This window comes from Hibiscus syriacus, unplaced genomic scaffold, assembly GCF_006381635.1.
Source record: "Hibiscus syriacus cultivar Baekdansim isolate YM2019G1 unplaced genomic scaffold, ASM638163v2 tig00111013_pilon, whole genome shotgun sequence".
Taxonomy (NCBI): Eukaryota; Viridiplantae; Streptophyta; class Magnoliopsida; order Malvales; family Malvaceae; genus Hibiscus; species Hibiscus syriacus.
Window position 1 is genome coordinate 2,149,319 of NW_024062953.1, and position 72,089 is coordinate 2,221,407.

Sequence of the window (72,089 nt, forward strand, 5' to 3'; positions counted from 1 at the left end):
AAAAACGATAAAACATTCAAACTTATTTTTATTAAAATACAATAATATACATATGTTAATACAAGTTTATCAAACTAATCAGAGCATACACCACTTGACACTTTGATTACATGCCAACATTCATTTACATAACAAAAGGACCTACTGCTCAAGTTGCCTCTGATCTGATAGTTGCAGGAGTAATGTTGTCCAGCTGATTAACCTGTCTCGTCTACTTTCTTAGATCCTATGTGTGAAACACTCACACGCTAAGTCATCAACTTAGTGAGGCAATATAATAATAATGATAACAAAGAAATGTAATGGAAATGCCATAATTAAATGGAATGAGACGAAATCAAATGTTTAACCATGCAGTTTATATTACCATGTTCTTTACCTGTAAGCATAATATATTAACATTCATGAATTCATATTATTAAGATTATTGGCCTATGATACCATACTGAGAACCTAAGGTATATGAGTACTGTGAGGTTATGCACTATGCTATCACCACAGCTCGTATAAATGCACCGAAGTGCCACGTAGAATTGCACCGAAGTACCGCGTAGAAAATTTCCTAAGGACCATATAAGATTGTCCCTAAGGACCCCATAGAAAATTTCCTTAAGAATCATATACATATGCCAAGGATAAAGTATGCGTCTTAAAAGACCTCACACATGTTCCAAAGAATACATATATGTCCTGAAGGACCGCGTAGACCCTATATTCTTGGCATGCCAACTATACCTATAATTCTCATCTACATAACATGGGCTTTCACCATTCCCAAAATTTATATTGTATAGACATATAATTTTCATACCTTTATCACATAAACATATCATGTTCCATCACTTTATCACATAGCTTATATAACATTTCCTGTATATTCATGTCACTTAATGCATATAATTTGAATTCATATCACATATTATAATATGAAATGCGATCATGTATCAAAATATTGAATCTAGACTTATCACAAGTCTAGAACTGACTAGAATACTATATTCATGCTATGCATATGCACTCACCTATATTTCCTTGTTTTTTCCTCGATCGATCTTATGAGGCAATTATTCTGGAACTTGTTTAGGCTCGGTATCTACAGAGTAATTCATTAATGCTAATCAGTATACTAATTAATATATTCTAAACGATCATTTCTTGGGCTAAAAGAAAAGTCATTTTCATCTTTTAATGAAGGTATGCATCGATGCACCACACCATGCATCGATGCATAAATCCTATTCGATGTTTATATTTAAGGGGGTGTATCGATGCACTATTGGTGCATCGATACACTAATGACATTCGATGTTTTTATTTTAAATTAGTGCATCGATGCACTTCATGTGCATTGATACACCTTGAATAATTTCTGGGATTTATCCTTGATGCATCGGTGCACATTGAATGTGCACGATGCACATAGCCCATAAATGTCATTTTAGCACGAAAATCTCTTCATAATCCTCTCAACACATTATAATCCACCTCCTTTTAAATCCCTAACTTGCATACACTTCCTTAAACTAATTATTATCCATTCGATACCTCACTCAAATTCCAACATGTTCTAAATCGAATTCTGATACTTCATATCCTTTAATTAGCTTGATGACAAGTCAAATCCAACTTCTAATTCTTATTATGAATTCTATTCCAAGATTTCATTCAATGGCTTTTAACCTTTAATCTCCCTTAACTTACAATTCTTTGAGTTTCTAAGTCCTTGTTTCTCTCCAACATCTTTCCTAAATCTTCCTTAACCAAAACCATTCTTAACTCATAAGAATTAATCCAAAAGAAGACAACTCACCTTTGCTTGCAAGCTTCACGGTTGAAGAAGAAGAAAGAAATATCTAGAACATTGTTTTCTCTCATTTGCTTTACACGTGGTTTATTAAATAACCTTAAGTAATATTTAATTATTTCTCTTGCTAAAAGACTCATTTGTCCTCTTAGTTTCCCTTCTTTGCTTATCCATCCTACATGAAACATTCCCATTAAATCTTTCAACTATTCAATTTATCTACTTTGGTCACTAAATTTTAAAATTTCACAATTTGATCACTAACCCGGTATGGAGGATGTTACAATATGGTTTCATGACGTCTAATAGTGCAGAATCAATCAACGCTCTAAGTCGTCATTCCCGAAAATTACCCATCACTATGTTAATGGAGTTTTTTCGAGCTTATACAACAGTGGTACTACAAGAAAATGAAACCATGCATGTATTATTTTTTAAATTCGTAACTTATCATATTTAATATATTTTACCAAGTATTATTTATTTAAATTTATAGGAACATTGGAACGCCGTATTACACCATAGACTGAAAAATATAACAAAACGTGTTGTGAAGTCAACGTCATGGAGAGTTGAACCATGTTCAAACACTTTGTTTAAAGTATTGGTAATAGCTTAAATGAGCTTGTCAATCTAAAGGAAAAGACGTGTAGTTGTATGAAATGGAAAACATCTGGTTAATCGTGTGGCCATGTTATAAAAGTTGCTCTTCATCTAAACCAAGATGATTGAAGTGCATACGCTATAGATTGCTATACTACAGAAGTATATCGACAAACTTATACTGATATTATTTACCCTGTTCCACATCCTTCTGAGTGGGACATACCAGATGACTTACAAACAGTTTTGCCACCAGTCATGGACAACAGGCTACCTGGCCGACCAAAAAATCACGATCGTATACCGTCTAAGGGTCAAGAGAAGAGCATATCGACATGTAGTCGGTGCAAGGAAAGTGGTCATACAAGGTTACCTGTGGATCACCAGTGCCATCAAAATCATCTTTTCCTCTACAAAAATATGGATCCTCATCAAAATCCAAAGCTCATATGGTGCCAAGCAAAAGGAAATCAAAATTGTAATCAAAATCAAAATCCCAATCACAACCGGCTTCACCTTTTGGGACTTATTAACTTAGGTAATTTTTAAATGAAAACATTGTATTATGTGTATTTTATGTGTGAATGCATATTTTCAGTTTATTAGTAACTTGAGTTGAACATTGCTATGATTGTTCAGTTGTTATCACTTATCAGATTGTTGTTTGGTATCTTTTTGAAGGTGTTTTCCTTGAATTCGCAACGCAAAAGTCAAATTCACATTGCAATTGTTGCGAAATTCAAATTCAAGTTGCGATTTTCGCGTTGCGAAAGTCAAATTCGAAACGCGAAAGTAAAATTCGCAACGCGAAAATCGCGTTGCGAAAATGTACCTTAAACATGTTTTTTTTTGCCTTCAACATAATGTAGATTGAAATTAAACAAAAAAAAAATTATTTACACTTGACAGCACATTGATACATCAATTAGCCCCAGACAGTACATCCAAATGCTCTTAACAATAGGGAGCTTATATCCAAATACATCAATTTTACGCAGCTCACTTGAAGGATTAACCTGTAGAAACGTTATGGCCATGAGATTTTCTACACTTCTAAAACCAACAAATATGAGCTAAAATTATTGAATTCTAGGTACTTAACCAAACATTTTCAAACTAACAAAGAGTATATATGTTAACAACACTTGCTCAAACTTACCAATAACAAATGGTTGTTTATGTACACTTTCAACACGGATGCAGTAGGCAACGTCTCGCATATATCTCTACCATAAAATGCGAAACCACAACCCTACTGCACATCTATCTCTATCTGTGGGAGGTAGAAACTGTTTACCTCCTGTCGTCATATGTTCTAAGCACATACATACAAGAGGATCACAATCCCCTCTGGCTCCCGTCGTTTATTGTGGCGCTGTCTCGTCTCTCATCATTGTAACTTTTAACTTATTTGGCTTCTTGTGTCCTAAATTAGTTCAATAATCAATCGCATCAAAGTATTTAGCCAAATGATCACTCCACCCTACAAATAATATCTTTCAAATCAGACAATGGTATGTAATTCAACATGCTGTCATATACTATCGTCTTTAGGGATGGGAGCTGAAGCTCGACAAGAAGCCAATGACGACGTTCCATAACAAGGATAAACACTTGCAATCATAAATAATAATTCAATTGCGTACATCAAATAAAATTTATGAACACCTTTAAATATGCACAAATAAATACTACCTTATCGACCTCCCACCACGCAGGATAAAGGATACTTTTCCATTACCCAACGCATATGAAGCGTCTCTATGATCCTTTAAGTGAGCTACGTGAAAAGATGAAGGCATAATAGTCCATCGCGTCTTTTTTATTTTCTTCAATTCTTATAATCAGAAGACGTGACACACATGCATCAATATGTTGTTTATAAAAAAATACATATATTAGTGAATTTAATAAATTTTAAAAAAATAATCAAAATACAATATAAGAAGAATATAAGACTTACCCCCCATTCGAAATAGTCATTCTCTTCAACCCCTAATAAAAAACCCACCAAGACCGCTCAAGAAACAAATGCATATTATCGTCGATTTTGCATATATCAGCGTAGCACCCCTGGCTCCGCTCATGTAGATAAAAATCAACTGTGGTCTTAGCCAAAGGGTATTATCCATAATTGTGTCCGGTAGTGTTCTCCTCTCGTGTTGAGGAATAGTACTGGCCGGTAATTGATACGAAAGCCAACTCTGATCCATCATATCGGGCACGAGAGAGGGTTTATCAATATGTCGACATAGTATGCCATGTGAATCGGGCTCTTGAACGGTGGGAGGGGCCTCTTGAATGATAAGAGGTGCCTCTTGAACGATAAGAGGATCCTCTTGAACGATGACAGGTGAATCGGGCTTCTTCTTACGCAGTCTTGGAACTATTGGGGTGAAAGGAGACGTAATGGAACGTCCACGATTTCTGATGCGTGAACCCCGTCGTGCAAGAAAAACCTGACGTAAAACATCTACCTTATCGGGCCGCTAAAAATAAATTAATACATAAATCAGTAAATAAATAAATAATGTCGAAAAAGGTTATTTGCATTTTTAGTATAGTATTAAACAAACTTACCTCATTGCGTAGAGTATGAACCTCATTCTGCAACGATGAAACAATCTCACGTAGAGCGGCTACCTCATCACGTAAAGTAAATACCTCACCACGTAAAACACCATTGTCATCGAGTAAAACAACTACCTCACCACGTAAAGATCGTACCTCATCACGCCAAGCAACATTGTTATCACGTAAAGTACTGACCTCATCATGCAAAGCACTGACCTCATCACGTAACTCTCCTAAATCATCCCGTGGAGGTGGAGAACGGGTAGATAAATGTCGTGGCATCTTTGTCGGTCGCCTATCATGAGGTGATGGTGGAGAAGAGGCTCGATGATGTGATGGAATAGGTGATGGCTCTCGGTGTGGAGGTGTATAATCGGCTCGATCAGGTGATGACTCTCGGTGTCGAACTATAGAATCGGATCGATCAGGTTATGGCTCTCGAAGTGGGGGTGCTTATCATCCGTCCTATCAAAAAAACGCTTACTAGCTTGCCACCAATCAGTGGCAAGCTCAGCCTCTGTGGGTGTCAGCCTTTGTAATGGCTAGTTTGCCTCCTAACAATATAAAAGCTCAAACAAAGTCAAACGTCTACTAGTAATAACTTGTTTATATATGGTAGTATTTATGTTAACTTACATCATTCATCGTCGTATATGATAGTAAATCTTCCCAATCCAACAGTCGGATCCTTCTCCAGGTAATAGCCCTAGGAATATCATTTGAATTTTTGATTGCATATGTATGCATGCTGGGAAAAGCCTCAAATATCCAAATCTACAAACAATATAATACACAAACATTAATTTTAGTAATTGTTAAATAATTAATTATAATTTTGGAAACATTATATAGAAATTCTTACCTTAAAGGCCCAAATAAATCCTACCAAAGTGTATTTAGAACTATGGCCACGCAAACTACGACGGTCCTTAAAGGTATACGATAACTTTTTTCAGGTAGCTTTCCATAGATATGAACCCTACGGAAATACGTTTCATGCATTTAGGTCCTCTACCAATAATATTAAATCCTCAGAAATAGGTTGTCTGCCCTCTTTGCCTAAAAAGACGACATTCAAAAGTAATAATAGGCATACTCGGACAACATCAAGGTCATCCATCCGAGTAAAACCATCTTTAAGAAGTAATCTTTTCAAATCATCGACGTGTAAACTAGGCTTCACCTTTGCCAGCTCAAGAAAAACCCAAAATAATCATGATGGGCGGGCGATATGACTAGTGTACCGACCTACTTCATCGTGTCGTCCGAAGCGTAGACCAGTGATTAAGAAAAACTCCTCCCGCCCAAAACAAGTATACGCCGGTGGAAAATGAAACTATATCTCTTCATCACCACATTATATCCTCTCGGGTAGATTGTTAGTCATGGTCTGAAGAAACAAATGGGTCAACATAGCATCTCCACCTGGATGTTGTACTTTCAGCCATGTCCCAAACAAGTATTCTCAAACAAATTTCTTTGTACATGTGTAAGTGTCGACGCAATTGTAGTGGCTAGGCTTAATTTATTCCTTAAAGTCAATAAAGCGAAAAAAATCCTAACAAAAACAATAAACATACCAAGTTAGATATACAAAAAACTATAAATTATACACTATAAATATACATGATATTAAACTGGAATATAGCCAAATATGTTTCAAATTAGCACGGTATTCACTCAAGTCATTATTCCATCATAGTTCACAAAATGCATCAGATAACATTCCAGAAGTAAGCACTTATATAAACATTTAAAAGGACAATAGTAGTAGTTTATTCTTGAAACTTAAATTTGCAACACTGTGAAGTTAGTATTTGTCTTTGTTTTTTGGTTGAAGTAATGCAATTCATTAAAGTTTCAATTTGCAAAAAAATCCTAACAAAAACAATAAACATACCAAGTTAGATATACCAAAAACTACAAATTATACACTATAAACAGACATGATATTAAACAGGGAAAATATAGCCAAATATGTTTAAAACTAGCACGGTATTCACCCAAGTCATTATTCTATCATAGTTCACAAAATGCATCAGATAAAATTCTAGAAGTAAGCACTTATATAAATATTTAAAAGGATAACATATAGGTTTAGTGCAGGTTCAAGGACAACATAAAGAGTAGTAGTTTATTTTTGAAACTTAAATTCGCAACACTGTGAAGTTATATTTGTCTTTGTTTTTTTGTTGAAGTAATGCAATTCATTCAAGTTTCAATTTGCAGAAGAATAGTAGTTTTTGAAACTTAAATTCACAGCACGAAAATGAAACTCGCAACGCGAAACTAAAATCGCGTTGTAATTTTCGTGTTGCGAATTTCATTTTCGTGTTGCGAATTTAAGTTTCAAAAACTATTCTTCTGCAAATTGAAACTTGAATGAATTGCATTACTTCAACCAAAATACTAACTTCACAGGGTTAAAGACTAAATAGTTTAGCAGTATTGACAGTAACCAAATGAATTTACTAAGCAATCTAAGTAAAATGATTAATCTATATATTGAAATTACCATTAAATTTATCATCAATTTAAATATGAAAAATCTAATAATAATACAAAAATTTAAAAATAAAAATAATTAAAAAAACTAACCCTCGGTGGTTGATTTTCCATTTGTGGCCATGAATAGTTGTGAGAGGGAGGGTGGCTTAAGATATGGAGATAGAGGGGGGTCGCCGGATATTGGGACGGATGTCGTCGTAGAGAGTGAGAGATGGAGATGAGACTGAGTTGTGATTTAGAGTTTTAGGTTATGAGTTACGATTATATTGTTTACATTTGTGTTGCGAAATTAATATTGTTTTTCGAATTCGAAAATAAACGCGCTTTGCGAATTTGACTTCTGTGTTGTGAATTACAAATTCGCGTTGCGATTTACATATTCGCGTTGCGAATTTGGAAAATCGCGTTGCGGAAAAGAAATTCGAGTTGCAAATTTCAAAACTGAGTTGTGTTGCGAAATTGGAGTTCGCGTTGCGAATTTGTTGGTCATTTTCGCAAATCCAAAAAAAGTTAGTTAAAATCGTATATTATAAGGCATTTCGGTCACTGAAGTTATTTTCTCTATAATTTATACGGAGACAAAATGAATAGAATGCTTAAAGGTCACATACTCTTAATAGAATGTACAAATTAATCAATTTTAGTGGTTAAAAATTGTTATTATTTCTTAAAATTTTAAGTTCATGTATCATATATGTAAAAATACAAGTATTCAGTGTCAAATAGTTGAGTCTTTGAACAATTACTATCTTGTACTCAGGAACGATGCTATATAATCGTTTTTTTTTGTATAATTGCATTTTAAGTCATTTTTAATTTAAATATTAGTCAAATAAGATCTTTGTCCTTCCCAATTTTTAGATTAAATACTTGATAGATTTTTATTCTTTTGATATAAAACAATTTTATCCCTTCAACATTTGATTCTAGCTCCGTTTCTACTTGTACTCACTTCAAATTGATAATAAAAAACATATATACTCCATAAAAAATAAAAATTTCAAACAACATGACTCGCAACAAGGCGAAAGGGGAGATACATTAGGGATTGGTATGGTTTGGGTCGTGTTTTTGGTCCATTTAAATCTGTTCTAATTTGAGTTAGGGAAGATTTTATTAGATCTGATTTTTAGATGAAAATAATATCTGATTCGATCTATATAAGATTCATTTTTATTAGATAAAACAAGGGCCTAATTGAAAAAAATAATAATATAGAAATATATTATTAAAATTATCTCTAAATATATAAAAGATAACTATAATATTATTTCGGTCGAGTCAGATTTATTCACCATAAACATAGGAGCGAACCAACTCAATAAGTTAAAAAATCTAATCCGACTTGATTTGAACTAAAATTTTTTAGAAAAACTAATATGATCGAGTCGAATCTAGATATGTCGAACTGGTGTCAAGTTATCTATCCGTAAGTGGCACAGCAGTTTATGCAGGATAATACAAGGTATGGCAACGGTGAGGATGAAAGTTCCCTGGTAAATGATATTCCCATCCATAAGGATAAACCCACCCAACAATATACTTTAATTCAGTTTTGTGGCTGTCATGCTCTCGCACCTTTCATCACGTTCCACATGCTGTTGGATAACTGAAAAATTGAAGAAAAAAATATTAAAAAGAAAGTAATTTATAATATCAACAAAAGTATTAATTTTGATATAATAGTCGGTATTTAATTTATTAATAAAAACTGGTTTACTTATATAGCTTGGCACAATATGAACCACCAAACTCATAACACATTCTGTGGTAGCTGCAACCAAAGCAAGGAGTGGCTCACCATCTCCCTATATATATACACTCGAGTCGAGTCTTAACATCAAATCACACCAGACACTCGGCGACTCACTGCTCACTCAAAACCTTTCTTTTCTTGATTTCCATAATGGCTGGGACTGGAGTGTTTGCGGAGATACTGGATAGAGATGTTTACAAGTACTATGCTGACGGGGAATGGAAGAACTCTTCTTCAGCTAAAACCGTTGCCATCATCAATCCAACATCAAGAAAAACTCAGTACAGGGTTCAAGGTATGTATGTATATATATGTATGCATGCATGTATGTGTACGTATACACTGATGAAGTTAAATGTTCATGGATGCTTATGAACTAGCTTGTACACAAGAAGAAGTGAACAAGGTCATGGACTCCGCAAAAACAGCACAAAAATTATGGACCAAGACTCCACTTTGGAAGCGAGCCGAGCTGCTGCACAAAGCTGCAGCCATTTTGAAGGAACATAAAGCACCGATTGCTGAGTGTCTGGTTAAGGAGATTGCTAAACCAGTCAAAGATGCAGTTACTGAGGTATAAAGCTTTTGTCTATGAGCTCGGGATGGACGGAGGGGGGCGGTCAGGCTGTTGGAGGAGATCCCCTCTGAAAATTTCAAATTATCGTATATTTTAGATATTTTTCTTATATTTTGTATTAATAATATATTTTCTGACCCTAGAATTATATAAATCTGCCCTACTTAATATGAAATCTTAGCTTTTTTGTTTCATCAAAAGTGAGCAGAATCAGCTTAAGACAACCTTGTTTTCGTTTGATTTCTTTAAGGTTGTAAGGTCTGGGGATCTGGTTTCTTACACTGCTGAAGAGGGTGTTAGGATTCTTGGAGAAGGCAAATTCTTGATATCTGATAGCTTTCCAGGCAATGAAAGAACCAAGTATTGCCTCACTTCCAAGGTAAACTCGATTGTTGTGTTTGTTCGTATCTTGTATGTTTCGTAGTGTATTTTACGATTCGAAGTTGCAGATTCCACTTGGAGTGATTCTGGCCATTCCACCATTTAATTACCCTGTCAACCTAGCTGTTTCGAAGATTGCACCGGCCCTAATCGCCGGAAACTCGCTTGTACTCAAGCCGCCTACACAGGTATTCGACGAAAACAACAATCTGATATAACGTAAGTTGCAAGCAAGTGATGGATGTTCCTGCAGGGTGCTGTTTCTGCTCTTCATATGGTGCACTGTTTTCACTTGGCTGGATTTCCCAAAGGGCTCATTAGTTGTGTGACCGGGAAAGGATCCGAGATTGGCGATTTCCTCACTATGCATCCTGGAGTTAATTGTATCAGGTAAAATCGGATTCAATTTTCGGATACAGTAAGCCCCATTGATCATCCATTAGTAACATGTTGCAATCTTCTTTTGCTCAGCTTCACTGGTGGAGACACTGGTATTGCTATCTCGAAGAAGGCCGGAATGATCCCTCTTCAAATGGAATTGGGAGGAAAAGACGCATGTATCGTACTCGAAGACGCCGACATAAATTTGGTCGCCGCAAACATAATCAAAGGAGGATTTTCCTACAGCGGCCAAAGATGCACTGCTGTTAAAGTTGTCCTGGTGATGGAATCAATTGCCGATGCTCTTGTCGAGAAAGTGAATGCGGAAATAGCAAAGTTAAAGGTCGGTCCACCGGAGGACGACTGCGATATCACTCCCGTTGTGTCGGAAACATCTGCGAATTTCATTGAAGGACTAGTAAAGGATGCCAAAGAGAAAGGAGCTACATTTTGTCAGGAATACAACAGAGATGGCAATCTGATATGGCCATTGTTGTTAGACAACGTTCGTCCCGATATGAGGATTGCATGGGAGGAACCGTTTGGCCCGGTTCTGCCGGTTATAAGGATCAACACCATTGAAGAAGGAATCCACCATTGCAATGCTAGCAACTTTGGACTCCAGGCACATACTTATACACATACATTATAACAAACTCATCAAATTTCCCAATGATAATGAAAATTGCATATGCAAAATTGCAGGGATGTGTATTCACCAAGGATATCAACAAAGCAATATTGATCAGTGATGCAATGGAGACCGGAACGGTTCAGATTAATTCGGCACCGGCTCGTGGACCGGATCATTTCCCGTTTCAGGTAAATAAAATCTCCATTAAACCCCACACATGGATCATCTTTATGAAGAAACTTGAAACAAAATGCATTCATAACAGGGTTTGAAAGACAGTGGAATAGGATCACAGGGAGTTGCCAACAGCATTAAAATGATGACAAAGATCAAGAGCACCGTCATCAATTTACCAACCCCATCTTACACCATGGGTTAGTATTTCCAGACAGGGAATGCACACACACACACACACACACATATATATATATATATATATATATATATATAATGTTAGAGAGTAAGATGGTTGAAGAAGAAAGTATAGTTTTTAGAAAGAGCTGATGAGCAGAAGAACACAAATGATGTAGGCAATGGAGGACATTCCAAATTATGAGGGCGTGAAGAGGGGCTCCTTCTTTCTCGTCTATCATCCATATCTTTATCATCATTGAATGATTTAATTAGTTGGTAGATGAACAAAGCCTTTGAATAGGTTCGTTTATGTTCATTTATTCAGTTAAATAAACAAGTATGAGAATTTTTTTATATTCATTTAATAAACAAATGAATATGAATATAGGTGTGTCGGTTCGTTTATAAATTCATTTATCGACTTATTTATAAACTCATTTAAAAGAGGTCATATATGACCTGAAATTTGGAGTGAAAACCTACACCAACCTAACGCAAATATAAAAAATTCTTGTTTTTCGGTAGATAGAACCCAATCGAAAATTTATAGAGATATGATATTATAACAAATTTTTGAATATATAAATAAAATTATATTATTATTTTGGACCGGCCAAAAGTTTTTTTATCTTAAATCTTAACCAGGCCTGCACTGAAACCAAAATTTAAACTAATTTTATTAAATTAAATAAAAAAATCATCAAATTCAAATTAAATTATTATCCTTAAAGGTAGACCTTATAAATAATAATAAAAACCTAATTTATCAAATTAAAATACAAAAAAAACTTTTTTTTGATAAATCTAGGGTGAATACAAGATAATATATGTTCAAAGACTTTCAACCATTTGATAATAAAGACTCGTATTTTTACGTACATGTTATTTAAACCCGGAAAAAAGATAACAACAAAGTTTTTAATTGGTACCCTTTTGAGTTCACTATTTAGAGATAACCAATGCTTTGTTCGTAATGTACGATTGGATTCCGGTGATATCATCGACTGAGGTCGTTGAATTCGATTTAATGGCACTTTGTTGTTTGACAAATTGTTTTCAACATTTTCATGCATATGCTGTTAATTTAGATGGGAAAAGTAACAAATTTGTAGAGAATCGAATGAAGGGAGCAAACAGATGATCATGCTAAGATGAGACTTTGGTCAGAACTTGATAAAAAGATGGCCTTGTACATGTATGTTCAGATCATGAAATTGTCGATTGATTCCATTTTTCTCGGCTACTTTTAGTGGCGTTTGTTCATAAAAACCGTAGTTATTGGCGACGGTATAGTGGCATTTTGTTAATGGAACGTCACAAAGTGCTCGACTTTAGCTGCGTTTATTTGTTTCTTCGGGATGAAATGATGCTAAATCTTGTTCCTTCAAGTTTTAACTTAATGTTATCAACTCAAATGTGGTTTTATAATTTGAGATCTAAGTTAAAGAAAAAGAAATTGCCATGTATCAATATGCTGACGGGCTGGAGCTAGGTTGCATGTGAGCAGAGACGAACACATGAATTTATGTAAGAGGGTGTGAATTTAAGAAATTATATTAAAAATATAGGGGGTGCCAAATTATAAAGCCTCAAGGGGTGCGAAATTAGATAATTCATATAAAATATAAGAAAAATACTTAAAATATAAGAGGTTTTAAAATTTTTAGCACCCATCGATCCATCCCTGTTAATGTGAGATACTGAAAATGGAGTCTTCTTTGAAATTATTAAAATAGTAAGGAACGAACGTTGGACGGGTTCGAGGTATCGGATTAGATGCAAAAGAAGAAGACATGTTGTGCTTTGAGTTTAACTTTTGACAAACGTAGTAACTGTCAAATAAATAAACCTAATTCTCAATTTAAATAAATAAAATAAAATATAGAATAGTATAGAGAAATAGTGTCGATCCACAGGGACTAAGGAATTTCCAATTAAATCTGATTTGATCTCTAACCAGAAAATCTGAAAAATAAAATAAAAGGGGTTTATCTAATTTAATTGAATAAACTAAAATAATTAAAAATAACAAAGCAATAAAAATAAATAATTGAAGAGATAATGATATGAGATATCCTCTAGCTTTGCTTTGACTCGACTCGTCTTGATCCTTGAAATAGATTTTACTTCGAAATCTTACCTATTACAGTCTACAATGTACAACCCTTGTAATTTGCTCTTTCTCATGTGAATTAATCCCCAAAATCAATTCTTGAAAATTAATCATTCTTTGGATTTAACTTCGACTATCGATGTTAACGCCAATATATTCCTTAATGATGGAAAAACATGTGCTCAGACTATGCGTCTCAATGAGAATCGAACCCGATCTTGATTTCCCTTAGCGGATCACGCTAAGTTTGTTCTTAGGGATTTGAATTTGCTACAAGCCGTTCTCCTCCCCAAGGTAAATCAAAACAATATTCAAGCCAAAGTGCAATCTTTGAATGGAAAGTGTAAAGAATTTAAAGATTAAGTCGATTATCTAACTTTGTTTGTCGAAAATCAAGAAAGAACTTTGAAGATGTGAAGCGCATTTTCAATTCTCACAAAACGGATTGAATCGTTGCTCAGCTATTAGCTAAAATAGATTTAGCTAAACATGGATTGGATCATGCTTAACATTGTGAAAGGAAAATAATGAAATAAAAGTAAAAAGATAAAAGAAAAGTATAACTTCAATAAATAGCCAAGAAAATATAAATTCCAATATGAGTTCAAAGGCTTGAACGTATTTATAACCCAAAAGTTCTAAGTAAATAAAATGATAAAAATCCAATATAAATATGCTACTTTTTGAACTAATTAATCAAATAAAACTCCTATCCAAAACAAACCTAAAATAAAGATAAATCAAGTAATAACAAATCGAAAAATAAAGAGTAAATATATGTAATATAAAACACTCAACTTTCATAGGATTAGAGGCACAAGATAGTTCTCATGATATCTATAAGGTCGTATGATGTTGAACATTGTATATTGGAAACCTTCAAAATTTCATATTCTTCAACCACCACGATCCCTTGACATGACTACTAATAAGATCACGTGATCTGTCTAAATCAAATATGTTATCTTCCATACATATGAAATTGTACTTTCAAAATTTGACACCAGTATTAAGGGTTAATACATAAGTTACCATGTATGACTAGAGAAGAGATCCTGGACCTTTAATTTCTCAATTGATATCATTATTATTTTCTTCAGATTATATACACCCCACATCTATCTTATAAAATCATCTGCAACTCTCTATTAAAATCAAAAGGGATAAATCATCACGAATCTGACAACTATAGATTTTCCATCAACAACTAAGTGATTTTCACCATGACGTGAATTGAAACTTGGTTTTATTCAAAGCAGAAAGCAGCAGCCCTTGTCTTGCCCCAGTTATTGTACTCAAGTTGCAATTTAGAAGGTGGAACAATTTGGCATTCTCATTGTGGAAACCGTCGTTGTCCCTCTCCGGCAAGGGCAAGGAGCCTTGAAAACAGACAAAAGACCCTTAACTGGCAAGATTGGCAAACACAGTACGATGCAATAAGCAATCAAGGGACCCATATTAGTACAGACCTTGGAATGAGGTTATCCTTTCTACGAATCAACCATAAAATTATCTCAGGAAATACAGGTTAATATACAGTTAATATACGATGTTATCGGATATATTAAAAGATATTGAACAAATTTGATTTAGCGCTACCGGAAATATTGAGTAATAATAATGTAGTAGGTTTAAATCATGAAGAAATATTAAAAATTTGACAACCGACAAACTTAGCTTGTCGGTTTGTGTCGATACTTTATAAAAATGTATCGATCCATATCAATATAATAGGTAAAAATATGACAAAACCGTAAAGTGCTACCGGATATATTGAAAGTGTCGATACTTTTTAAGTTTGTGTCGACACTTTGTGAATTTAAAAGAGAAGCAGTTTTAGCGCCTATAAAGTGTCGATATTTTATAAAAATGTATCGATCCATAGCGATATAACAGGTAAAAATATGACAAAATCGGTCTCGAAATGACAAAAACAGTAAAGCGATACCGAATATATTGAAAGTGTCAATACTTTAACATGGGTATCGACACTTTGGTTAAAAGAAAAACATTTTTAACGCTTATAAAGTGTCGATACTTTATAAAAATATATCGATCCATAACAATACAACAGGTAAAATATGACAAAACCGGACTCGAAAAGACAAAACCGGTAAAGCGCTACCGGATATATTGAAAGTGCCGATACTTTGATATAAGTATGACACTTTGTGAATTTAAAAGAGAAACAGTTTTAACGCCTATAAAATGTTAATACTTTATAAAAATGTATCAATCCATAACGATATAACAGTAAAAATATGACAAAACCGGTCTAGAAATGACAAAACCGGTAAAGAGCTACCGGATATATTGAAAGTGTAGATACTTTAATAAGTATGCGTAATAAATTATCGATACTTTCAAAGAAATAGGTAATTATGCTATCGAAAGTATCGACACATAACATAAAAGTATCGACACTTTGGTAGTTGTATCGATTAAATATAAATAACATATCCGGTGAAAATATAAAGGGCATAGTTAAATATCCTGTGAAAAATAGATAGAACGGACGAGTTTTTGAAATCGAAGCGTAATTGTTGCTACATTTCAGAAGGCGTTTCTAAAGCGAAGTTTGTTTGTTTGTTGCTGCAGTCGAATCGAAAAGTACGTTGTCGAAACCCTAGTTTTTTATTATTACAGTAGTCGGAAATAGGGTTTTTATATGTTGTTTGAGATTTTGGAGTAAAGAAACATTTGGGACCGATTACAGGTAGAAAGTGATATTCTAGGTAAAATATAAATATCGATACTTTTATTAAATATTATAGGTAGAAAATGATATTATAGGTTGTATAAATGTGTCGATACTTGGAGTATTGAGTGTTCCCATTCGTTTAAAGGAAATAGGGATTAGGGTTTTTAGGTTTGGTTTGGGGATTTTGAATCAAAGTCAAGAAGGATCTGGGACCGATTATATAATATTATAGGTAGAAAATAAATATGGATACTGTTTATAATATTATAGGTAAAAAATGATATTGTAGGTTGTATAAATGTGCCGACACTTGTAGTGGCCATTCAAATTCTTTTGAAGGAAACCGTTTTACTACAAGAGTAGTTATCGATATTTGTATATTGAATAATGTTTATGTAACCAGTATTTGATTTGATTTGAGTAAAGTGATATATGAAGGAAAAATGAAGTCAAAGGATCATGGAATTGTTGGTGGTGAAGATGACGTTGAAATTGAGGCTGAGATTCGAAAGCAACCAAAGGGTAGATATATGTACTTCTAGTAAGTATCAATGTCTTTTTGTTATTATTGTTGAAATGGTAATTGATTACAATATTTCAGAACTTTAAATTGAATTCAAATTTTAAATGTTGACAGTATGACCGAATGCCAAAGGATGAAGGAAGGTGGCAAACACATTGGTTCGATATGTAAATTGAAATTGACATTGAGTATTATTTACATTAATGTATTGATTAAGAAACGTTATGCTTAATATTAGGTGAGAAAGGATGTGTTGGAGAAATGGAATTCAATGAGTGATGCTGAGAAGGAACCTTGCATCGCACAGTCAAAGATGGATAGCGAATAATACAAAGAATTGAGGAAAGCACATGAAAAGAATGTATTCATTAAACTTGTAAATACGTTGATACAAAATATATAAGAACTATAACATTATATACTATTAAAAAATGTAGGAAGTGTTGACAATGTGCAACATTAAAAGGGTGAATTCATTAATTAAACACCTTAAGGAGAAGGGTCAGTTGAATGTGCTGGGAGAAATGGGGTTTGGATCGTTGGTAGGAGTAAGGGATCGACCTATTCGGAGGAAATTGTGTCGATCCTTGATGGAGCAATTTGATGTCGAACAATGTATTGTTAAATATAGTGATTAGTCATTTCCTCTGGGGATCCCATGTGCTACAACCGTTTTGGGGGCAGAAAATGAAGGCAAAAGTGTTGTAGAAATCTCTAAGAGTAAGAATTGAAAAACACTTGCCTCCAAATATGGTTTGAAGCAGAAGGTGACATATGCTGAACTTGAAGAGGAAATCAAAAGTGGATCTTACGGGTGGGATGAGCTGAAGGCTCGAGTTCTATTGTACCTTGTCGGGATTTTTCTTTGTCCAACGGGTGATACGTCAACGAACAAGGACTATATGAAGCTCATTTGCGATGAAGGCTTGAAGGGTGAATTCAATTGAGCTGAATATGTCCATTCGAGATTGATTGAATCAATAATCACCTTTAAAAAAGGCAGTAAGAGATACCTCAAAGGGTGCATAGCAATCTTAGAGGTAAATGAGTTGAAGAACGTTTTTGTTTTTTATATAAAATGATAGTATAGTTATTATATAAAATGATAAATTTTATTATAAATGCAGGTTGCACTGTTTGATTTTTGGTCGGGCTGTGAGGCAGTGTCGGCTTATGAAAGAACCGGAGTGGCACGCATCCTTGCATGGGGGAAGGAAGAGGTGGTTAGAGTGATGGCGAAGTTGAAGTTGGATAGACCGAGAAAGCAAGAAAGTGTAATAAATACAATTAAATAATATTAAGAATATAATCAATGTCTTAATATTGTAATTTAATTTTGAAGGTTATTGGAAAGAGGCAGTGGAGGCAGAGGAGAAGGAATAAGAGATGGTTGTATTGGGAGATAATGGTGAGGGATGATGGTGAGGGAAAACATAGTAAATTTGACATTTTGATGTCTGAATTGGCTGATATAAAAAAATCTAATTTGATATCATGCAAAGACAATCAAGAGTCGAAAGGCACTTGAGAGGCATAAGGGGGAAGTGGAAGAAAAAATAGATGGAGTGGTGAAAGAAGTTGAGGTGTTGAGGGGTGAACTTAATATGGTGACGGGTAAAAAAATTGATGGAGTGGTGAAGGAGGTTGTGGAATTGAGGAGTGAACTTACGGGGGTGAAGGGGGTGGTTAAGGAAAACTTGGTTGAAGGGGAAAAATTGAAGGGTGAAATAAAAGAGATGAAAGCTATGTAGAGCAAAAATACGATGAACTGAAAAAATATAAAGAAGAAAAGATGGAGGAAGAATAAAAGATGGAGGAAATGAGGAGGAATGATGTCGATGTGATCTATACACCGGAGAGTGTTATAGATGCAGATTTGGATTTGGAATGTCCTACACCCCAGAAGAAGAACTTAATTTGATATTTATCATGTTGTTGTGACAAAAATTTATATGTAAAATTGTAGGTTGAAAAGCGGATATTCCAAGCGGAATTGATGACCTCGAAGCTGCAATGTGTGATTATTTATGGAATAGTGGGTTAGAATCGGAGTAAGTGAATTTTTTTGCTTTGTGAGTGATATTTAAATATTTCATAACAAGATATTAATCCTAATTATTCATACAGATATTCTGTAATCTCAATGGGAAATCAATTCGCTAGTGTATCCGACATTGCAACGTTGAAGCATACGAATGGGTTGGCGGTGTGGTAAGTAGAAAGTACAAAATGTTAAAACCTATTGAATATGTTCTGATTGTGTAATTAATTTTGTTAGGTTATTGATTTACTCACCTGGACAATATGCTACAATTCGAAAAAGACATTCGGAGGATTGACTACCTTCCATACCACTTAGCGGTCAGTTGAATTAATAAATATTGAAAAGTAGTGTTATAGACGGTAAATTAATAATGATTGTCGTAATTGCAGCAACAGGCATTGGATGCCAACATCAAAGTAAGTGTTGAGGGTATTGCTAGCTTTTGGGGTCCCATATTGGATAACTATGTGAAATTCACCGACTGTGAGAAGGTAAGACACCATACGAATTGCAAATGATGTTTTCGGATATATAATGTTGAATTTTGTTAAATTGGGTGTGAAATTTGTTTCAGATCATGATCACAATAAACTACCATAATTCACATTGGTATCTGTTGGTGTTGGATATGGTAGATCGTGTTGCAACAATATATGATAGTCTGTTTACATCTGAAGCAGCTCCACAGAGAGTGAATGTGCTAAGAGATTGCTATGTATGAAAGGAAATTATGTAAATTATAATGCATAATTTGTTTGGATCATACCTTTATATTTTTTAATGCAGATGAAAATATTAGATAGTTATAATAAGAAACACAATTGGGTAGAAGTATGTGGATCTCTAGGAAAGTTCCCCTTGAAAAATTTCAAATTTGTGGAGCATAAGAGGAACGAGCAATTGAATGGGTATGAGATGTTATCATAAATAAAAAGCTTAATTTATGTATGTTTCATAATTGACAAGTGTGGTATTGAAATTTTGTAACAGATATGATTGCGGCATGTATGTGATGATGTGGATGGAATCGATCGGTTCTACAGGGGCAACTGGTGATTTTGTAAGTGGAATTAAAAATTCGTTTGCGGTTAAATTGTTAAAAGTCGTAGATTGAATGTTGTGGTTTACAATACTTAACGTACTGACAATTTGAAATATAGGTTGTTGGACATTGGGATCGATCGTGAATATTAAACGATCTCGTAAGCCACAATCAAAATCAACTAAGAGAAGAGATAACAAAAGCTGCCATGAGACACAAGAATAACAAAAGAAAGCAATGATGTAAATGTAAGGTTAATTTTGTATAAGATTTATAATTTTGTATATGATTTATAATTTTGTATGCGAATGTAATTATGTATGAGATGAGAAAAGTTAGCAGTAGGTTGTTGTACATGTTTCTTATACACAGTAAGAGTCATGTTGATACTTACGATATATGGAGATCGTTGTCTGCATTATTCCAAATGTCATCATAATTGTCATCATGTGAGGGACTGATGGCCATTCCATATTGAGGGTATGTACAATAACTACAAAATGCAATAACTTTAAAGTAAAAGGTAAATTTACAATGTAGGTGGTAAAAATAGACTTTTTTAATGACAAAATTAATAAACACAAAGATTTGTTTCTAACATTTTGTCCAGTATGGTTCCCAAACGTAAAGTTCCCAAACGAAAAGTTTCTAAAAAAATAGATAAGCAGATGTGTCGATACATTTATAAAAAGTATCGGTCCCAAAAACATCGAAACTCATAATTATAATGTAATAGGTAATTTTGTAATATAATCGGAATAAATATACCATTTTTATGTGAGAATAGGTCTACATAATGTATCGACACTTTTTAATTTGGTGTCGATACATTTTGTCCAGAATAAATGCCCAAAACGGTGAACGTATAAAGTGTTGATACATTTATAAAAAATATCGATCCCAGAAACATCGAAACCCATAATTATAATGTAATATGTAAATTTACAATGTAACCGGTATAATTATACCAGTTTTATGAGATAATAGGACTACATAATGTATCAACACTTATGGAATTTGTGTTAATACTTTTTGTCCAGAATGAATGCCCAAAAGGGGTGCACGCATAAAATGTCAATACATTTATAAAAAGTATCGATCCCAGAGACATCAAAACCCATAATTATAATGTAATAGGTAATTTTGTAATGTAACCAGTATAAATATACCAGTTTTATGTGAGAATATGTTACATAATGTATCGACACTTTTTAATTTTGTGTCGATACTTTTTGTCCAGAATGAATGCCCAAAAAAATGGTGCACACATAAAGTGTTGATACATTTATAAAAAGTATCGATCCCAGAAACATCAAAACCCATAATTATAATGTAATATGTAATTTTTCAATGTAATCGCTATAAATATACCGGTTTTATGAGAGAATAGGTCTAGAAAATGTATCGACACTTGTGGATTTTGTGTCAATATTTTTTATCCAGAAGGAATGCCCAAAAAGGGTGCACCCATAAAGTGTCGATACATTTTTAAAGTGTCGGTCCCAAAAACATCGAAACCGATAATTATAATGTAATAGGTAAATTTCAATGAAACTGGTATAAATATATCGGTTTTATGAGAGAATATGTATATAAAATTTATCGACACTTGTGGAATTTGTGTCGATACTTTTTATCTAGAATGAATGCCCAAAAGGGTGCACCCATAAAGTGTCGATCCCAAAAACATCGAAACCGATAATTATAATGTAATAGGTAAATTTCCAATGTAACCGGTATAAATATACCGGTTTTATGAAAAAATAGGTCAGCATAAAGTATCGACAATTTTTAAATTTGTGTCGATACCATTTTAAATATTACATGTTTTTCCCCTTCATTATTTATAGATTATAATAGATACAAACTTTAAATCGATAAACCCTAAACCTAAAGGCATAAGAGAACTTTTCGTCTCGACGAATACCAGCGTTCTCATAATAGTGACGATAAGATATTCAGTAAATTTATCGATATTTAATGGGTTTGATTGATTTCCAGATTGGAGTTTTTTTTCCTGAATGTGTTTGTGTTCCAATGTAACAGCATCCACACCCAAAATAGCTCCAAAATGTCAGCGTAAGAAGAGCAGTCTTTCTCAAAGCTCTTCTCAAGCCATGTCTTCTCAACCACAACCTCTTTCTCAAACAAGCGCTTCTTCTGAGGAAATCAGGTCGTTCGAAACTCTGAACTTTAGATCCGATGCGAAGAAATAAATATGGCAGAGGAGTTTTAAAGTAAGGAAGATCGTCCCAAACGTGTCATTGACCTGGGTTTCTTGTTCGATGATAAATATGCATTTAGTTTTAAATCCACATTTATATTTTGGGGTTGGCTTGAATTCCTTGGTGTAGAACCAAAATATTACCCCAACCTAGTTAGAGTTTTCTACAACAATGCTTCCTTACAACACGAGCCTAATAAGACTAATATAATAGGAATTAATACCCATGTCATGGTGAATGATATATATATATCTCCGGATACTATTGCGGAGGGTCTAGTGTCATGAATAAAGGGGATTCAGATGAAAATGATTTAGATACTACATTACAATGGGTTGCTAGAAATAGCACAATTCACCTAGATGTAGAGTCGAGAGTGTTTCACAAAATGCTCACTTGGTATATCCGACCTACTGGGGGAAAACATTCAACGTTTCGAGACAGCGCTTATTGGTGGATAGAAAAGTATAAATCCAAAACGGCTCAAACATTGCTAAACTGATATTTAATACAATTTATATATGGTCACAAAGGGAGCAACAATTTCAACTTCACTACCATATGTATGTGTCATCACTCATCTGTTGAATAAGAAAGAAGTTGATTTTTTTCATGACGCCCCTGTTCGATTAACCCGCAAGATTGACATGTTATTTATTAAAAAAATGGGATATGATTTTATTGAAAATGTCGGTTGGAAGCGTGTCAAGGATGTCAGATTATTTCAAGAGAGGGAGGACATGGAACCCATTGGCCTTGAAGACGACCAACCAATGGGAGACGCAATGATGGAAGAAACTCTAGTTGGAGAGGATGTCACAATTAAGACGGTGATGGAATACATGGTAAATTTTCGGGAGCATATTGATTCTCTTGTGATTGGAATGCGAGCCGATATTTCATCATTGCGCGATGAAGTCTCCATGTTGCATGACGAATTACGTCAACGACATCAAACGAGTTAGGTAATTAATTATTTATGTTTCTAAACATTTACACGTTCTGAAATGTATTTTATTTTCTTTTAACAGATGTGGACAACCAAGCGGTCAATGAAGATGAAGACGATGATGATGATGATGATCCAAACAAGTATATCGTGTCTGTAACGTCCCCTATAAGAAAACTTGTAATTTTTATGTCAATGGTGTCCTTGCCTACTTCCCAAGACAACCAAAATGTTTTAATTATGTTCTTTTGTATCCATTATTTTAACATATAAGCGTAGAACTTTAATCTCATTTTCTTCATGTTGTAGATGTTGTCCTTAGAACAGGATTATATGAATTTATGTATTTTTGTGTAGACAATTTTGTTGTTGTCATTTTGTCTTCCAAGATGAGGTTAGAACAATTGAGCAATTGAATTACTGTAGCCAAAATTGTTAATATACAATTAAATGTTAATATTCAAACTTGATTACAATCTCAGACATAACATTTACCATGTACTTGAGAAACTACCTTTGTTGACTGACCATTTTCTATTCATTTGGGTAAGATGAATGTCATTACAGTTTGTTGACTTTTATTTGTCTATGATTCCTACATATTTATGTTCGACTGTTTGTGAACATGATCAAGAAAATTGTAAAACATACGATAATGTTACCTACTGTAAAGATCTCAATGATGTTTAGAACGCGTTTCCTGATTTTAACGACCTAAATACACTGTTGGTCGATGATTCAGGAAAAAAAAATTTATAATTCGGTAAGTTACATTTATGCAATATGTTTTTCCAGTTAAACAGGTGTTATACATTGATTGATTAATAATTTATGTGTTTATATAGAAATACAATTACATATGTCCACATTCCTTTGACGCGGCTTCCCATTCGGGCGACAATGCTCTAGGTATGACACAAATTTATTCTTGCTTATGCAAATTTAGTTTATTTTTAGTAAAATTGCACCTCATTAGTTTGATAATTGAAATTATTTATATATGTCCTCAGAAAACAACGGTAACATACGAGAGTATTTGGAAAATTTGTTGAAGATGCCTAATGTTCCGGACTTCGTTAGAAATAACCCTTTTTCATCGGATTAATTTCGTTGTGGGTACATTATTTGAACATTGTTATGTATAAATTTGTTGTGTATGTATGTTTTGGTTTGATTATATTGTGTGTATATTTTCATTTGGATGGGATGGGCTGTGCATAACAAAACAATCTATCTATCTCTTTCATGTGAGTACTTTATTCCCATAATGTGACAAGTGTGACAACCTCATCAACTCACAACTCAGCTTTGAACTCAATCAATATTGTCTTTTACCCGTTTGATGGTTCATAATGCATGTTACTTGAACAGTATAAATCAATTATGCAATTTCATGTTCAATTTAACACTGCATTTCAAATTCATTTCATATAATTGGAGTTTGAATTTAAATTTCAATATAAATTTCGTCTCCACTATAAATATTAACCCGAGCCTTTGTTCCATCCAAATAACAACTTACTCAATGGAAACATCGGGAGTGTTTCAAATTTCATTTATAAGGTAACAACTTACCTTTTTCAAAACTTATTAACTTAACTAATATGCATGTTATCATTGATTATTCCTACTTAAAATATCGGTAACTTACAAACATGTATTGACACATAAAGTTTCCAAACTTAAAATTTCACATAAAGTGTTGATACATTTTTAAAAAGTATCAATCCAAAAAATATCGAAATCGAAAATTATAATATAATAGGTAAATTTACAATGACCGGTATAAATATACCGATTTTATGAAGAAAATAGGTCAGCATAAAGTATCGACACCATTTAAATTTGTGTCGATACTTTTTGTGTGATGTTTTGTTTGCTCAACGAGGTGCACGCATAAAGTGTAGATATATTTATTAAAAGTATCGATCCAAAAAAAATCGAAACCAATAATTATAATGTAATAGGTAAATTTACAATGTAACTGGTATAAATATACCGTTTTATGAGAAAAATAGGTTAACATAATGTATCGACACTTATAAATTGTGTCGATACTCTTTAAACTACGCATTTTTCCTTCATTATTTATATAACGCTATACAAACCCCAAATCGATAAACCCTAAAGGCAATTCTTTTCTCTTCCACTCCGATGAATACCAGTTCATAACGGTTACGATCAATTATTTGTATAAATTTATCGAATGCTAGGGTATGATTTCCAGATTGGAAACTTTTTTCCCTTAATGTGTTTGATATGTATGTTGTTGAAACCCTAATGTTTTAGAATGTTAGTCTTCGAAAAAAGGGGTTAGGTTTTAAAGTTTGCTGTTTTTGAATGGTTATAGGTTGAAAGTTCAATCTTTGTTTGCGAAGATGATGACCTTCAAATGGAGCCCCAACGTATCAATATTGAAGAAAATCGAAAGCGACCAGTAAGTATCAATGTATTCATGTAATTGTTCTTGAAATGGTAATTGAATTAAAGTATTTAATCCAATTTAATTGATTCAAATCTCTACAGTCTAATTGAATGCGAAAGGATAAAGGAATCTCATAATCATGTTGACATCATAGCCAATAAAACCCCTTGTAGGGTCCAAATGGTAAGCTAGGAATTGGTAAGGCAAGCTTCTTTTGAGGGTTTAGGGTTTAGAGCCCTCCAACGTAAGGAGTGCATGATTGAACATTACGTATAATAGTTGTATTCAGTTGTTGAAGAATTGTTATTAATTTTATATAAGGATAGTTATTATGATATACGTTCACATTTCATGACCAATTAGTTTGATGCATACAGTAGTCTATATCCTCGAGGCAGAGTACAAGAAATTTGGTACTTAAAGATTTACCAAGAGTTGTAGCTTTTGCTCTGCATGAAGACCGAACCTAGAATCAACTTTGTAATCATGTCTATCATGCTGAAGAGAACCTGCTGAATAATAGGATTTGCACACAACTGCAAGCATTTTAAACGCTTCAGCATGATAGGCATGATTGCAAAGTTGGGTTTAGGGTTTAAAATACTTGCAGTTGTGTGCAAATCCTATTATTCAGCATGTTTTCTTCATCATGATAGGCATGATTGCAAAGTTGATTCTAGGTTCGGTCTTCTTGCAGAGCAAAAGCTACCGCTCTTGGTAAATATTTAAGTTTCAAAATTCTTGTGCTTTGCCTCGAGGATATAGGCTACTACATGCATCTAACTAATTGGTCCCGAAACGTGAACGTATATCATAACAACTATCCTTATATAAAATTAACAACAATTCTTCAACAACTGAATACAAGTATTATATGTAATGTTCAATCATGCACTCCTTATGTCGGAGGACTCTAAACCCTAAACCCTCAAAGAAAACTTGCCTTACCAATTCCTAGCTTACCATTTGGACCCCCAAGTTTTATTGGCTATGCAGTCAACATGATTAACCTGGATAATCCCAGTTACAGAACTGATTCTGGCCATGATTACGGGAGACTCTAGTCTACAGATTGTTTGGCATTTTGTGATGATGCAGATGAAATATTAAACGGTCTTGTAAGCCACAATCAAAATAGATTAAGAAAGGAAATTTTGTTAATGTAGGTTTAATTTTGCATAAGATTTATAATGTTGTATATGATTTATAATTTTGTATGTGAATGTAATTATGTATGAGATGAGAAAAGTTAGCAATAGGTTGTTGTACATGTTTCTTATACACAATAGGAGTCATGTTGATACTTACGATATATGGAGATCGTTGTCATTGCGTGCGGGACTGAATGGCCATTCCATTACGTCTTCGAAAAATCAATTGATGTAGGTTGTATGCTTGTATTCAAACTGAGCTTGACTTGAGGACATGTTAGTTTGTTATGTCCCTCACCGTTGCAGTACCCACATCGCCTAATTTTCTTCTCGACCTTGTTCTTCGGTACTTCTTTTCGCTTGCTTTGTTTTTGTTGAGGGTCGCGAACGTTGTTTACTACACTGCTCTGGTTGACTGAATCATTCAAACCAAACGAGTTTTCAAATTCTTCTGTTAGTTTTTTCATCTCATCTCTTACGGTTTTGAAAAACACGTCTGACTTTGATGCAATATAGCAAAACCTACTTGACGTTGAACGTAGAGCAGCGAACCTTGTCATTTGCATCACTTCTGAAGGCACATTCAAGTCAACAAAATTTGGGTGCAGAAGCCTTCGCATCCTTAGTCCACCTACTTTGAATCAAAGTCACGGGCAAATATGTGTAATCCAAGTGCTTCAAAATGTGAGGTTGATGGCGACACGGAAGTCCAACGGTCTCGAATTTTTTGCAGGAGCAATTTAAGGTTTCCGTACGAGAATCAAAACTATTTTCAAATGTCCTATTTTTTCCTATGTACTTTGTCAAAATATAATGTTGACATTCATCTGATAAGGACTGAATCTCTTCCTGAATCCGGTATAATGTCTCCTGTTGAAGTTCATCTTGGAATGCACGAAAAGATTCGCGAGTAAAAATCTCAGCAGCATGGCTTTCAAGGTCGACCAGTTTTGTGATCTGGAAGAGCTTCGTCTGGGAACTTAAGTAATCCACTTTCAACTCATTCATACGCATTCTACTAATTCCATCTTCAATTGCACGAACATCATCTAAATATGTCTTTTTGTGTTTCAGTGCAATCGCGAGTGAAACATTCATAGACTCGCACCTTTGTGTTAAGCGAATATTGGCAAAGAAATGACCAGTTAGATATGCTTGTGCCCATAAGTGCCAAGTATTTCCCTTCTCAATCACCCTTGGATGCTTTTCGACGTTGAATTCTGAGAATGCTGCTGTAAATTTTGGGTCACCAATGTTAGCTTGTGCATTGCGAGAAAAATGTCAAAAACATAATATGTTCTTAGCATAAGGCATAACAGATTTGATAGCCCTCTCTATTGCCCTATCCTCATCGGTGACAACTGAAATAAGCGATTTATTCATCATGGCTTCTAAAAACTTCTATAGCACACACCCGAAAGATTGGGACGTCTCGTCAGTGATTATTGCAGTGGAAAACACAATTGTGTTATGGTGATGATTGACACCGACAATAGGCATAATTGGTCGACCATACAAATTATTTTTGTATGTTGTGTCGAACGTAATTACATCATCGAAGCATGTGTAATCTGATCTCGATGTATAATCCGACCAAATAAGATTATACAATACCTCTAATTCGTCTACCGAGTATGTCATAAAAAACCCGGGATCATCATGTTTCTTATAATCAAAGTAAGCAATAAGCGCATTCACATCTCCATCGACGATTTCCTTTGCTTTACCTCTTTGAAGTGCATTGTACAGGTCTTTATGTGTAAATCCAACATTATGATAGCCCCCTGCCTGCTGCGTTAAATAGTTCATTACTTGTGACGTTCCAACACCGACCTCTTTCAATGTTGTTGCCTCATCGATATCAACCTTACTTACAGCTCTATTAGAACGCATAAATGGTGTCATAGCAGGTGTGCACAATGCATGATTATGTTTCTGATAAGACTTACTTATAACCCACTGATCATTTGTATTTGTTGTTGTAACTACGACTCTAGCCTTGTATCATGTTCTTGTGATTGGCGTATGAGCACGTTGACGATCAACAGTATTGACTTTTGATACTCGAAACCCTTATTTGGAACAACAAAATTCTTGTGTCTTCACATTCCCTTCCACGTCAAGCCGTGTTGTTCCCTTATGTGCACTAAACCCATGTTCCCGTGCGAATCCCTTGTAAAAGTACCAAGTTTGATCACGTGAAGAGAAGAGCTGACCAACTAATCTGTCAGATTCATCAACATTATGTACTTCATGGCATTCTTCGGTTGGCTTAACATTGTCTGCATCAGTATGATCCATGGCAAAAATTTTGTTGTGCAAGTTCAGTGGTCTCGGAGTTGATGGAGATGTAAGTAAAGGTTCATTGAACATGTTTCAGTTGTGCTTTCAATAGGATGTTGTATTGTTAGTGGTAGTTAAAGGGTGGGTACAACATTAAATTCGCATGACATATTTAGGTATGTACAATAACTAGCTAAATATGTGTCGATATATTTTCTAAAAGTATCGACCCCAAAAACATCGAAACCAATAATTATAATGTAATAGGTAAATTAACAATGTAACCAGTATAAATATACCGGTTAATTAGAAAACAGGTCAACATAATGTATCGACACTTTTGGAATTTGTGTCGATACTTATTGTCCAGAATATAAAGTGTCGATACATTTATTAAAAGTATCGATCCAATAACATTGAAACCGATAATTATAATGTAATAGTTAAATTTACAATGTAACTGGTATAAATATACTGGTTTTATGAGAAAATATGTCAGCATAAAGTATCGACACCATTTAAATTTGTGTCGATACTTTTTGTCCATAATGAATGTCAAACAGGGTGCACACATAAAGTATCGATACATTTATTAAAATTATCGATCCCAAAAACATCGAAACCGATAATTACAATGTGATAGGTAAATTTACAATGTACCCTATAGAAATATACCGGTTTTATGAGAAAATAGGTCTAAATTATGTATCAACACTTTTTAACTTTGTGTTGATATTTTTTTCCAGAATGAAGGACCAACGAGGTGCATGCATAAAGTGTCGATACATTTAAAATTATATCGATCCAAAAAAATCGAAACCGATAATTATAATGTAATAGGTAAATTTGTAATGTTACCGGTATAAATATACCAGTTTACTTAGATAATAGGTCAATATAAGCGTTACCTAATATGTTATTATACTTAATAATATTTTCGGTTAAATGCTTATTTTATTATATAAGCGCTACCTAATATGTTATTGTAATTGATAATATTTCCGGTTAAATAATATAACATAATCGATCTAAATTTTAACCGAACGCCGGTTTTAGTCGCTGCACCGCAGAAGCTCCTTCAACCAATGATGCTTCTTTTTTGGTTGAATTGTAGGCCAATAATTGAGGGGGGAGCAAACGCCTCTAAAATTGATCAATAAAATGTAAAAGGTATAGAAATAAAATATAAAATTTTAAAATTGTAATAATATTTTTTTATAAATTATAATTATATTACAAAATTTTAATAGGTCATTAAAATTATAGGGTCTTCAAATAACTTCTTTTAGAAAGTTTAAAACAAAATTGTATGTTTTATTATAAAATAAAATGTTTGAGGTCTATTTTAAAACTGTCTTCTATATTTTCAGGGTAAGTGGTAAAAGGTCAAAATTATATATTTTTTAAGACGAAAATATTAACAAGACATTTGATTTCTTATCAACGTGAAAATTTTAAAAATTACATTAATTTTTTTATTAAAAATCTCAATTAGACATCAAAAAAGTTATATACTTACAATATAATTATAGTTTAAGTATAAAAATAATAATTCTTTAAATTCATTGTTTCACCTTTAAGGGATATTTTTTTGAAATTTTTTCCTTTCAATCTCATTACTTTTATTTTAAAAATAAATAATCAAAGACAATTAAAATTATGATATTTTAATTGATTTTACAAAATTCTAATCAATAAAAAATAAAACTTTTTATTAATATTCATGTATTAGGTCAATTTAATATATATTAAATATTAAAAAGAATGATACAATTTGCACTTTTTACAGACGTTGAGGTTTGATTTGTTAATTTTTTAGAATTAAATTAAAATTGATATAATATATAAATGTTAAGTATTAATATTAATTAAAATTATATAAAACTGATGGAAATGTTAATGTTACACTTAATTATCCTTAATTATAATTTTTAAAATTAAAAGATACTAAATTGTAATATTAATTTTTAGAATGATTAATTTATTCAATTTTAGAATGAAGTGTAATAAAGAATCGAATTGAAGTATGGGATTAAATTCCACATCCGAGGTAGGAGAGGGGCCATTACCGAAATTAGACCTAAAACCGTTACTACAATTGATAACACATCAAGCATATACAGAACAACCTTTGTTTCTCATAAAAAAACAATCTTTACTCAAACAAGAACAAACATCATTACACAAATCAAACAAATGTCGAGTTCTCGGCGGCCGAGGTCCAGACGATGTCTTTAAGCGCCGGTCGGAGCTCTTTACTGCAGAACTGGTTGTACTCGAGCGTATCGCCGTTGTCTTTCTTTACTTCCACCACCAACAGCGACGGCGTCACCGCGAATATATCGGCGGCCACCGCCAATTTCCCTTTCCTCCCACATTCCCGACCCTGCAACCTCACTCTCGACTCGCTCGTCTTGACGCTGAACTTCACCGACTTGGCCACCTCTTCAAGTCTCGATATCACACTGCTCGCCGACTTAGTCGTCGCGAATCTCAGCTCTCGTTTCTCTTCTCTCTTGTTCTTCTCGAACAACGGCGACAAATCGAATCCCTCCGACAGAGAAATTATATGGAAGGCGTTCAAAGTTTCCGGCTTCGATGATTTGTCACCGTTGAAACATTCGAATTCGAACTCTTCCTTGGATTTAACCATTTTGGGTGTTGTTTTTTTGAACCAGGACGAGTCCATGATCTTCGAGATGGTGATTCGGGTTTTCGGATTCGGGTCTAAAAGATTAGTGATTAACCTACGAGCTTCAGGTGAAAACCATGGCGGACACTTGAAATCTCCTCTGTAAATCTTCCTGTAAACGGCGATCAAGTTGTCGTCTTGAAACGGTAAGAATCCGGCAATAAGAACATAAAGGATAACGCCGCAAGACCAGGTGTCTGCTTTAGAACCGTCGTATCCTTTCTTCCCGATAACATCAGGGGCGACATAAGCCGGCGTTCCACAACTCGTGTGTAGCAATCCATCTTGTTTCAAGTGTTCGGTGAAAGCGCTGAGACCAAAATCCGTAACTTTCAAGTTGCCATCTTCGTCCAACAGCAGATTCTCGGGCTTCAAGTCGCGGTGGTAAACGCCACGACTGTGACAGAAATCGACGGCGGAAATCAACTGTTGGAAGTAAACTCTTGCCGTTTCTTCCTCGAGACGGCCCTTGGCGACTTTCGTGAAGAGTTCTCCGCCGCGGACGAGTTCCATGGCGAAGTAAATCTTGGTTTTGCTCGCCATCACTTCGTGTAATTCGACTATGTTGGGGTGCTTCACCATCTTCATGACGGAGATTTCTCGCTTTATCTGCTCCATCATCCCGGCTTTGATAACCTTTTCTTTGCCGACGACTTTCATGGCGACGCTCTTCCCCGTTTGGATGTTCCGGGCATGGTATACTTTCGCGAAAGTTCCATGACCCAACATACGACCAAGCTCGTATTTTCCGTGAAGAAGAAAGGGATTATCACTTTTAATATCTTTTCCGGCCATTTTTGTTGAGAAATACAGCCCAGAAAAACAATAAAAATAAAGCTTTTTTTTAGATAACGAAAAGAAAGAGGGCGATTAGAAGCAGAGATGTGGGGGGGGGGGTTTTAGAGAGAGAGTACACAATATTCACCCGTCTTCGACGTGTTTACGGTGGCAGTCGCGGCGGCGGACGGAGCGTTTACCGTGCCGGCACAGTTCAGGCCTTCTCAACGATTCCCTTTTCATCTCTCTGCATTCCCTAGCAGCTTTTTGTTCTCTCTATTTCTAAAATATCAAGAGGATTTGCAGTTCATTTTTGCTTGTCTCAGTGCCCTATTTATACCACTTCCTGTTAAACATTTAAACTATTATTTTATTAGATATTTTTTTATAAATTTTAAAATTAAATTTATCTTGTAATTATTTAATCAAGGTACATATAATCATACATTATTAATATACTAAATAAATTAATTTAAGAATATTAAACCTTTTGGATTTATTTAAAACAAATTAATTAAATCTTTAATTTTTTATATTTAACTAAATTTTTATACTTTGAAAATTTTATCAGTTCATTCTTTTGATCGATATTAACTTATTTTTTTTTACATTAGTTAGTATCACATTACAATATTATCAACTGATTTTTTTAAAATATATTATTTTTAACATTTTTTATAATTTTAATAATTTTCTTTAAAATTTGTATAAATCTTAAACCAAAATATTTTAATATAATAATTTTTAGTTTATTATCAAGTAAATTTGCGGTATAATCGAATCCCTCACTAATGAAGATATATTTACCTTTTGTTTTCATCATTCTTAGGTGTAAATATTATCTATTTATATCTTACAAAACATATCATTAAGTGTTGTCTTTTTCAGATAAGTATCATTACGTTTTCGTTTTTATCATTCTTAGCTGTTAATGTTTATCTCATTAAATAATAAGTAGGAAAACCCGATCGGTTTTCTTTTATTGAATCGACTTAATCGAACCTAATTTAAATTAATCAATTTAAATTGATTTAAATTTAATCAAACTTTTAACCTAAATTGAAGTTGATTCATAATATGTCCTCAAACTATGATCTCTATTTAAAATTAGTTCCTAAACTTTTGAATATTCTAATTTCATCCTCAAACTATGATACTCATTCTAGATTAGTTCTTGAACTTTTGAACATTCCAATTTCATCCTCAAACTACAATATGCATTCTAAATAGGCCCCTAAACTTTTAAATCTTTCAATTTTATCCCCAAATTCATCCAAATATGTAATTAGTTTTAACCATATTTTAACTTAAACGTTACTTTTTTTCAAACATATAATAATATAGCTTGGCCTAACGATTTTATTAAAATGGAATACGGTTAGTATATAAATATAATCTGGGATGAAATTGAAATGTTGAAAAGCTTGAGGATTAATTTAGAATGAAGAATATAGTTTGAGGATGAAAATAAAATGTTCAAAAGTTTCGGGACAAATTTAGAATGATAATTGTAATTTAGGGATAAAATTTAAATATTTAAAAGTTTAGGGACCAATTTAAAAAATGATCATAGTTTGAGAATGTATTATACAATTAACTCCCTAAATTGACTTGTCTAGTTTTTTTAATAAATTGATAAAATGTATATATTATCCAGCTATTTCTATACTATTATATCGGGATATTAAACATTTAATCACTTTCTCTCATACATTGTATCAATATTTATACCAAGAGATTTAAATCCAATTAATTGACTTGTCTACTTAAAAAGGGTAACTTATTTATGTATTCACCTACTTTTTTTTGTGTTTCTGGTTTGGTCACTTAATTATGTTTTCTTTTAAAATCATATCGAACGTAACATTTTATTTTTGATTTTGTCACCTAATGTTAGGTTTGACTATTGACTTAACTGAATTGATGATATTGTATTGGTATGATAATAATTTTAGTTTCAAAAACATGCAGATTCTATTAAATTTATCTTAATTTAAAAATATCCAATATTTATAAAATTCTATCAATTTAGTTTTCATTTTAGTTTGAAATATTTTATAAACTTAATAATAATTTAGTGTCTTGATTTCAAAATTATTAAAATTTAGGTACTTATTGTGTAAATATCATTATTTATACCAATTCCATCTTTACCAACCATCTCACATTCTTCATAACTCCCACCGCTGTCTTGACAGTGTCGTTCATTCTTCATTTACCGCTCGATCTCTTCTTGAGTTATCTTCCATCCAAAATTTCACAACTACCCCTTTTTGATATCATAAGTCAAAACAATGTCGCCATTCATCGAATGACTTCCCTAGACTCTCGTCGCAACTTTTCTTAATTATGCTATCGTAACATCTCCACTCATTCATCTTCATCGTTGCTCATTCACAAACTACACACCTTCTGACACTGTATTTTCGTCGTTCCCATCAATTTTCTTTCTCTACATTTTTCACCCTCACAGTCCTCTGACGTCCCTTAGTCCTAGATTTCAGTCATTCGTCGGAAACCTAGTTTTCACGAAGGATGTGATTGAGTCTGGTGGCCGTAAGGACTGAACGTCGCTGTAAGGGGTCGACCAGCGCAAAAAGGCAACGACATCGGTTGAGAAAGTGAGCAACGACGACTGAGATTTAGGAGATTTTAGGATTTTATGTTGGAACAAATTGAAAGATTTTCAAATATTAAGGATTTCATTGAATTATTTCAAATTAAGACCAGTTTTATAAAATGCGCAAAATTTGAGGATTAAAACTATTATTATATTATATTACACCATCAACTCCCTTGAGTTAAAGGTCAAATTTAATGACATAATAACATAAATGAAACAGAATGTTAAGTATAATTTTAAATTGTTTGATGATCAAAATAAAACATAAAAACAAATAGATGATTAAATAAGTAATTTACACTAATAAAATTGATTAAATAGGTTCACTTAATTTTATCAGTATTTGGGTTAAAATTAAAAATCACTCTTTCAGAAAACAAATGGGTGCATGCATGACATGACACATCATTAGTCAAATGCAGCAGCCAAAGCCAAAACTCGTTTTTGGCGGCACGCCGCCTCCCACTTCCACTTCCACTTCCACTTCCACCTTCATCTAATTTTCTTTTGTCCAACTTTCATTATAATTAAACTAATCCAAACTAAGTTATAATATATAATATAATTAGTGATATAACCCTAAAATTATAACTTAAAAAATAATTAATACCCTTATTACAAGTTTTCAAAAACCATTTTTTCAAATTGTATAATAATAAAAATAAATGTATTTGATCAGTTAATCAAATTATTTTTTTTTTTATATTTCTTTAGGTTCAAGGTTTTAGAGTCTCACCAAAACAAAAATTGATAATCGTACACTAATCCAAAAAAAAAACCCGGGGATTAGGACAAAACGAGAAAGACAAGGAAAGAAGAACCGGTTGTTTCTGGGTCAGGTTCTGATTCATAAGCTTCATGTCCGACACGCTATACACTTGTTCTTCTGTTTTATTTTTTCTACTATTACTTGATTTTTTATAAATGGTTTTAGCTCGTTGCAACGTGTTTTTTTTAAATTCTAAATTATTATAATAAATTAAAATCATTTATGAATAAAACCCATCATTTATTAAATAATCATTCAATCTGAAAAATCTTTAAAAAGTAAAAAGAAAAAAGATAGGTATATATGTGCAAGAACAAAGATGTAAGGGTGTAATGAATTTAGTGCAGAAATTAAGGCAAGAGGAAGAAGATGACGTGAGATGTGTTATCCAATAACTGCAACTGTCAGCATACGAAATGAAAAATGGAATAACGCTCTCGGGAAGAAGAATCAGAGAACAGATAAATAAATGTGTGTGCAACTGAGTTCGTCCGTCCACAGCTTTTCTAAACCAACCTACAAACTAACCATTTGCTTCTCTGTTTTTATCTCTACCCACTCTCAAAGAGCCCATAGATTATATATATATATGTATGTATGAAAAAATATTGGATCTAAGATGTTAGCAAACACTAAATTTTAGAAAATAATTTCCTTATTGATCCAAATAAACTAATTTTTTCTCATAATATTATATAATGAATTTTGATATATATATATATATATATATATAAAGGTAAGCTTTATTTATACCATATAAAAATTAAAAAAATAATTTAAATGAACGAATATTTAATATAAAAGGGTAAAATTAATGCCATGTAACGAAATGATCAAAACAAAATGATACTGATAAGTTGATGATTAATGTAGAATATTCTAAGATTTAGAGAATAACTTAAAATGAAATCATAATATTGAAGATTTATATAAAATATTTTAAAAATTAATTTAAAATTAAAGTTATAATTTAGAAACCTCATGTACAATTAACTAAAAAATAAAGTTACGCACTATAATATCCAACTCCCACGAATACAAAATAGATATAAATATTTGGTGTGAGCAACAACTCACTGCACTAACAACTTTTTATAATAAAAAATTAGGGAAATTCTTATCCAAGTCCTTATTTGTTTACTTGTGTTTTGCATACGTAATTAGGCATGCCTATCTTGCATGCGCCGTTGGACGACATATTGGACTTTAAATCACAAAATGTTTTTTTTCTTTTATCTTTTTAAAAAAGGAGAGGATAATTCAACGTAAACGATTCGGTTTTTTAATTAATTTCAATTAATTAACATATAAACTTTCCTCCACGACGAAATGTATGGCAGGCTTGGATGTGACATGAACTTTGGACATTATATAAACACTTCCTAGGTATATATTATATTCTTTAATATTTAATATAATATATTCATGAAGTAAACATAGTGATATATAGGTATGAATTTAGAGATAATAAATAAATTTTAAACAAACATAAATGAATTGCTTATAAGTGTAAATGATATCTTATTTATGTTTGGTTTACATAATAAACAAATGTCCAAAATCTTATTTATATTTACTTATTTAATTAAAAAATATTATAAATTAAATTGTTCGTGAACTGATCATCAAACAAACGTTCTATTTCTTTATAATTCTAAAAACAAGGTCGACTGTTATTAGACCCTCAGTTTTAATACAAAGAGAATTAAGTTTTTGATTTGAATATTTCTTGGATCTCTGTTAATTTGAAACTAGACAAATTAATCTATACATTCTTTTATTTAAATACTTTTTAAGTCATTATTAAATTTAAAATTAATAAAATTAGACTCTAATTAATCTCATAATATTTTAATTTTAAATCGATAGTATAACAATTATACCTTGACTCGCATTTTATTATTATTTATAGCTGAACCCTCTCAAACGGTTAGTAATGCAAAGGTGGAAATCTCACGCTGGAAAGGAAAAAGATTAAGTGAAATGTTTATATAGTGTTTTTTTCCTCCCTATTTAACCGAATAAAGGAAGACATGTCCCTCACACGCACACATTGTCACCGTCACTCACCTTAGTTTGGGTTCGAATCTTTGACACGTATAGTATGTATATATATTTGAAGTAAAAACGTTTGCATGGAGAGTTGGTAGTAATTAGTAATAGCATGTATGATTGTTGTGAGAATTAATTAACATGTTCAAGCACGTTATTTGCGTGGAGAATAAGACTTTTCATTGGATGAATATCCAGGAATTAAAGAGGAAAAAGAAAACCAAACATGCACACGAAATCATATGATGCAATGACCCAACAACACCGTTAAAAAACCCATCTCTGGTGCAAGAATACTTGTTAGTACTTGATAGGTCACAGTCTTCATCAGCATGAAGCAGATAACAAAAGCATTGGATTTGCTGTACTGAAATCTCGTCATGATGACCCGTTCAGATGTTTCTTGATGAGCTTGAATTCTGTATTTGAAACTCAATGATTTAAAAACATTATTTCTGAGGCTGAGATTTGATGAAGTAAACAGATTATGAAATCTCCTGGGAAACATCTGTGATTACGTGGAGATAGTAGGAGTGAATTAGTTGACAGCATTGAAAGGTACATGGAGAAAAATCTCGTGACAGACAGGTGGAATACATATGTAGGGAAACTTAACCCAACACTTAGTGTTGATTAGTATCTTAATTATTGCAAAGATAAGCTATCAATTGGGTGCTTAATTTAACCCTTAATAAGGTTTCTTGCTGAGTGTACTCATAATTAGGATCTAAAACTGCTCCATTCTCCATTCTAACAAACTTGACATTTTATGTCGAGAGATATAAACATTTAAAAAGTATATAAAAAATGTACAAAATTAAATAATTAAAAATAATAAAAATGAATATCTAAATTATATAAAATTTTCAAAAAATAAGAACACGTCTCAATACCTCGTCCATATGTGGTTAAACTCAAAGAAACCCTTACCATCTCCTCTAAATATTATGGTGAGATGATATCCAGTAAATAGGGAATATGTTTAGTATTTATAATTTTATCCCTAATTTAAGGTTATAAATAGAAGTTAATTTTTATTTCTAAGAGAGATAATTATCAAAGTAGTATATATTTTTTATTTTTTCTTATACCTTACGTAAAAACTTTTTTTAAAATTATTTTGAAGAATTATTTTCTGATCGTCAGACTAAAATATATAAAAAAATTGATCTCAATCCATCTTTTCGAGAAGTAATATACACTGATTTTAATTTCAATACTTAAGTGTATTATGTGATACATTAATCGAAACATATTTACTTTTATGAAAAAAAAATTACTATGACATAATTAAATTTGATTTTGATTCCTTTGAAATTATTTTTCTAGTCATTTGTTTTTGTAGGATTCATATTTTCCAACAAACAACGGATTCATATTTTCCAACAAACAACGTTGTATAAATGTCCGCCAAACAACTCAACCTTAGCATCGGGAGCATGTCGGCCAGATATCGTTTTCCCACAGACAATGAATTCATGTTCAATCATTCCAAACCTTAACATAATCCATGTGCATGAAGTTAGTAGTTTCTGATATCAGGTAAGGATATTGTGAGAACTAGCGCCAGGGTTTCAAATCGCAGTCGCGGTCGCGTTTTCGGTTATTTCGGATTTATCGTGATTGCGGCCGTCATAGGCACTATTACGGTCGTCGCGGACGCTATTGCGTCCGTTGCGGGTAACTCGGACAGCGACGAAACCACTATATCGCGGAAGAAATCGCGGTCGCGGACTTTTTTTAAACCCTGACTAGCACGTTTGTGTACGTTATCCGCATGGGGGAACAAGACTTTTCATGTGATGAACATTCAGGTATTAATCGAAGAAGATAAAGAAAACCCATCACCACTGCAACAGTCTTTTATATCCCGGAGATGACCTCCAGAAACCTTTCAACCATCCATGGCCCCAACTAACTTACATCCCCCAAATATAGATTTTTAGTCGACTATAATGTATAAATAAAATCTCTTACAGACTCACGTACGACGTATCAAAATTTAAAACATCTTATTTGTTTATCTACAAGATGGATCTATAACTCACACAAATATACTAAATACTATATTATAAATACACTCAATCAAGTATAAAACGTCTATAATTGGCTGACCCTTTTTCTTCTACCACGTGATTATTCACTCTCTGTCCTTTCAAACACTCAATCAGTATCGTTTTTTCACGAGATAAAATTGTTGTTATCAACACAGTTGTGGCTTAATGATTGAATCCCGAGTGATTACAGACAAATTTACTCGTCAGTATTTGGTTGGTCTATGTCGTTATCAGCAAGAAGTAGACATAACAAAAGCAGTGGGTTTGTTGTTTTCATGATGACACGTTCCAGATATGTTGCTTGATGAACTTGAATTCTGGGAATAAGTTTTCGTTGAAATGGGATGCTTTTAAAAAACAATATTTGTGAGGCTAAGATTTGATGGAGTAAATCATTACAAGATTTTGTGAGACAAGTTGAATGTTTGAAAGGAAAGTTGACCAACATCAACATGCTGGCTGAATTAACACCTTATCTTATTGCGGAGATAAGCTACCAATTGACTGCTCGATATGTGTTATTGTCCATGGGTACTGAGTTGGCTCTGAAACATCATTGTTGCTTCTCATTCACGAGCCACGTTTCGGGAAATATGATTGAATTGTAATATACCTCAAAAATGGAAACAAATCAAATGAAATTTATTAGAATTTTGATTTTTTTTCAATCGACTAAGATGATTTTGGGTAGGATATAATCCATCTTCACAGATTTATAAATCTGATCTTAAAAATAGTTTTTTTTTATCTCATTTCTGTACGTAGAATAAGATCAAATGAAGATTTTTGAGGAGTTTTTTTTAACTAATAAGATGTTCTTTACCATATAACCAAATCATAATAACACATGAAATCTAAATCTAATATCTATTAAGTCAAATCATTAAATGTTAACTAATATTATATATATATATATATATATATATTAATTTTTTTCATACTTCATCAATTTGTTTGATAAGGACGAACTTAGAAGGAGGTAGATGGAGAAGTAGTTGCTCTTGAAAATTTCAAAATCATATATATTTTAGATATTTTCTTTATATTTTCTATTGAAAATATGTTTTCGCGCTCCTTAAATTTTTAAGATAAAGTACACAAACAGTTCATCAATTTTAGGACATTGCTTTGTTGAGTCTTTTGACTATTAAAAGTTACAAAATGATCCCGACTATAGAGAATTGTTTTGTTGAGTTCATCGACTATTAAAAGTTACAAAATAATCATCTAACTGTTTATATGTTCCAAACTCGTCATTTTCTGTTAGAAAATTTATGACTGTTTGAGCTATATGTTAACCTACTGACTGAGATATGATAAAATTATAGTTTAATGATGTTTACTGGCACCATCGTTGCTTTCAAGCACTGGCTCGACAGTATAATGTTTCAAGCACCTACTCGACGATATAATGCAAATGGAAATTCGATCCACAAAATACACCTAAAACAATTTTGGGTTGAATTTTATTATATCTCAATCAGCATGTTAATGTCCAACTCAAAAAGCCATCAATTTTTAACAAAAAATGACGAGTTTAAAACATATAAATGGTCGGATGATCATTTTATAAATTTTAATAGTCAAAGGACAATTAAAAATGTCTTTTAGTCGAATGACCATTTTGTAACTTTTAATAGTAAGAAGACTTAACAAAATAATACCCTATAATAGGAGGACCATTTGTGTACTTTATCCAAAATTTTACAAGATTTTCTTTATCTTACCTTAATATAAAATCCTACGTACGTTGCCGTGTGGAACAAGGTTATGGCAACCCATTCTCGCGATCTCCGTATCTTAAATTTTAATTTGCTCTTTAGGAATCTACAATGTAGAAGAATTCATGATGCATGAGTATTCATGGAAATTTTTATACACGCCTTCATTACTACCTAAATAGTAAAGATTAGCATATATCAAAGATCTGCCATCGGGTACCACCCAACATCATTCTGTAGAGAAACTCAATTCATCCATAGCTATCGATAATTCCGATCCAATCACATTATCGGTTTGTTTCTCTTCGGGCGTATCTTCAATCACATTCTCTTTTTTTCCTTCTGCTGCTGTTATACACTCCTGGAATCTGAAACAACTTGTGAGATGGTCGTTTGTCATTCCGGCCACTTGCATGAACGAGTAGATTACCGTCGGCCCAACGCTTCGGAAACCCCTTCTTACCAGATCTTTGCTTATGACATCTGCTTTCGGAGTTTTAACTGGAATGTGGCGAGGATATCGGAATCTGCTAACTATGGGCTTGTGGTTCACGAAACTCCAAATATACTCATCGAATGACCCGAACTCGTTTATAACCTGGAGTCGCATAAACCTGCAAAAAATTAGCTTCAAATGATAATCATATGAATGACTTGGATAACAAGGAACTACCTTGGATATTTGGCGTGCATTCTCGATGATAGCCCGCAGCTTTAGTTCTGATAACAAGGAACTTGCCAAGCTACCAGGTGCTATTAATTTCTTCTCATTTAGCTTTGATAAAGCAACAGGATCAAATTTCATAAAAACCTCCCTGCATAATTCGGAAATAAGGAGGCATATCCGACGGAAGTAAGACGGAGATTCTGTGGGAACGGTACCTAAATATATGTCGTTTGCTTAGGATAGCAGGCCATGTATGTTCAGACAATGCACCCGAAAGTACAAGCAGCTCGAACAATTTCCTGCATGTGCAAAATAGCATCAACTAAACTACTATTCGAGTGAACGTTATCGGAGAGCTAGCTAGTTTAATCGGTAACCGGATACAGCCAATATCACGATAACATACTTGTCATCATGTACAGGGACTCCCCACTCTTCATCATGGAAGGCAGCATAACTCGGATCTGATCCCAAAAACAAAACTAAGTCGGCATAACTCGGATCGGATCTGCTCAAAATCAATGCTTAGAGCAAGGTTCTGTGACTAATAATACAGTTGAAAGCAGACTTATGAAGAAAATGTTCACACACCTGTATTTGGTGTCACCCAAGCACATCTCTTCTTCTGGTGTGGATTACCGGGTGGTGAATCCAAACCACCATCGGAAACAACACTTCTCGGCTTCGATACGTACTGCTTCCTCCTACTCCCTACACTATATGACCGGATTAACCTGCCAGTGGATGCTCTACTATGAAAGGAATCAGTGGAAGCATCAGATGAACACGAAGCATCTAATGATAAATTAGAATGTAACAACTGCTCGTGCCATCGAAGCATAGAAGAGACGCTAGCAGAATGCGTCTTTGAAAGTGAACTAACAGTAGATGATGGAAGGACTGTTTTCTCCTCTGCTACGGAGACCTCAACCTCGACCAGAGACTTCTCAACCTTTCTCATAGGCTTTGAAACTGGTTTTCTTGCACCCAATGAACCAGGTGCCATGTTTCCTGCAGGTCCCAGTACGGGCCTTGACTCGGAATCGGCCACATTCATCGACCTCAACCTCGGACCATCGGACATATTCCGATCCCACTCCCACTTTACTAGCTCCTGGTTTATTCCAATCCCTCAAATTTTGCCTATCTAATCCTCAAAATTCATTAATGAAATCCAGTACAATCATCATATTCCTAATACACACAAAGCTTAAAGCAATTTGAAAACCCTTTTAACACCAAAGAATTACATAGATATTTTGTACTTACAGCACACACATGCACTAATCTTCTCCAAAGCTCCCAAAACAGATCCCAGCTACCCACCCCACAAAACTTCCTTAAATTTACAACTCTACCACTCTAAGCTTCACCCAAATCCTAAAACTCCCACACAGCCATTTCTCATTTCCATCCAAAACCAATACCCAAAATCTTCAAGAATGAGCAAGAAAAAACCCTAAAAACCAATACCCAAACCAAAGTTAAAAAAAAATGAGACCACTTTTTAAGAAGCAGAAGTTAAAGGTTCAAGCTTTACAGTTCAAAAAATGGTATCGAGTTGTATATGCATTCAAATTTAGCCTCGAATAACAGAGATTCCACTCTGCATAGTGGAAAAATAAATAGAGCCATGATTACCTCAAAAGAAAATCTTTTGCAGTATTTGGTGCTGGAACTGTGTCGTTTCCACTCACTCTCTTGAGATAAAATAAGCAGGCGATTCCATACTTTCTTTCTTCCTTCCTTTCACCGGAGAAAATGAGAGAAAGTGAGGGAGAAAACTCGACGAGAGCTGAAGAGAAATCAAAGAAAAGGGGTTCGATCGATGAGAATTGAATATCACTCTCTACATTACTGTTTCTATCATTTAGAAAGAGACGCAAAGAACCAATGACAGGAAGAGAGAGATGAGTGAAGATTAACCTTTTGTTTATGGGTAAACGACATAGATGGTTCCTTGTGTTTTAGATATATTCTATTTTAGTAACATATTTAGAAAATGTTTGGTTTTGGTCACTTATGTTTTCAAGTTATACATTATGGACGTTAATCTCCGTAAAATTATTGACGTAACATATTAAAAATTTGTTAAATTTTAATTTTGATGACTAAACTTTCAAAAATTCATTGTCACCCATTAAAATTTTATTTATTTTTTCTCTCAAAATTCCTCTCTTATTCTTTAAATTCTTTATATGTCTCTTTATTGTTATTGTCATTGCATTCATTTTCTATCGTTGGTTTGGTATGTAAATTTATTTATTTTATTTTAAAAATAAAATAAAAATATTAAAAAAACCTTTTCATGCAACTAGTACTGTAGGTAAATATTGATGTACGCGTGTCATGTTATCAAAGTGAATACATGATACGTGTCACGTCGGTAACACATGTTGCTCACTAGCCAACTACTAGTTTTCATTGACCAAAAATTGAAATATTGAGAACTAAAATATTTCAAAAAAAAATATAGGTAAAATGATCATTTATATAAACATTGAGAGTTAATTTTATTATGTCTTTATGTTATCAATTTATTATATTTTGATCATTAGATCGTAAACTTCCGTTAATTCAATAACGCTACATGATTAAAAAGTTAATTTTAAAAATAACTCTTGAACTTTCAAAATTTTATATTTTTCACCCTCCTCATAAAAAGAATCTAAAATATATTTTTCTCTTAAAAATCCTTCTTTTCTAACCCTAAGTCCTCTTTCGTGTTGTCGTCATTGTCACTTTCAGTCACTAGTCGTCAGCCAATCTCCCTATATTTTACCAACAAGTCCTGACCTCCCAATGATTACAAGAAAAACGGCATTTAAATTTTATGTAAAACTATCGATCTTGTGTTTGTTTCTCAAACAATATTTTGTAATTGTTTTATTCAAAATTTATATAAAAATAAAAATATTTTTATGATAAAATTAATTATCTTTTAAAATATAATTTTTAATTGAATTGATATCAGTTTAAACATAAGTTAAGAAAGAGATTCATATTTTTAATTGAAAATGTGGAAGGACTTTATTTCATAAAAATAATATATATAAGGATATTATAAATTTTGAAATAAAAGAAGGACCATTAACATATTTAAACCTTTTACCATATATAATTTCACAAAATTGGCACAATAGAAACATGCGTACGTATCAACAATATGTCAATATATTATATATGCTTAATTACACATTTTGTCATGTTTTAAAATTATTTTTGATAACGTAAAGAAATAATATTTAAACAAATATTTGATTTTATTTTAGTAATAAGACTTGTTTGACGTCTGTTCATCGTTATATGTTTGATTCGTATTATCTAAAGACTATTTATATATCATTATTTCAGGATAATATTGAGTGATTAGTGATAAGACTTGCACGAGTGTGTTTTGGTGGCTGTTATTTGAAGATTATATGGATAATATTGGTTATTTTCCTTCAAGACTTGCAGCGACTGATTCACTAAGCGTTTCTCTAAGCGGCCCTATGGATGTCAACGGGTACTAATACATCAGAAACCATGGAATTGGGCCTGGGTGGAAAATTGTTCAACGGGTCCTTTTAAAATTACAATTTCCCAGGACCCATAATAACAATTTCTCCTTGGCCATAAATGCACTTACCCATCCACTTGCTCATGCCATTCATTTGCCACATCTCTATTGAACAGACCAAAAGCTGTCTGTGCCAAATGAGAGAAGTGATGGGTTGTCATTTTCCAATTCGTTTCATTTATTGCATTTGTGGGTTCAAAGCAGAGAGAGCTGATTTTCACCAAATGCTTCACTAACTTCAACCTAATCATTAGCTAACCCCAAAAAGGAGGCTTAAAAATCACATCACCGTCAACAAACACTAGTGTTTCTTCAATATGCAAACTTTCTTCTTAAACAGAAGCCAACCAAAAACATTGTGGTTTTATTTGGGGACGAAATTATCAAGGGAATACTATGATTCAACTCTCTCCAGAAGTATAGTTTTAGCTTATATTAGTTTAAGTATTTGTGGTATTAAATTTTAGATTACATGTATGGACAAATCTCCGTTTACATTTTTGCTATCGAGTCAGTGTTTGAAGGCAAAGGCAGTGTAAGTAGATATTATTAAAATATGATTTTATTATATTCTAATCAACAAGTTAACGACTAACTCATATTACGTCAAATTTTTAACGAGAAAATAAGAGTTTGAAACATATAAATAACCATATTATCATTTTGTAACTTTTAATAGTCGAAAAACTAAACAAAACATCTTATAGTCGGAGACTGTGTGTGTACTTCATGTATCCACAGGGCCGGTCCAATGAGTTTTAATGCCCCGTGCGAGATAATAATTTTATGCCCTTATACTTGTACCGTATAATAGATAAAACATAAATAATTTTTTTAAAACAAAAATGTAATAGAAATTATAGTCAAACAATATCAATACTAATACAAACCAAAACCTACAAGCCTACAAATATCACCTAAAACAATGCATTCGTGCATTTTTTAAAGCAAAAACCTCTATTATTTTACGATAATCTAGACTTTATGAAAATTGACTTTCGATGCTTAGACGTGTTTTTCTTTTTACCATTGCTAGCACCGAATCGAGTGGGATTTTGATGTGCTTGTAGTGCGTAAAATTGGTTAGCTAATACGGCGAAAAAAATCTTATCATATATGAGTGTTGAGTAAATTATTCTTTTATCTAGTGTTAATGTTATAATACATGTCAGAAGATATCTGGAGAATGTGACAATTTTCAGAAGACGTACTGATCATCAACAACTTTAGTAAGTAATGACGGATGCAAGGTTTCCTTAAGATGAGCGCGTGTCCATTCTAAAATTTGAGTTTTTTTATGTTAGTTGTTTATTTTACTAATGGTGCGCTAATATTTTATTGGACAATTTTTCCGTGTGACATAAAATCAAATTTATTGGTGAATGAACCTGGGGATCCCACATCTATTAATAATATGAGCTAAAAGCTAAAAATATTAAAATTGGTAAATATTGTACGTAAGGCTTGAAAGCAATGTTAGAGATATATGTTGACAAAAACATTGGATATTTCGTGAACGTGGAGCCTTAATCATCTAAATACTTTGCCTACTTCTATACCACAAGATTCCTCGCTTTCCTGTTGCATGTAGACAAAAGATAAACCATATTTTGTAAAACAGGAAACAGCCTTTCAAAAGCCCATAGATTACTTATGCCCCTACATGCTGCCCTGGGCCATCGCCCCTACATACTGTCCTGGGCCGTCGCTCATCTGACACATGTATTGGGCCGGCCCTGTCTACCCACATTCTTTTTCTTAATATTTTTAATTTTTTAAAACTTTCAATCTAAATTCATCTCGACCCTCGGTTTTTATTACTTAATATGTACATATATAAATATTTCTTCTACTTTTTTGTACAAATAAACTCACACATACTATATAAATAATATCACTCGTATTTAAATCATGTAAAAAGAATATCTCACCTTTTATCATCAGGATTATTATTTAAGTTCGATAAAACATAATGAGATAGTGTATAACTTTGAAAAATAATTTAATTTCCCTTTTAAATTGGTATTATTAATGAAACTTTGACTGTATATGTATGTAATGTAAGACATGGATCATATTAGAATGTCAAGTTGAAGGGTGTTGAATTAATTATCTAATATTATTATATGGTATTTGGGTTAAAATTAAGGAGAAGGTTGTAGGACATATATAGAAATTGTGGGATCCATGGAGATCCACATTGGATCGAGTTAGTACGAAGATGTGTTAAGCATGCACATGGGGTTTTGGGTTTTACCCAGATAAACTTTTTTTTTAACATCAACTCCAATTTAATATGAAACATACATTAAACAAATGAGGCAGAGTTATTTGATGGATGAGAGGGAATGCGTCACTAAATGTTTATGGTAGAATAATATTTTAGATCATTGTTTGTTTAAATATTAATCGAATAAGGTATTTGTTTTTCTAGATTTTTAAATTTACATATTCAATAGATCTTTGTCTCTTTCAATCTTTTGATCCTAGTTTTGTCCTTGAGTGGAACAAAATTTAAAGACCTTTAACCTACAAAGGTTAACCTCCACGTCAAATCGAAAATAACATTCAACATCCCAATTCGAGAACATTTAACCCTAACTATAAATTAGGCTATAATTAGGCAAAATTTGGTGGGTTATAGGATTATGATATAAAAAAAAGTTTTAACAACTTGCACTGACAATTTGATGAGATGTTAAGGAAGATGCAACAAATAATTGGAAAGTTGGACCAACCCCCTCCAATCCAAACCTAATGGTCTAGTTTTAAGTGTAACCACTTGCCTTTGCATGTTCTTAAACACCATATTCGAGAGACTTCATGCAAGAAGGAGATGATAATGACTGCTCCTTTGGGACTTTCTTTTCCTTATAGGCTTGTGGTATTAGGGTACAATACATAGTCCTCCAATATGACCAATCATTGCAGTTGAATTTGTACCACATTCAAAGGTAGCTACCACAGTCCCTTGAAGGGTCACATTCAATACTTCCCTTGCTTTACTGCTTGGATTTTGGGGCTAAAGGCTAAATTAGCATATTTGTTGAGTTGCTTTATGCAATCATAGATTCGAAAAAGTAAACTAAAGAATAGTGTTTAATATTTTTTTCTAAATAGTCGCATAACGTTTCATTCTATAATTATTTTCATGTCATATGTTAAAAAATATTTATTCTCTATTGATGAGTGCTTCAAGCCATGATTTTTTAACCTAGTTTATCATTACAAACAAAACCGAAGTATTTTAAAATTAATTATTGAGAATCTAACTTTTGATTTCACTTTACATAGAGGAATTTTCTCAAGCGCATCGTTGTAGAATTAATTTTGAGAGTTAAATTTTTTTATTTACAAAAAAAAGAGAGAATGAAGACTCGTAGACTCATACATGATTGACACATGCCATGTGGTAAAGTGTTTATATGTTTATTTCGTCACGTTAATAATATGTATTAGATTTTTACTTAAAAAGACAATGTCACATAATCACTCTAAATCATATAAATGTATCACATCAACATAAGCATTAATTGTTAATAAAAACGAGATTTATTCTGAAAACTATAATCTTAATAAAATAATAAAAAATTAAGAATTAGGAAAAAGTGAAATCAAAATAAATATTTTATCAAATATTAAATGAAATTTTTTGGTATAATGTTTAAACTAATATTATTTTATATAATAAGATAATTGTATTTAAATATGATTGATAAGAGACATAACCATTTGTTGGGTGTGAGGGTTGTGACTTCTTTAATTTTTTGGTAAAAAGCATTTAGTTTTTTTGTTAGTTTAAATATTAGTTAAATAATTTTTTGATTTTTTAAATTTAAATACTTAATAGATCTTCGTTTTTCTTAATATTTAGAAAACCCAAAAGGCCAAAACTGCTTAGCTAAGTATATCTTCAAGATACTACATATTTAGAAAGTTAATGCATGCCTGTCCATTGGGGTTTACACTATCTAGTAGTATATATTTACAAAATTACAGTATCGGCAAGAGATGGAGTCTTGTGATGCATTTATGAGGGGTTATGGACCCCTCGACTCTCTTTCTTTCTCTCTCATGGTGTAATGCACAGCTAATTCACCATATATAAAACCTATTGCATTAGCCTTGAGCATCATTGGTTCCGAAATGGCAGCAGTGAAGTACTTTGAAAGTAAATGCTTCCTCATCTTCTTGTTTGCTTCATACGTTGTGGATGGCATTGTTGCTGCTGCTGATGTGTGGAAACAACAAAAAATGGATCGAATCTCATCGCTTCCGGGGCAACCGCCGGTGTCGTTTTCACAGTTCTCGGGCTACGTTACCGTTGACGAAAAACACGGCCGAGCTCTCTTTTACTGGCTCATCGAAGCCACTGCGGTTGCTGAGAAGAAACCTCTAGTGCTTTGGCTCAATGGAGGTCAGTCTCTTTTCTGTATCATCTGTTTCTGGTTTTACCATGTAGTACGAGCTTGCATGCACGATAATGGAAATCTGTTGAATCACAATGCCATGAACTTCAACACTGTAACAGCAAATTAGCAAACTGAAACTGAAACATCCCACATTTGGGTAGAGACTAGAGAATAGTGCTGTAAACGAGTCTAATCGAACTCGAGTACTGTTGAGATCGATTCGAATTAAATATTGATCGAATCAAACCCGAATAATTTGCGATTTGTTTGACCTAGTGGGGACCCGTCATCTTCTTTCTCTGTCGGTATCCTCTTTAGGGTTCTTTATTCCTTCTACAAAACTGACGTTCATGCCTGTTTTTTTTTACTGAAAAAACCCCATCATAATTCCCTCAAGCAAAAAAAGTTTCTCCCCTCTGAAGAATTTCATTTGTCACTTTGTTTATTCGATTTGTTTGTATCTGGTAGTCTTGTTTCTCAAGGCAAAAGAGAAACCCCAAAAAGCTACCACAAAAGTGAAGTAACTTTTTCCCATTAGGAACCGTCCAAAGCTCCCACGCCTTCTGCTGCAAAATGCACCCTCCACCTCTCTTTATCTTCTTTGTCTTTGTGTTGACTTGAGAGAGAAGGCAGCAATGGAAAGTAGAGAAAAAAGAAGAAGAAAGCTTTGCCTCAACTCTCCTACAGTTCCCTTTTGTTTCTTTGAAGCACGCGCATTTCTGTGAACATGGTGATGATGATGATGTGGGGTTGCACGAGCTGTTTGACCCTGAAATGGAGGAAGAATTCAACTAGTATTTTAAATGGGTTAAGTCCACCATAAGTCCTTAAAACAATGTCTCAGGTTCTAAATTAACCCTAAAACACTCTAATCTAGTCATTTAAGTACCTATATTTTAAATGTATAAAAATATGTGGATCAAATTGTAATTTTTTGGGGATGTTTAATGAAAATATAACAAATTGGGTCCGTAGCTGGCATTAATAACAGAAGCTGACATCTGAGAAGAAAACTGTCAGCTTAGATATTTTATTAAGAGCAAAGGAGGTAGGTGTTCCTTCTCAGATTGCTCCAGTGACACCATTAAATGTTATATACATGATATATATTTATATAGAAGTCACAATCTTACCTACTGGTTTAGGGTAAACAAAGACTTTGAATTTTGAATGTAGTTCAAGGAAGGTGAAATAACTGTGATTTAGATACAAATTCTGGGGTAATAATGGCCATTTCATTGGTCCCTGAGAGCCCAAGTTTCTGCAGTATCTGCTCCACTATGCACAAAGGTTGACCCTACTGCAAGTTGTTTAGCGTAGCTAGCTAGACAAAGAATAGAAGGCGTCACGTTTTACATAGTGGAGACTGAAACTGGACCACTCTTTGATGTTGCTTTGCTTTCTTGCTTGAAATCATGCATTTTTAACCATTGGAACCTCTCATTTCAAAGGTCACATCTCTTCCTGGTTCATCAAGAACTTGTCCCGGTACTCAAAGTTTGCATGTTTTTCCCGTGTATTGTGAAAGTAAAAGTAATCAGTTCTTGTGAATTAGGAATTGAGGATTTTATTTTCTGTGTTGTAATAAACACTGTGATTTGATGATTTTGAACATGTCCTTGGCTCACTGTGCACAGGACCTGGTTGTTCATCTGTTGCATATGGAGCATCAGAGGAAATCGGACCATTTCGGATTAATAAGACTGGTTCATCCCTTTGTCTTAACAAATATTCGTGGAATACAGGTAATTATCCAATGTTTATTACTCGTTTAATATCCGGTATCCGAACTCGACGCATGTTCAACGTGTGTTTCATGCTTGTATTTCCTATCTATGTTTGAATATGGCAGAGGTATCAAGTTATATTTAGCTCATCAAACAAAATTCTTGTTTTTTGTTGTTTACAGAAGCAAATATTTTGTTCCTGGAATCACCTGCTGGAGTTGGATTCTCTTACACAAATACGAGCTCCGATCTTAAAGACTCCGGAGACAATCGGACAGGTGACTAAACGGTTTCGATTTTGCAACGAACCGGCTTTCTTGAGATCTTATAACCTGATGAGAGTAATTTGTTCATGACACAGCTCAGGATGCTCTTATATTTCTCATCAGATGGATGTCAAGATTTCCGACCTACAAGCACCGGGAATTTACATTGCCGGAGAAAGTTACGCAGGTAAAAGAAAAAAGGATCCCAGTGCCGTTCTCGGTCGGAAATTTTGTTCAACTTATAACAAGTTTCTATCAATGTTTGTGTAGGGCATTATGTTCCCCAGTTAGCCAAGAAAATCCATGATTATAATAAAGCTCACTCGAATTCAATCATCAACCTAAGAGGATTTATGGTATGTAAACCAGACATATACATAACTTACCAGAAACAATCAACCAAAAGGCTTAAAAATTGTTTGATCATATACAGGTAGGAAATGCTGTAACAGATAATTACTTTGACAGTATTGGAACTGTTACATACTGGTGGAGCCATTCAATGATTTCAGATAAAACTTACAAAACCATCATGAAAGACTGCAATTTCACAGAAGAGAAGAGCTCTGCAAGATGTGATGATGCTGTAAGTTATGCCATTAAACACGAGTTCGGCAACATCGATCAGTACAGCATTTATACTCCATCTTGCTTGGCGTTGACAAACGGTTCACGGCAACATATAAGGCTAAAAAACACTCTCTTGCTTCGACGGGGTTCTGGTTACGATCCGTGTACTGAGAACTATGCAGAGAGATACTATAATCGGCCGGACGTGCAAAAGGTTATGCATGCAAATACTACTGGAATTCCTTACAAATGGACTGCTTGCAGGTATTTTTCCAAGTACTTTAGATTATCATTAACTTCAGCTCTTTGTTGAAATGGTTCCTTTTTGTCATTGGACAGTGATGTTCTTATAAAAAACTGGAAAGATTCTGAAAATTCTATGCTACCAATATACAAAGAGCTGATTTCAGCAGGTCTAAGAATATGGGTTTTCAGGTGAGTTTTTCTTAGAACAATTCACAAATCATATGAATGACAATAGACATTTGTTTGCTGTTGGGAAATTAGAGCTTTAAAGGTTGAGTTTTTTTACTGCAATTTGATGATTATTAATCTGTCGTTGCAGTGGAGACACAGATTCAATTGTACCAGTGACGGCCACCAGGTTTTCCCTTGGCCATCTCAATCTGCACATCAAAACTCCATGGTATCCATGGTATTCTGGAAATCAGGTATTCAAATCCTAAAATATTCTTTTTTTTTTCTCTTCAAGAAAATTCCCATTTTGATTATCTAAAAATGTGGTTTTTAGGTTGGAGGATGGACTGAAGTTTATGAAGGGCTAACCTTTGCAACAGTCAGGGGAGCTGGCCATGAAGTTCCATTGTTTCAACCCAGGAGAGCTTTCGTTCTTTTCAGGTCCTTCTTGAAAGGGGAAAAATTGCCCAAGTCTATATGAATTTCTTTGCAGCTACCATTTAATTAGTGTGTTATTCGAGTTTAGGATTCATTCGACAATCTTGAGCGCAAGCTCTTAATTTGTTCTACATTCACCATGAACAATGGGCAAATGCTCTCTCCAATGTTTGGTTGCCTAGAAAATAGGTATCGGAAATGACATTGAAAGGCAATGAATTCAACTCTAAATAGAGATGATAATTTATGTAACATCAAGGCGTTTTAGAACAGAGTGTGAGTTCGATCAGGGAAACGAAACTCACAATGCAAATTCACAATAAAAAGTACAAAACGAGCATTTCTACCATTGGTTGGTATGCAAAATCGGAGCTAACCCCAGAGCCGGTCAAGAGATCATCGTTGCTTCAATCCCTCACCAAGCTCCATCCTGGTGCATGTTTGAGAGATTATTGTTGTTTTAATCCCTCACTGAGACCTTGTGGCATTCCTAAGCTTTGTGCAAGGTCACTCATTCTTTCCTTCATAGCCTAAGAAAATGGCACAACGGAAAATCATCGGCAAAATGATTTCGAAAAAGATTCCATCTCTAGTAATTATGAAAGATTACAAGATTATCACCTGGACACTTTTTTGGTGTGCATCCTTGTATGCTTCATTAACTAAAAGTGATAGCTTCTGCAAGAATCAAGTATAAAAAGTTAGCAACTTGATATTCGAATCAAGCAAAACCACACAAAAAGGCATTTAAATTCTTCTCAATGGCTTATAATTGCAGCCCGAGATGGCTCGGTATTGGGACCCCACTAAACAAGTGGGAGTTCTTCCCTGAACCATTCCTTGGAAGGATTTTGAAAACAAAAAGAACCCACAGCGTGACTATAATAGAGGATTAATCTCGAATAATCATGTGGGAAAGTAGTTTAATAATCATACTCACCTCTGCACCCAATTCCATTGCTGCCTCAGTAATCTCTATGCGTATAGGTTGCTGATTTCCGGATAATGTTGCCTGAAAAGAAAATAATAGAAAGATGCATCATACAGCCGGCTTGAGATATAAATCAGTAACAGAGTATACAACATTGCTAGAACAAACGCGAAAGAAAGAGAACCGTAAAATAATATACCTTTATGAGCTCACCTTCACAGTAGCCATCGAACTCTGCTCTGCATTACAGAATGGGAAAAAAAAGAAAAAATCACACACAGAAAGAAATTAAAAGTTTAAGATGGTAAAATTAATAACAGGTAAAAGAAAAGATCCCTACGCGGCGAGTTCTTTCTGCACTCGCACAGCCTCAACCTGGACAACCATTTGTGCTTTCTTCACTGTCTCGTAGAGGTTTTGCATATTTCCAAGAATTCCTGCCTAAAATCAAATTAGTAGGAAAGACGCATTAGTTTCCAAGGAGGTAGAGAGTCAACCATGGTGCAATCTTTTAACTATAAGTGCAAATGCAATTGTGAATGATGATGAAGCTCGTATAGCAGCCAATCAATTTTGGCACTTCGAAACGGATTTGTGATTATGAAACAGTGTAAATCTAATGATAAGACACTAGAGCCATAATCTCTCTCTATGCATATGAACATGTTTTTATAAAGATAAAACACACATGATGAATCATGGCGTATGGACTTAGACTCCCTTAATTTTGCAGAAAACCTCTTTGGATAAAACACGATGAATCATTATCTTTACAATGGATAAAACACGCATCCAATGAGCATGAAGTGCAAATATAGCTTATGTTAATATAAGGGATAAAATACACAAAACAAAGACCATATACAGTATCAACATCGATCTACCCAACTACCAAGATCATATGCTATCATCATGTTTATATTAAATAAATAGCAGTAATAAGCAAAATACGAAAAAAACAGTTTAAAAAAACTCAAAAGGTCATTGAAACTGAGGGATAACAGCACCTAAGGCATAATTTAAAGCATCATTTTCAATTATAGACAAGGTTGGGACCAACATAACTAGTATTAGCAACTAGTTTAACCAAAGGGGCATTAATCATGATAAAACAGTCACAACAATATGAAGCATGGATTGTACTATAGCAATTCTAAAGAGGCTATCGTCCTCGTAATTCGAACCGCAAGCTAGTCGGTGTCAGATATCAATACAGCCAATTTTGTAAAAAACTGGTTAATATTAACATGTGGTACAGATAACAAACAAATGATACCATAACTTACCTTGGAAGGTTCATCACCCTTCTCACCATTTTCCTTTTTACCTCCAAACAAACCGTACACGCGTAGAGATTTATAGCTCTTCCCGGATTTCGTAGGAGTCGACACTGATAAAAACTGCTTACCAGCTAGATTTTTATTCAAATTGAAGTTACCTGAAAGCCATCAGTGGAAAAAATTACAATTCACTATTTTTTCATTTTCTGAGCATATTAGCATTCACTATTTAACATCATAAATCATGAAAAATTGATAAAGATAAACACACAACTGTAAAATACACACTAAAAGGGTACAAAGAAGAGCATGTAGAAAATCAAACAGTCCTCTGTTTGGTTATTGTCAATAAAAATTAAAATGGGGGAACTGAAAGTTCAAACGCTTTTTTATTAAAAATAAATAAATAAAATGGGATTCAATACAACAATTTCAGCCACGCTAATACTTCATTTCTTATGAATAATAATCACTAGAACAAACCCATAAATAAAAATCAAAACTTTTATCATGGCCTATTCTGATCCTCTATTTGAGTATTTTCTCAGCAAACAAAGAGAGAGAGAGAGAGTTACCATGAGAGAGTGAAGGGATGGGCTTTTTCCAATCAGAGGTTCCAAGTTGATTTGATATTTGAGCAGTCAAAATACTCGACGAGGCCATTTCCTTTGAAGGTTCTCTTCACCCAGAAAAAAAAATCAGATCTTTATACACAAAAAACAGAGATATCAGAAGAAGATAAGGTGTATGCTTTCTTTCTCTCATTTCTTTTACTTTTAGGGCTGATATTCTCAGGCCCCATTTTGTTTCAAGGTGCTGCATAGTTTCAACCCAACTTTGAAAGGCCCAGAAACCAAGTTGATCAAGCGGATAAGGCATCAGATTTCAAGATAGAATCTTGTAACTGGGAATGAATAAAATTAGATTAAAAAAGTCGTATTATAATAAAATTTTATACTAATATTTTATCCGGATTAATAGAACAACCTCTCGAACAGTTCAAATACTTATGTACTTCCGTATGACCACAAGCAGTCATCATCAAAATAATGTGTCCAACATTCAACAAAAGCCAGCTACTCGACTTGTTCTTCCAAAACAAGTTCAAACCCAGATTCATGGTCCAGCTGAAAATTAAAAGCTCTCCATTTAAGCCCATGAAAGTTCCAACCTTTCTGCATGCCAATTTCAGTATTTATCCTCATATACACCATCATCTCCTTCACATTTCAATTCCAGATCAAATTCTGATTTTGTAAACAGTCATAATGAGCACCACAAAGTGTCATCAACGGTGGAAATGGCCAACTTGATTTAAGAAAGGGCATGCCGTTGCTTTTAAACAGTTCAACAGAAGAAAGCAAACAGTAAGAGCAACACAGATTACATGTTTATTTTTTGAGAAAATAACCTCAGAAAATTCTTATAATATACTATTTGATCAATTTTTTTGATTTGTCAAAATGACCAACAAAATCGCAATGCGATCTCTAAATTGCAACGCGATCTCCAGTATTGCAAATCAGTTTACAGATTCGCAACGCGATTTTGACTATTGTATTGCGATTTTCTAAAATCGCAACGCGATTCTGACTATCGCGTTGCGATAATACAAAATCGTAATGCGATTTTCAAAGCGCCATTAGTATCACAACGCATATTTTATTTTCAAATTCCAAACACGAATATTAATATATCCCGTAATCGTAACTATTAACCTAAAACCCTAAATCACAACTCAGTCTCATATCTATCTCTCACTCTCTACAGCAACATCCGTCCCCATCTCCGACGAAATCCGTCTCTATCTCCGGCGAAATTCATCTATCTCCATCTCTCAGAGCCACCCTCACAATCATTCACGATCAGAAATGGAAAATCAACCACCGGGAGTTAATTTTTTTAATTATTTTTATTTTGAAATTTTTGCATTATTATTAGGTTTTTCATATTGAAATTGATGATAAGTTTACTGGTAATTTCAATAATAGATTAATCATTTCACTTAGATTGCTTATTAAATTCATTCAATTGCTGACAATACTGCTAAACTGTTTAGTCTTTAACCTTGTAAAGTTAATATTTGTCTTTGTTTTATATTTTGGTTAAAGTAATGCAATTCATTCAAGTTTCAATTTTAGACAATGACTATTTGAAACCGGGGATCGCAACGCGAAATGAAAATCGCAACGACAAAATCGCAACGCGATTTTAGTTTCGCGTTGCGATTTTCATTTCGCGTTGCGATTATCTTGTTGCGATAGTCAAATTTGCGTTGCGATAGTCATTTTCGTGTTGCGATTTTCATTTTCGTGTTGCGATTTTCATTTTCGTGTTGCGATTTTAAGTTTCAGAAACTATTCTTCTTCTGCAAATTGAAACTTGAATGAATTGTATTACTTCAACCAAAAAACAAAGACAAATACGAAATTCACAGTGTTACAAATTTAAGTTTGAAGAATAAACTACTACTACTCTTTATGTTTATTATTGTTTTTGGTATATCTTCACAGTGTAGTTTTTGGTATATCTAAATTGGTATGTTTATTGTTTTTATAGAACTTTTTTTCGGCTCAATTGACCTTAAGGAATAAAATAAGCCTAGTCAATACAATTGCCTCAAAGCTTTCACATGTACAAAGAAAATTGTTTGAGGATACTTGCTTCGGGCCATGGCTGAAAGTACAACATCCGGGTGAAGATGCTATGTTGACCCATTTATGACTTCAGACCATGACTAGCGATCTACCCGAGAGTATAAAGCGTGGTAATGAAGAGATATGGTTTCATTTTCCACCGGCGTATACGTGTTTTGGGCGGGAGGAGTTTTGCTTAATCACTAGTCTACGCTTCGGACACGATGATGTAGGTCGATACACTAGTCATATTACCCGCCCATCATGGTTATCCCAGGTTTTTCCGGAGCTGTCAATGGAGAAGCCGAATTTACACGTCGACGACTTGACGAGATTATTTAATAAGAAATATGGTTTTACTCGGATGGATGACGTCAATGTTGTCCGAGTATGCTTTTTAGTACTTTTGCATGCCGGCTTTTTAGGCAGATAGGCCAGACAACCTATTCCTAAGGACCTAATATTATTGGTAGAGGACCTAAATGCATGGAACATGTTTCCATGGGGTTCGTATCTATGGAAAACTACCTGGAATAAGTTGTCGTCTGCCTTTGATGACCGCAAAAGTTTGTGTGGCGATGGTTCCAAATACACTTTGTCAGGCTTTATTTGGGCCTTTAAGGTCAGAATTTCTATAAAATGTTTCCAAAATTGTAATTAATTATTTAACAATTACTAATATTTGTGTATTATATTGTTTGTAGATTTGGATATTTGAGGATTTTCCCGACATGCAGACATATGCATTAAAAACTTCAAATGATATTCCTAGGGCTATTTCCTGGAAGAGGAAACGACGGTTATTGATTTGGGAAGAATTAATACGGTATACGACAATAAATGATGTAAGTTAACACAAATACTACCATATATAAACAAGTTATTACTAGTACACGTTTAACTTTGTTTGAGCTTTTATATTGTGATGAGGCCAACACTCTATTACAGAGGCTGACACCCACGGAAGCTGAGCTTGCCACTAATTGGTGGCAAGCTAGTAAGCGTTTTTTTTTATGGCACGGATGATGAGCAGCCTCCACTTCGAGAGCCATCACCTGATCGACCACACTATACACCTCTACAACTAGAGCCATCACCTATTCTGTCACATCATCGAGCCTCTTCTCCACCATCACCTCATGATAGGCGACCGGCAAAGATGCCACGACATTTATCTCCCTGTTCTCCACCTCTACGGGATGAGTTAGGGGAGTTACGTGATGAGGTCAATACCTTGCGTGAGGAGGTCGGTACTTTACGCGATGACAATGGTGCATGGCGTGATGAGGTATCTACTTTACGTGGTGAGGTAGCGACTCTACGTGAGATGGTAGCATCGTTGTAGAATGAGGTTCATACTCTACGCAACGAGGTAAGTTTAAGATTTTTCATATTTAACTCGATTTACTCGTAATTTCACTCAGATTAACCATTTCACTTAGATTGCTTAGTAAATTCATTCAATTGCTGCCAATACTGTTAAACAGTTCTAAAATAACCATGTGAAGTTAGTATTTGTCTTTGTTTTGTCTTTTGGTTGAAGTAATGCAATCCATTCAAGTTTCAATTTGCAGAAGAAGAATAGTCGCAACACGAAACTTAAAATCACAACGCGAATTTGACTATTGCAACGGGATAATCGCAATGCGAAATAAAAATCGCAACGTGAAAATCGCAATGCGAAAATGAAAATCGCAACGCGAATTTAGTTTCGCGTTGCGATTTTGGTTTCGCGTTGCGATTTTTATTTCGCATTGCGATTATCCCGTTGCGATAGTCAAATTCCCGTTGCGATAGTCATTTCCGCGTTGCGATAGTTATTTTCACGTTGCGATTTTAAGTTTCGTGTTGCGATTTTAAGTTTCAGAAACAATTTTTCTTCTGCAAATTGAAACTTGAATGGATTGCATTACTTCAACCAAAATACAAAGACAAATACTAACTTCACAGTGTTGTAAATTTAAGTTTCAAGAATAAACTACTACTCTTTATGTTGTCCTTGAACATGCACTAAACCTATATGTTGTCCTTTTAAATGTTTATATAAGTGCTTACTTTTGGAATGTTATCTGATGCATTTTGTGAACTATGATAGAATAATGACTTGGGTGAATACCGTGCAAGTTTGAAACATATTTGTCTTTGTTTTCACTGTTTAACATCATGTCTGTTTATTTACTGATTTATGTATTAATTTATTTTTAGCGGCCCGATAAGGTGGATGCTTTACGTCGGGTTTTTCTTGCACGACGGGGTTCACGTATCAGACGGCGTGCACGTGCCATTACGTCTCTGTTCACCCCAATAGTGCGAAGACTCCGTAAGAAGAAGCCCGACTCACCTGTCATCGTTCAAGAGGCCTCTCCTATCGTTCAAGAGGCCCCTATCATCCCTCAAGAGTCTCCTCTCACCGTTCAAGAGGCCCATGTCATCGTTGAAGAGGTCCCTCCCACCATTCAAGAGCCCAATTCACACGGTGTAATATGTCAAATTATTGAGAAACCCTCTCACGTGCCGGACATGATGGATGATTGTTGGCTTTCGTATGAGTTACCGGCCAGTACCATTCCGACAGATGAAGTGGAGAGGAGAAAACTACCGAAAACAATTCTGGATAATACCCTTTGGGCTAAGACCGCAGTTGATTTTTATCTACATGAGCGAAGCCAGGGGTGTTACGATGACATATACAAACTCAACGATGATATGCATTTGATTGATCGGTCTTGGTGGGGTGTGTTATTAGGGGTTGAAGACAAAGGCTATTTCGATGGGGGGATAAGTCTTATATTTTTCTTATATTTCATTTTGATTATTTTTTTTAAATTTATGTAATTCACTAATATTTGTCTTTTTTTGTAAAACAGCATATTGATGCATGGGTGTCACGTCTTCTAATGATAAGGAAAATGAGGGAAAAAAATACGCGATATATAATTATGTCGACGTCTTTTCACGTAGTTCACTTGAAGAATCAACGACAAGAATCATATGTGTTGGCTAATGGACAAGCTAAACTTTATCCTGCATGGTGGGAGGTCGATAAGGTTAGTATTTATTTTTTTAAATATTTTAAAGGTGTTCATAAATAAGTGTGCAATTGAATTATTACTTATGATTGCAGGTGTTTATCCCTGTTTTGGAACGTACTCATTGGCTTCTCGTCGAGCTTCAGCTCCCATCCTGAAGACAATAGTATATGACAGCATGATAAATTACATATCATTGTCTGATTTGAGAGATATTATTAAGGGATGGAGCTCTCATTTGGCTAAATTCTTGGATGCGATTAATTATTGGACTTATTCTGGAAACAAGAAGCCAAATAAGTTCAATGTTACAATTATTAGAGACGAGACGGTGCCACAACAAACGCATGAAGCCAGAGGGTATTGTGGTCCTCTCGTATGCATGTGCTTGGAGCGTTTGACGACAGGAAGTACACAGTTTCTACCTCCCACCGATAGAGATAGAGGTGCAGTAGGCTTGTGGTTTCAGCATTTTATGGCTAGAGCGATATATGCGAGACGCTGCCTACATGCATCCGCATTATGAAAGTGTCCATAAACAATTGGTAAGTCAAATACAAGTGTTGTTAAGTACCTAGAATTCAATAATTTGTTGTTTGTTGGTTTTAGATGTGTAGAAAGTGTTGTTTGAGCAAATGTTTGGTTTCTGCAGGTTAATCCTGAAGTGAGCTGCGTGAAATTGATGTATGGGTGCATAAACAATTGTCTAGGGTACACTTTTTTTGATTGTTTAATTGATTCTTAAAAGTATGATTTGTTTAATTGATGAGGAAAATAAGAATTATTATTATTTTTGCTTGTTTAATTGATTTGTAAAGGTTGATTTGTAAAAGTTGATTTGTTTAATTGATGTGTAAATAATTCTTATTTGTGCTTGTTTAATTGATTGAAATGTAAAAGTTGATTTGTTGATTTCAATCTGCATCATATTGAAGGCAAAATACCTGTTGAAGGTACACTTTCGCAACACTAAACTCAAAATTGCAATACGAAAGCCAAAATCGCAACGCGAAAGTCAATTTGTGTTGCGATAGTCTAATACGCTTTGCGATTTTCTCGTTGTGATAGTCAAATTCCCGTTGCGATAATCAAATTCACGTTGCGATAGTCAAATTCGCGTTGCGATAGTCATATTCGTGTTGCGATAGTCAAATTCGTGTTGCGATATTCAAATGAATGTGTAATAAGTGATAACAACTGAACAGATCATAGCAATGTTCAAACTCAAGTTACTAATACATGTCTAACTGAAAATGTTAAAAGTTTACACATAAAATACACATAATACAACGTTTGTATTTAAAAATCACCTAAGTTAATAGTCCCAAAAGGTGAAGCCGGTTGTGATTGGGATTTTGATTTTGATTGCGATTTTGATTGCCTTTTGCTTGACACCATATGATCTTTGGATTTTGATGAGGATCCATATTTTGGTAGAGGAAAAGATGATGGTGATAGCACTGGTGATCCACATGTCAACCTTGTATGACCATTTTCCTTGCACCGACTACATGTCGATCTCTTCTTCTCTTCACCCTTAGACGGTATACGATCGTGACTTTTTGGTCGGCCAGGTAGCCTTCTATCCATGGCTGGTGGCAAAACTGTTTGTAAGTCATTTGGTATGTCTCACTCAGAAGGATGTGGAATAGGGTAGATAATCTCGGCATAAGTCTGTCGATATACTTCTGTAGTGTAGCAATCCATATCGTATGCGCTTGAATCATCTTGGTTTAGATGAATAACAACTTTTATAACATGGCCACACGGATAACTAGATATTTTCCATTTCATACAACTACACGTCTTTCATTTAGATCGACAAGCCCATTTAAGTATATCCAGTATTCAAACAAAGTGTTTGAACATGGTTCAACTCTCCATGACGTTGACTTCACAACACGTTTCGTTATCTTTTTTCAGTCCATGGTGTAACACGATGTTCCAATGTTCCTGTAAATTTAAATAAATAATACTTAGTAAAATATGATAAGTTACGAATTTAAAGAAATAATACCTGCATGGTTTCTTTTCTTGTAGTACCACTGTTGAATAGAGGCTCGAAAAAACTCCATTAACATAGTAATGGGTAATTTCTAGGAATGACGACTTAGAGCGTTGATTGATTCTGCACTATTAGACGTCATGAAACCATATCTTGCTCCAAGTTGATGTACTCTTGACCATCTTTCAAACCCGACATCTTCTAGTGTTTGAGCACACTGAGGCAAAACACGTCTTAAACAATTTATATGCTTATTAAAATCCACTTCCCGATAAGCTTTTACAGCCTTCCAGTATGTCCATTTGTGATTTTTTTATACCAACAGACCTTGATTTTAGATTTCTATACAAATGAACACCACAAAGTCCATAAAAAGCATATGGGAAACACCTTCTAACATCGTTGTCAATTGAGTTTGCCCTATCGGATATGATTGTCAGATTGCTAATAGGACCTATGCAATCCCTAAGATGCCCCATAAACCATGTCCATGAATCAGAGGTTTCAGATTTGCCAACCCCGTAAGCTATTGGCAATATCCCATTGTTAGCATCCATGACTACTGCTAATAAGTTTACTCCAAGGTATCGACCTTTCAAATATGCTCCGTCAACTATAATAACTGGGCGCATGCAAGTAATAAATGAACGAATCTACAAAATAATATACACAAGAAATATAATCATTTAAATGTGAAATGCATGTAACTAACAAAAATGAGTCAACAAAATTATATTGATTTACTAACCGCAGCACCAATGGCGATAAACATCAATTCAAAGCGTCCATCTCTATTTGTTTTGATATGAGTTACCAACCCAAGATTTTTCAGCTTTAAATTGTGACAATAAGCCGACAGTTAGGCAAACGATGCTTCTGGCGACCCCCTCAACAATTCCAAGGCATAATATTTGGCTCTCCAAGCTTGAGAATATGAGATACTAATCTTGAACCGAGCATTCATGTCAGTCATAATTTCATGTCCCCGATATACCCTGCCATTCAAAAACATTAACTCAGCCAGATAACCACCCAACACCTTTTTGTTTGCCTGTCTATGGTGAGGAAAAACTTGGGTTCTTGAATATGTATGTTTATCAATAAAAGTCCTAACTTGAAACATTTCGCAATCTTTTATCCTCATTGCAATCATACGCCACGTACAGTTTTTGTCAATCATACACCTTGTTTTGAAACGATCTTTGCTTGATTTGTTAACTTTTAGTTGATAGCCATCTTCCACACATTTCCTATACAAAGCTATCTTCAAGTATTCCTTTGTATCAAAACAATCATCTTTCTTAATACGAATAATTTTTGTGTAACAATCAACTGCTATCTTTACCAACTCTTCTTCCGGTATCTGAAGTAATTCTGGCATATTCCAGTTATACTCCGTGGCATTTTCTTCGGGGACTTTTCTTCGGGGATTTCTTCTTCTTTTTTCTTCTTCAGGGTTATATGAATTACATAATGAATGTTAACATGTTCATCACATTCATAACTTCCTCCTCATTATCATCAACAACATCTTCCTCGGCAGCGACTGTTATCATCAAAATTGGGTATTGACCAATATCAAAATCATTACAGCAGGGCTGTTTCTTCTTCTGAAACATCATCAAAATCCGAGTATTGACCAAGATCAAAGTCCGGGTATTGACCAAGATCAAATTTTGAATACTGACTAGTACTCACAATTTTTTCTGTTGGCTCATCATCGTCTAACTGGTCAATACGAAAATCGGAATTTGGTGCTGAAAGTTGATTGGGATTTGGATTAGGGAAAGGTTGTGGGTTTTGAGATTGTGTTTGGTATTGGAAATGTGGTAAAACAAAATTTGCTTGGTGATAAAATTGTGGTGGAACCATTAAATTTTGAGCACCATAAATTGGGGTTGAAAAACTTAGTGGATTACTACCCGCTACTGACCCAAATTCACTACTTCTAGGTTCAACAACATACAATGTAACATCATCTTGCGAAACACTAATGTAAGCAATTAATCGTTCAACATCTTCATTGTCGGTTAACAAATAAACTTTACCTTTTCTCTGATAAGATAACCTAAATCCACTTAGGGGCTCTAAATTCAATTTATTTGCAACACGTAATATTAGGGTTTCATAAATTAACTATTTTAATGACAGTTTTAGTTGAAGATTCATGAGTAAATGCATATATTGTAAAACACCATGAACATTCTCCCATAACCCTCCAAAACACAAATCTATCCAAACATGATCAACATTAGATGATTTCATTATTGTAAATTAATTTACTAAACAAACGAGCTGCGAAACTAAAACCTATTGCCGGATGGGGAAGGATGTCGTTGGATATAGGAACGGATGTCGCCGGAGAGAGTGATAGATGGAGATGGAATGAGTTGCGATTTAGGGATTTAGGTTATAAGTTACTTCTGCTGCGTAGTTATATACCCAAAACATTTGTGTTGTGAAACTAAAACTTGTTGAGAATTTGAAATTCAGTGTTGCGACAGTCAGAATCGCGTTGCGATAGTCAGAATCGCGTTGCGATAGTCAAAATTGCGTTGCGAATCTGGAAACTGATTTGCGATACTAGAGATCGTGTTGCGATTTAGAGATCGCATTGCAATTTTGTTGGTTATTTTGGCAAATCGGAAAAAAAGTTAATCAAAATCGTATATTATAAGAAATTTTCGGTCACTGAGGTTATTTTCTCCTATTTTTTCAACCTTTTTTGTCCTCCACTGCTAAAACTTTTGACTTAATTCCAAGCCCTTGTTTTCACTTTCACATGGACAGTCACTCTGAAGCTGGTTAAAAAGAATCACAATTCTGGAGAACCACTCGTGCAATTAACCCCGTTTGTTTCAATTTCACTGTCACATTCCATATAACAGATGGATAAGCAAAACAAGGGAAGCACATGGCGGGTGAAGACTAGCACTCTAGCAGGTTTCATCATCACCACTATTCATTGGGGTACACCACCATTCCTTGAAATTGAAGCATTCCTTGAAAACAAAGAGGTCTTGGTGGGAAATTAGATATAGGCAATGGGGCCTGGAGCAATGTGAAATAAAAACCATCTCTTTCTTTATTGAAACTTGACACCAGAACTCAAACAGATAAAACCCTGTTTTTATCCTTTTGCTGCTCTTTTTTCATCCCACCCATTTCTCGCATCAAAGGCTTCACCTTTACCCTTTTCTCTCTCTTTCATTGGGGTGGGGAATGAAACAGACCAAAGACCAAGAAAATCAAAGAAGAAACCCAATCTTCATTACTGTATCTCAAGTCTCAGTAAAGAAAAAAAACATGTTTTCCACCGAATTATTATGTGGCCTTCGTTGGGTCTTTCTCTTTGTCTCGGTCAGAGTTTTTCACAGACTAAACAGCTAACCGAGAACCTTCCTACCTATCTCTCGCTCTTTCCTTGTTCATATTCCTTTTTCTTATTTCTATTTCCTTATTTTAGCCATCTGGGTTTTTTCTCTTAACCTCAACCTTGTGATATTTATCCATGAAGAAGATGAAAGGGGTTGTTGCTGCTATGGAGTATTCTCCATATGCGATGCATGTGGACCAAAGGACGAGGTTCAAGCACCAGAGTCTTATGCAAGACTTTGCAGACTTGCACAAGGTAACCTTTTCCCCCAGATTATTTAGATTTGGTGTTGGTGTTCTTGTTTTTTTTCCCTTTCAATCTTTAAGAATTGTTTGAGAATAAGAAGATGACATGTTGATTGCTTGGATCTTCTACTTCCATTGATATGTATTTGTTTTCAATTCATTGCTATGATTGATGATTAAATTGTTGATTTTTTCCACCTAAATCCTTAATTTGTTCTAAATGGAATGCTTTCTCCAATAGAAATTTGAGGGATGCTTTATGTTTCAGGAAACAGAAGCCATGAGAAGAAATTGCAGATGATGAAAGAGCGAAGATTCACCCTGTTGGCCGAAGTTCGGTATGATGTTGTTCCTCCTTTACATTTTAGGATTCATATAGCTTTAGAATCTTAGATACCAATATAGAGTTCTTATTTGGTTTTTCGAGTTTTGACCGGGATTTTGTTTTTAGGTTTTTGAAAAGGAGGCACAAGTTCCTGGTGCAAAACCGTTCATCAAACATTGAAGCCGGCCGGAACTTTGTGCAGCCACAGAATACAGTGGTTAGAAGTAAATCAAATGTGAAGGAAAATAATTCAACCGGAAGGGAAAGTAGTTTGCGCTGCCTAGCAACGTCGTTTGATCTGAACCAAAAGAGAAAGACTTATAGTGAAAAGGCAGCCTCTTTTATTCATCCTTCTCACATGTTTGACTTAAAATGGAAGCAGTACAAAAATATCAACGGGAAGGAGGATGTTCTTTTGCAAAGTTCTTCACTGATTCTTGATTTAAACCAGAGGGAAAGGCTTTACAGTGGAAAGGAGGCTACTGCCCAAACCATGACACCGGTTTTCGATTTAAACCAGATTTCGGTAATCTATTTATAACCATGACGAGTTGTATTCATCACAATCACCATGCTATCTTTTAAAACAAGCTAATTTCATCTCAATTTGTCTTCCATTGCAGAGAGAGGAGGAAGAATTGCAGGCCATGGACAATTCTATGAGAATAAAGGAATTCAAGAAAAGTTCATTCCGAATTGCAAGTGACAAGCAGAACAATGACATTAAAATATCAGCCTGCAGGAACACAGGAAACGGACCGAACAGAGTTGGAAAAAGAAAGATCTCATGGCAGGATCAGGTGGCATTAAGGGTTTAAATCTCGTGTAATAGAAGTTGCTTAGTTGGAGGGGTTGAGGACTAAGTGAATTTAGCTTGCCTAACTCCCCCTCCTTTAATTGCTATATGTTCTCATTCTCTTTTTGTAAAGAAAATATAGTAGGCATATATAGAACTGCTTGCAATTATCTGTGGTGTGAATGGTTGTTGAAAGATTACCAAAATTTTGGTGCATAGCTTCCATGGTTTACATTTCGATCATGGTTCTTGAAATGGGTATTTAGAGTAGGCTGGAAGTTGCCACTTTCGATTAGAATACAACCACAAACACTCGGTATTCGAGGGTTTCGGCTGGTCCAAAACCAAGGTCCTGAAGCGAATGCAAGCACCAAATGATGTCTAAGTGCATGGTAAAAGTCCAAATGTTACATAAGAGAGAGCTTGAATGTTAGGTTTAAGTATCAATTCCTGCACTCTTATGGGTCAGATAAGGACGCAACAAGGTCAAAACTAATGTCATATTTGCTCTAAGCCCTTGGCATTTAATAATTGATCAATCTTGGGTGCATTTTGGATTTCAGCTAAAACTCCAATATCTGATTTGAAGTCTCAGATGATAATTACATACTTTAATTTTGGGAGAGCTCCTACATGTTGAAGAGTATGTCCTCTTCGGTTTTGACAATTAATTTAGCTTTGCTTCATCGGATACTTTTGGCATTTGAGCATCATTAGATCTTCCTGCTCAGTGACGGTATCACTGGTGGCAGCAGCGAGGGCAGCTACATTACGTTTGCTGACTTCCAGGTGTCGTCGAGTGTGTTTTTTCCCTGTTTTATGAGTTTTCATTACCACCCCAGAATGCGTACCGACTGAACAGATTTCACACCAAAACTTAAATTTTATCTTTTTGCTAATGGTGTCTTCTTCATCTCATCGATTGCAGTTGGCGCGTGTTTCTCAAGGAAATCTGCAGATTTCTTTTCCGGAAACCATTTCGCCTTTTCCTCTCTCTTAATCAGTGTTCATCCTCTTCATTCTTTGTCTTTTCATTGCTAAGTTCTGGTGTCTTCTCCATCTCATCCATTGCAGTTGGTGCACATTTCATCTCAAGGGAATCTGCAGGTTTCTCTTCAGTAAACTTTTCCACCCCCCCCTCTCTTAATCAGCAAATCATCCTTTTCAATCTTTATCTTTTCATTATCCTCCAATTTCATCTGACTGTTTGAGTTTCTTTTGCAATGTGATGATATCGGTACTGGGATCGGAATTCTCCTCTGTCTTCCTAGCTTTTTGTCTTGCTTCATTAGCCTTGTGCTTCTTACCTCCGAGGTGTTCGGCCAAAGTTTTCTCACTAGTGACATTGATCTTACAAATGCCACACTTCCACTCATCATTTTGTTTCACCTTCGAGCTAATTAGCAATTGACGCAGTTCACTGGTTTCTGCTGGAGGTGGTGGTTTCCGTTTTGCTCCAAGAACACGATTAGGATCAGGCTTAGGCTGCATATGGCACACAAAAGTATTAATCAAACAATTGTCAAAATACAGCTAAATCAGTCTCAAAATGCAGCATAGACCTCAAAGATAGATAAGTCTTCAATAGTTTTTTTTTTTTTTGGGGGGATATACTTTCATTCTAGGCACAAGCAAAGTAGACAAAAACAGACGAGCTTTGCAAGAACTGGCACTTCCAAACATATTTACATGATTCACTATGAATTATGAAACTTAGAGGCACACACATAGAAGAAGATCTTATAAATGCAAGCAAATGAAGAAAGTAAATGAATTTGTGCACATCAACATAAACTAAATCCAATTAACTTTAGACGGATTCAATTATTATCTCTACTTGAAAATCTAACAATAAACAAATATATTGGTTTGTTTTCTCAGCTGTCGTGAGAAACTTTTGAAGCAGACAACAGAATACCAAGATCAGATCAACTTCCATTGAGATCCCAAAGAAAATGCTAAATAAAGCATGTAGAAGCATACATGCAATGCATGTACAGACCCAAAACAAAATGGTGTATGCAGCTGCCATCCGTTGCTACATGTTAAAAGATAGCTCGACAGAAGGAAGCATAAATGTTGAGCAATGCAGAGCAATGAGGCCCACATTATTGTAACATGCCATGAACAAAAAGGTGTTGCTAATGGAACATCAAATTCATCATCAATCTATTGTACTCTAGGAAGAATGCAGTAGATCATAAAACACACGAGTAAAAGCAGCTACAAATCTTGGAAAATATCTTTATGATTGATCCATGGCTGCAATGTCTCATTAGGAAACAGCAAGGGTTAACAATATGAATTAATAGATCACCATTAAGTTAATCTACAAGCACAAATCTAGTACTACGGCAACATTAGCTTATGGTCTCAAAGGCTTAATCTTGTTGGCTAGTTAAAGGACCCAACCCATACATTCAAAAGGGTTCATGCTTCTATGTCCATTGTGCATAAGCATCTTACATGAGAAAACAGTGTATATAAAGTTGTTCAAGTTTATCCCTTTAAACTTGGGCTTACCAGTATAATCAGCTTATTCCTTTTGTCCTCCGACGTATCCTTAACCTGAGAGTCCAAAGTTTCTGTTACCGGTGGAGGCAACACGACCAGAGGTGGCAGCAACGCCGGTGGAAACATGTTGAAACACGCCTCAGTCCTCCAGCGCTTCAGGCTATGCAAGTGAGGCACGAAAGGAAGCCTAGAGTCGAGGCGCATTGTAAAGCTTTGCTCGTAAGACAAACCCGTTTCCCTAAATCTCTGCTGGGCCGCCATTTCCCGTTCGGCCATCAACTCCCTCCTCACCTCGGCTTCCAACGCCCTCCGACGTGCGATTTCCGACGCGATTATCTCATCCCTGATCTGCAACTTGTCCCATTCGACGGTCTCGGGTCGACCAAGAATGACGTTACGGTAAGGTCGAAATATTTGACCCGAGTCACCCGACAGTGATGGATTGAAGCTCGACGACGATGAAGGAAAAGAGTTTGACGGCTGATAATCAACCGCTCTGAATTTGAAGTCCATTAGAAAGATTTAAGCTTTTTCTTCTTTTCCCAGAATTTTCAACTCTCAAAGGAGTGAATTTTGTGGAAGTTTAAGACTGTAGACCATAGAAGAATATGGGCATAGAGGAATATCGACTGTAGAAGACGGCGTTTTGGCGCGTGGAAAAAAGGCTGTTTAACAATGGGAAGTGACAGATATGCAGTCTTTTGGGGACATCAAATGGCTCAAATGGGAAGTTTAATTATTATTTATTTAATTTATTCAGATTAGTTTTTAATTACATATATTATAGTATATATTTTTTATTTTACTTATAAAATTTAAAAACTATATTATCAGATAATTCTTCTACTTTTAAATTAATCAAATGATTTTATAGAAAATTTATAATGTTAAAAATTGATGTTTAACTGAAAAATTAAAATTTTATTTAGATGTTAATTTTTTAAAAAATAAGTGTTAAAATTTTATTTTATTATTATTTTAAGATTAAATTATCAATGTTCATTAAAAAATTATCATCGAATGATTACTTAACACGCACTATGAAAATTTATTTACTTTTTATTTTCTTAAAATAAAAATTTTAACAATTTTTAATTTAAAAAAAAATCTTAAAATTTATAATTTAAAAGAAAATCAAAATTCTTAAAATCTCTCAAATGATTGAAGGTTCAAA

The 72,089-nt window shown here is 34.1% G+C and overlaps 5 protein-coding genes and 2 pseudogenes across 7 annotated transcripts; 3 read left to right on the plus strand and 4 right to left on the minus strand.

The window, feature by feature from the left end:
• The first annotated feature begins 9,361 nt into the window (after positions 1-9,361).
• On the plus strand, positions 9,362-11,836 carry LOC120149892 (NADP-dependent glyceraldehyde-3-phosphate dehydrogenase-like). 2 transcript variants are annotated; one of them, XM_039162595.1, is made up of 9 exons: positions 9,362-9,540; positions 9,626-9,819; positions 10,043-10,201; positions 10,272-10,391; positions 10,457-10,593; positions 10,675-11,209; positions 11,290-11,406; positions 11,484-11,592; positions 11,749-11,836. In XM_039162595.1, exons 1-9 carry the CDS (start codon positions 9,396-9,398, stop codon positions 11,772-11,774), a joined length of 1,542 nt encoding a protein of 513 aa, XP_039018526.1. In that variant the 5' UTR covers positions 9,362-9,395; the 3' UTR covers positions 11,775-11,836. The 2 variants fall into 2 exon arrangements, with proteins under 2 accessions (XP_039018526.1, XP_039018527.1); XM_039162596.1 differs by having other exon boundaries at positions 9,363-9,540; positions 10,073-10,201; positions 11,749-11,835.
• Positions 11,837-31,148: 19,312 nt separating this feature from the next.
• Positions 31,149-32,803, minus strand: LOC120150085 (CBL-interacting serine/threonine-protein kinase 6-like). Its single transcript, XM_039162794.1, has one exon. The coding sequence runs from the start codon at positions 32,513-32,515 to the stop codon at positions 31,217-31,219; it is 1,299 nt and encodes a 432-aa protein (XP_039018725.1). The 5' UTR covers positions 32,516-32,803; the 3' UTR covers positions 31,149-31,216.
• An 8,983-nt stretch (positions 32,804-41,786) lies between these two features.
• On the minus strand, positions 41,787-44,318 carry LOC120150086 (probable GMP synthase [glutamine-hydrolyzing]). Of its 2 annotated transcripts, XM_039162795.1 has the most exons (6): positions 44,028-44,318; positions 42,978-43,845; positions 42,793-42,850; positions 42,602-42,685; positions 42,393-42,534; positions 41,787-42,317 (listed from the first exon to the last, which is right to left on the minus strand). In XM_039162795.1, exons 2-6 carry the CDS (start codon positions 43,468-43,470, stop codon positions 41,949-41,951), a joined length of 1,146 nt encoding a protein of 381 aa, XP_039018726.1. In that variant the 5' UTR covers positions 43,471-43,845; positions 44,028-44,318; the 3' UTR covers positions 41,787-41,948. The 2 variants fall into 2 exon arrangements, with proteins under 2 accessions (XP_039018726.1, XP_039018727.1); XM_039162796.1 differs by having other exon boundaries at positions 42,978-44,318.
• Positions 44,319-50,079: 5,761 nt separating this feature from the next.
• On the plus strand, positions 50,080-53,940 carry LOC120150084 (annotated as a pseudogene).
• Positions 53,941-53,997: 57 nt separating this feature from the next.
• Positions 53,998-56,719, minus strand: LOC120150087 (nucleoid-associated protein At2g24020, chloroplastic-like). Its single transcript, XM_039162797.1, has 7 exons — positions 56,565-56,719; positions 55,996-56,147; positions 55,050-55,150; positions 54,909-54,948; positions 54,719-54,790; positions 54,400-54,456; positions 53,998-54,308 (listed from the first exon to the last, which is right to left on the minus strand). Exons 1-7 carry the CDS (start codon positions 56,650-56,652, stop codon positions 54,228-54,230), a joined length of 591 nt encoding a protein of 196 aa, XP_039018728.1. The 5' UTR covers positions 56,653-56,719; the 3' UTR covers positions 53,998-54,227.
• A 10,094-nt stretch (positions 56,720-66,813) lies between these two features.
• LOC120149918 lies at positions 66,814-68,571 on the plus strand (annotated as a pseudogene).
• A 464-nt stretch (positions 68,572-69,035) lies between these two features.
• Positions 69,036-71,476, minus strand: LOC120150006. Its single transcript, XM_039162704.1, has 2 exons — positions 70,925-71,476; positions 69,036-69,886 (listed from the first exon to the last, which is right to left on the minus strand). The coding sequence occupies exons 1-2, from the start codon at positions 71,426-71,428 to the stop codon at positions 69,584-69,586; spliced, it is 807 nt and encodes a 268-aa protein (XP_039018635.1). The 5' UTR covers positions 71,429-71,476; the 3' UTR covers positions 69,036-69,583.
• Between the last annotated feature and the right edge of the window lie 613 nt (positions 71,477-72,089).

Bases quoted from the DNA above. Each gene is read 5' to 3' on its own strand.
- LOC120150086 (XM_039162795.1), bottom strand. From the start codon at position 43,470: ATGTCCGATGGTCCGAGGTTGAGGTCGATGAATGTGGCCGATTCCGAG. The intron at 42,851-42,977 runs GTGTGTGAACAT...TTTTGGGATCAG, and splicing joins TTGGGTGACACCAAATACAG to ATCCGAGTTATGCTGCCTTC. The intron at 42,535-42,601 runs GTACCGTTCCCA...CGAATTATGCAG, and splicing joins AGCAAACGACATATATTTAG to GGAGGTTTTTATGAAATTTG.
- LOC120149892 (XM_039162595.1), top strand. From the start codon at position 9,396: ATGGCTGGGACTGGAGTGTTTGCGGAGATACTGGATAGAGATGTTTAC. The intron at 10,594-10,674 runs GTAAAATCGGAT...TCTTTTGCTCAG, and splicing joins CCTGGAGTTAATTGTATCAG to CTTCACTGGTGGAGACACTG. The intron at 11,407-11,483 runs GTAAATAAAATC...CATTCATAACAG, and splicing joins CGGATCATTTCCCGTTTCAG to GGTTTGAAAGACAGTGGAAT.
- LOC120150085 (XM_039162794.1), bottom strand. From the start codon at position 32,515: ATGGCCGGAAAAGATATTAAAAGTGATAATCCCTTTCTTCTTCACGGA.
- LOC120150006 (XM_039162704.1), bottom strand. From the start codon at position 71,428: ATGGACTTCAAATTCAGAGCGGTTGATTATCAGCCGTCAAACTCTTTT. The intron at 69,887-70,924 runs GTAAGCCCAAGT...TGCCATATGCAG, and splicing joins GGAATAAGCTGATTATACTG to CCTAAGCCTGATCCTAATCG.
- LOC120150087 (XM_039162797.1), bottom strand. From the start codon at position 56,652: ATGGCCTCGTCGAGTATTTTGACTGCTCAAATATCAAATCAACTTGGA. The intron at 56,148-56,564 runs GTAACTCTCTCT...GATGGCTTTCAG, and splicing joins CATCCCTTCACTCTCTCATG to GTAACTTCAATTTGAATAAA. The intron at 54,949-55,049 runs GTAGGGATCTTT...TCTGTAATGCAG, and splicing joins GTGCAGAAAGAACTCGCCGC to AGCAGAGTTCGATGGCTACT.